This window comes from Protomyctophum parallelum, assembly GCF_964188405.1.
Source record: "Protomyctophum parallelum genome assembly, chromosome: 6".
Classification (NCBI taxonomy): Eukaryota; Metazoa; Chordata; class Actinopteri; order Myctophiformes; family Myctophidae; genus Protomyctophum; species Protomyctophum parallelum.
The window spans coordinates 25,720,834-25,781,835 of NC_139701.1; the positions used below are offsets into that span (position 1 = coordinate 25,720,834).

At 41.2% G+C, this 61,002-nt stretch overlaps 4 protein-coding genes and 1 long non-coding RNA gene across 5 annotated transcripts in view; 1 reads left to right on the forward strand and 4 right to left on the reverse strand.

Moving 5' to 3' along the window:
- The window catches only part of rab3b (RAB3B, member RAS oncogene family), a gene marked incomplete at both ends in the record, with an annotated part of 8,391 nt that extends 7,148 nt beyond the window's left edge, over positions 1-1,243 (reverse strand). Inside the window, one exon of the mRNA XM_083766438.1 lies at positions 1,019-1,243. Coding sequence (XP_083622564.1) covers positions 1,019-1,243 — 225 coding nt within the window. The remainder of the gene's footprint in view (positions 1-1,018) is intronic.
- A 4,729-nt stretch (positions 1,244-5,972) lies between these two features.
- Positions 5,973-23,570, reverse strand: LOC310860993 (ATP synthase mitochondrial F1 complex assembly factor 1-like; the record flags this gene model as incomplete). Its single annotated transcript, XM_083768231.1, has 10 exons — positions 5,973-6,896; positions 9,780-9,950; positions 14,473-14,580; positions 15,188-15,283; positions 15,434-15,481; positions 17,022-17,072; positions 22,459-22,521; positions 22,649-22,708; positions 22,942-23,050; positions 23,359-23,570. The coding sequence occupies 9 exons, from the start codon at positions 23,568-23,570 to the stop codon at positions 9,780-9,782; spliced, it is 918 nt and encodes a 305-aa protein (XP_083624357.1). The 3' UTR covers positions 5,973-6,896.
- Positions 23,571-32,133: 8,563 nt separating this feature from the next.
- LOC310859921 (uncharacterized protein) lies at positions 32,134-42,607 on the reverse strand (the record flags this gene model as incomplete). The annotated part of the gene is made up of 3 exons (XM_083766687.1): positions 42,389-42,607; positions 32,525-33,505; positions 32,134-32,273 (listed from the first exon to the last, which is right to left on the reverse strand). Exons 1-3 carry the CDS (start codon positions 42,546-42,548, stop codon positions 32,134-32,136), a joined length of 1,281 nt encoding a protein of 426 aa, XP_083622813.1. The 5' UTR covers positions 42,549-42,607.
- Positions 42,608-45,674: 3,067 nt separating this feature from the next.
- Positions 45,675-49,955, forward strand: LOC310859922 (uncharacterized protein; the record flags this gene model as incomplete). The annotated part of the gene is made up of 4 exons (XM_083766688.1): positions 45,675-45,801; positions 49,106-49,318; positions 49,535-49,868; positions 49,952-49,955. The coding sequence occupies 4 exons, from the start codon at positions 45,675-45,677 to the stop codon at positions 49,953-49,955; spliced, it is 678 nt and encodes a 225-aa protein (XP_083622814.1).
- Positions 49,956-54,898: 4,943 nt separating this feature from the next.
- Positions 54,899-59,264, reverse strand: LOC310860755. The gene is made up of 3 exons (XR_014569425.1): positions 59,235-59,264; positions 55,102-55,250; positions 54,899-54,951 (listed from the first exon to the last, which is right to left on the reverse strand). It is a non-coding gene; the product is annotated as an uncharacterized lncRNA (long non-coding RNA).
- Positions 59,265-61,002: the final 1,738 nt, after the last annotated feature.

The window sequence follows — 61,002 nt, forward strand, 5'->3', positions numbered from 1 at the left end:
ACAGATTAAAGGACTTATGTCTCAGCATTTTGAAGGAAAAAAAATTGCCCATTTATATTCAGTAGACTCGACTACTGTAAGGGTACAGATCTCCATAGAAAATCGTTCAGACGGCCAGTGGTCAATATTTTTGACCAATATTACAAAGAAAAAGTCTGCTGGGACTCCTAGGGGATCCTCAGTTACTACAGGCCAGGGGGGCACCTTTGTGTGATAGGAATTTTGTTCTTTTACATTAAGCACTTGAAATCAGTCTATGCTTGAAACCTAGCTTCCCTATTCTGGGGAACATTCACGGAGAAATTAGCTAATCTACCAGCTCGCTTGCGACGCATTGTGAGTTTGTAGATTTTCCAGCAAAGAGGTTTGATGTAGAGGTAAAAAAATATATTAAGGGTTTAATACACATTAACATGAATCCAACATATGAATAGAAAAGATAAAGTGTAACAAAACAAAGATTTACACAACAATGATGATATTGATGTCAAACAAGTCTATGTGAAATATATGACAAAATCTTCAACACGGTTTCATACAACGTCACGTGTACTAGTCTGGGGTCACTGCCATAGATCAAAACAAAATGAATACAGGCATCCAGCGACGTGCAGAGAATGAGGCAGGGGCTGAAATGTGGATAATAGCGGATCTACAAGGTCACAACAAACGTCTATCCCTAAAACGGGAATTTTGTTTAAAAAATGTGAAAATAGCGTATTTACAAGCTATTTTCGGGGCATGACCCCGCACTCTTTAGATACTGAAGATGCGGTGTACAATATGGACAAATTATTTAAATGTAAAATACTGCATTCAAGTTCAGGAGAGTTCAGAAAAAGGCAATTCTTCTGAATGCTGCCTTCGGGTATGGCATTTGCACTTATTTTCAACATAGTAAATGCTGCATTCATGGTCTGGAGCGGGCACTTTGCAAAAGGGTAAAAGGGCAGGGGCTCAAGCCCCCTTTGATGTCTATGTGTGCACATGCCTGTAGGTATCCATATAGTATACTGACCCATATCTGCAGCTTGACCCTCTTCTCGTTGCGGTAGACGGTCTTCACTTTGAAGTCGATGCCCACCGTGCTGACGAAGGAGTTGCTGAAAGAGTCGTCTGCGTAGCGGAACAGGAAGGAGGTCTTGCCCACGCTGCTGTTGCCGATGATCAGCAACTTGAACATGTAGTCGAAGTTCTGGTCCGAGCCGTCCCTCTGTCCGTAACGCTGCTCCACTTTCGCCATCTTATGTAGACCGATATTTTACACATTATTTACATTTGGAAATTCATACAATTTAATTTTCTGTATTCCCCGCATTTTTATCCTATATTAAATTTGCCTAGAGGGGCACGGTGGCACAGTCGGTATTGCTGTCGCCTCACAGCTAGAAGGTCCTGGGTTCGATTCCCGCTGGGGACGCCGTCCACCTGCCTAGAAGGAAGGTGCGGTGGGTGTCACAAACGTAACATCCGGAATTGTGAGGTGCACCGTTTCTCCTAGCCGCACCAAACATGGGTGGATTGTCAGAATAGCCATATACCTCGGAAAACAATTTAGTGTTGATGAAAATAAAATCGATTAGTTGTGTGTTTGTTTACATGGCTGTCATGTTGGATATTGAATACATTTCAAGCCACACCAAACATGCGTGGATTGTCAGAATAGCCATACCTCGGAAAACAATTTAGTGTTGATGAAAATAAAATCGATTAGTTGTGTGTTTGTTTACATGGCTGTCATGTTGGATATAGAATAAATTTCAAGCAGTGCAGCCAGGTGCTGAGCCTTTGTTTAGAGTGGTCTGTTATAGGGCAGAGCAGTCATTATCAGAAATAACACACCGCTGATTTCAGTGATTGACCATTCAGAATGAAGCATTCATATATAAAATATGATAACGTGTTGTGTGAACTATAAAATAAATTAAATAAAATGCACCATCCTTGAATGTTTTGTTAATAAAAAAAGAATATATATGGAGACAGTCAAACAAGAGTGCTTTCACGTTTCAAGTTTTTTTTACGTGAGACATCAAATCAAAAAGACTAAAGAGGAAAGTGAAAAAACATAACATTCAAAGAATAGAAATATATCTTAGTTTGCATTCATTGTACCCGGTTTCATCAATGCAAAGCCTTTTCTGTCCACACGATTCCTACCTACCTGTATGTGGGACTGTCACTGAGATATTGTAAATTATTTACAAAATAATTTCCCGCGCCAGATTTTAATCAAGCAACTTAAAAACTGCCTACGGTGCAGAAGCTCGAGTAGATGTTAAAATGACCCCAAACATGTTTGAAATTGAAATGCCCATTTAACACAACATTGCAATAGTCAAGGCACAAAGAAATAAAAGCATGAAATGTATTGTCGCTGTCTGGCAGAAATGTTGTATCTCCGTATTTTTACTTTTCATGTTCGTTTTTCCCCCTGTAAATTAATGTCCTACTTCATCATACTACAGTGACATATCGTTTTTGAGCTTGTAGATCTGCTATTTTTGCTATAAAGTAACACTTTTGGACATAATGAGGTTTCCAGCATTCAACATTTCGACATCTTTAAAACTCAAACTCAAAAGTGTATCTAATCTTGGATGGATATATTGATGAGATGAAAAACATGTCTGAAACAGTTTGTTCACATGGCTGATTTTACTTTAGGCTGGAATCAAATAAAACAGTAAACCTGGCCATCATTGGATAAAGCAGCAGTCCTCGAACATTTTCATGTCTACGACACACTCAGCCCAAATGAATAGGCATATTGGGCCATGGACCCCAATACACGACACTTTCTTTATAAGATACTAGTAAAGTATTACACTAAGATGCAATGATGATTTTGTTGGCCGGTTATATGTTCTTTGGGAATACAAATTCAATTTGAGGCCAGTTTGTTGATGTATTGATGCACCTATGAATTAATTTTTAAACACAAATCTTCAATGTATTTAGCTCAGAATACTAGTGTAGTGTACAAATTGAACCAATTGGACCTTTACGGGTCCAAAAAAATATAAGAGTGAGTGCAATATTTTGGTTAAAACAAAAATGTTTGTTAAAAACGTATAGCTCTATATCTGATCGTAATCACTGCTATGGAGTTTGTTCAATAACAGGGGTCTCCCTGTCTCTCCAGCTCTTAATATTAAACAGAAAATGCATTTTCAGTTTCAGTTGCAAATTAGTAGCAATTCATCAGTTTCAATTTGATAGTATTCCAATTCTGTTGGCTCATTGATTTATTTAATCATGTCCTGTATGAGATCTATCTCCTGATCAGACTAAATTGGTACCATGACCTGAAGATGCATTTTGAGTGTATTTTGAGACAGCGACCCTGTCACTGAACAACACACACATCTATTGTAACGATGATCTTTATTATGACAGAAGACCATAGATATATTTAACACTTGTTTTAAGGGGCAAACAACGTCCATTACAGTACCTTTGAATGCAGTGAGGGTGGGATTCAGTAACAACTGGTGGAATTTGCTTTTGTACTTAGTGATCATATATCAACATAATAGTTTTTCATTTGTGTCGAAATAAACCAACACAGCCATGTTTAGCTTAGCCTGCAGCCTAATACTGTAGGTCTACTGTACTTATAGATGACTCAGACTAGAGAGCAGTCATTCTATGGTAGGTTTATTCTAGCATGCATAAAGTAGCCTATATGGCTGTCATTACTGTCCACACAATAAAACATAAATGGGTTCTAGCATACATTGATCTGTAATTACAAGTATTATTAATTCTAGCACGAATAGCTCTATCTATAGCCTACTATACTGGCTGGCATACAATACACCCATCAGTCACATATTGGTTTATGGCGTTGGAAATCCGTAAACTAAATACGGTATGGGTTTAAAAAGCCATGCAGTTTGTCCATTTCTGGGTGGCCTGGCCATAACGTTAAAGCAGATCAAATTAGAACAAGTTGGTGTCAACATCCAACTAAAACGACGTTTGCATGACTTAAAAGGTAGGCCTATAGCCTACCCTGCACGTCAATATCACTGATAATTAATAGGCCTAATCGACTAGATTTAGCTACAGATGAGATTGGAAATAAAGCTCATCATTCAAGACGCAGCCGTGTGCACAGCAGGCCTGTCTTTTTTCTTTTAGGTGAAGTGAAAAATGTGTTCGCACCCCAGGTGTCTGCTTTAAACGCATTATCATTACTGTAACAGCACTGCCAATTAAGCATTATTTTAATTACATGGCGAGAGCACGTCAACGGAGCTTTAATTACCTCTGAACTGGGTTGGTTTCTGTGGTCTTATTTCACCTCAGTCTTCACGGTAGAGAAGATGTTGAATGAATGCACCTGGTGGCGATGATGATGATGAGCAGGAGGAGAGATCAACTCATGTAGGGATTAATTATTAGATTGTCTTCGTGGGTGAAGTTGTCAATATTCCAGCCGGCTTGTTCATTCAAATCCGTCCGCGTTGTGTGCGCGATGCGGCACGGATATGAATGGAGAGGTACAATATGTTGTGTAATGATGTGTTACTGTACAGCTGTCATCCTCCTGCTGCACGGGGAAAGGTGGAGCGTCGATCCTGTGTTACACCGAGAGATGTGCCCCGTCGAATCCTGCGACTTTGGGGGTCGCCGTTTTGCAATTCGACTAAATTGCTTTGACGGTTATGTAGGTCCTACATACACATAACTAATAATTAACTGATTTCTAAATAAACGAAAGTTGTCCTTTAAAAACATTCACTCATCTGAATGTGCATCAATCAAATGTGAAGCTATTTTCCATAATCGCCAATATCTTATCTCTTAGAATAGAGAATGCAATTAATTTTCCATAAAATGTATAAGTCAACAATCGGCGACCACGAGTCACAGCATTCGATCGGTTACAGGTGTTACTGTAACCTCTCCTATAAATAGCCTGTGTCTCGGTGTTCCTTTATGTGAATGAAGATGTTTTCCCCCCCCTCGCCTCTCTCCCGATAAACAAGAAAGACGCTCGCTCTGCCCAGAGAGAGAGAGAGAGAGAGAGAGAGAGAGAGAGAGAGAGAGAGAAAGAGAAAGAGAGATGTAAGATGATCCTATCAGACGACAGAATAGCCGTCATCGCGAGCGTGGTAATGCACAATCTATGTATAGCGCCTTGGATATAAAGGCGCTAAATAAGTGCACAATTAATGTACACATTTTCTTAGCTACTCCAGATTTCCGCCCCAACATGAAACTGGCAGCATCACTTGCAAATGAAACTATTAAGTGCTGCTGCCTGCTTCAAATATGCATCATCAAATCCGTTTTCTTCACTGAGGCATTTTAACATACCAGTAATAATGTTCTGCTTGTAAGTGTCTGCTCTTTGGTTGGGAAGGTCAATCAAATCTAGAAACAGAAACTCTGGGTCCTAGCTCTTGTCTATTTCAGCCGAGGTACACAATCAGTGCAAGCCGGTTTCAATGTCATACCCATTTTGGGTTTTTTATAATGCTCACTTTTAATGTCAAGTAGGCCTATCACAATAGCTCATTAGTAGCCCACTACTGTACTGGTCACCGATCAGACTTTCTTATGGCGAGGATCAGTGTTATAATTGTCATAGTTGTATTATTTTTGTAAGCATCACCATGCTATAGAAGTTATAAATAGTTTTGAAAACAAGTCGAACGAGTCAAAACGAAGTCTGAACATTATATTGCATTGAAGGAATTTGGCATGCATGTGATATTATTTCAATATAGTTGCTATTGTGTAATTGATTGCCTGGCTTCAGAATTGCACCAGATAGGTTGTCAGTCAAGTCTATTTAGCTTTTCATATGGAGAAGTACATTGTGCCATTTCCTAATAGTTTGTTTTTCTTACAAGGTCTGTGCTGTTTTCTTAAATGTGACCTCTTTGCAAATGCTCCCCCCCCCCCCCCCCCCCAACATTTCTTTACAACCTTTGACATCAGACAATGACCTGCTACACTTTGCTTTGGACAAAATTAGTCAGTTTTATTATTTTGCATTGATGGAAAAAGTACTCACACTTTGTACTTAAGTAAAAGTACCAATACTGCAATATAGAAAAATACCTGAGTAAACTAAACCCCTCAAAATTATTATTATTATTAAGTAGGCTAAATGCGCTTAGTTACTTTCCACCTGTTATTTTGGATATACAGTAGGAACTTTTAATTTAATCCCAAACTGCACTATACACACATGGATTACATGGAAGACTATTCCGTACTGTGTGTCATATTCACTGGAACTGGACATCAAGCCACTTGCTGAGTAGCTGATGCTGCTGTCATGTTGTTTTAATGACAGTTGTATTTTGGTTTGTTTGTATACACTACAGAATAGGGTTGATTATAGGGTGGAGCATATTTGCACAAGGAGGGGATAGCTCAACCCACTAGATTATCACAAACGCCTGATAACTAAACTAAACTGAAAAGTTTTTCAAAAGTTAAATTCACAATTGAAGTTATTTTTCAAACCATTTAGCATTATATGATGTGCATTGACAGCATTGTGCAATTTCCTAATGGTTTGTTTTACAATGAATGCCTGGGCTTTGTTTACTGTGATGTTCCGATCACCTGCCCTGTCCTGCAGCAGGGGTGCCCACACTTTTTTGACTTGAGAAAAAAAGTATTGTGGGTTTGAGCCGACCTTTTTTATGTCAATCAAGTCACCTTATAGGCAAATAGTTTTAACATTTAAATTATATATATTTTTAAGGGCGAATTCAGCTGCACACCGGGGTCACACTCAGCTATTAGTTTGTATTGGCAGTGTGGTCAGTGTACCTATATATCAAACACACCCAGTGTTATCAGTGCAATACACCTCCAGACCCACAGGAACGCACCCAGGGTGCCGGTGCCGGCGAGCCACACCGTGTCTGAAACGGTAGAGAAATGACAGAGTTACCATGTGGGGGTCCCCGGTGGTGGGGAAGTTCCAGACCCCCAGGAACGCGACCAGGGGGCCGTGCCGCCCAGCGTCCGAAACGGTTGAGAAATGACAGTTACCGTGTGGCGGTCCCTCTACTGTACCCTCTACTGCAGGGTTCCCCAATTAATTTTCCCCAAGGGCCATATTTTGACTAGGGTACCAGGCTGGGGGCCGAGTCGGCAGGCGCAAGGTCGAGGTCTTGCCCTGAAAATGTATTTTCAGGGCAAGACCTCGACCTCGCACGACCCCATTTGAAAAGGCCCCCCCAGTTTGACATGCAGAGGCTACTGTCCCCCATTTAATGCCATTTATATCTGGGGACCCCCCCCCCCCTTTTTTTTTAATTCTTCTTCTTCTAATTGGGGAACCCTGCTCTACTGTACTGTCACTGTTCTGGCACACCCGAAAGCATCATATATACAGTTAATACATGCGCGTGTGTGTGTTAGGTTGCGCACAGGTGGTGAAAAACAACCATGCTGTTTCCGTGCTCATACCCACCCACCCAGACACCCAGCCAGCCACCCACCCACCCAGCCAGCCACACACATAGCTACATAAGGGAGTGGTTGCACCACTGAAAAAAAAAAGAAACTGGCGCTTGGATAAAAAAAAGCTTTTTATTGAACATGAAATGCATGGGTGCCAATAGCCGACCCAGGGAAATTCTAACATTCGTGGCACCTTGGGTGAGCACTTTGACTTTAGATTTGAAATCTGAATGTTTATGTACATGTTTGCTTTGTAAATGTAGCAGTCGCAAAAAACAGGCTGAAGTTGTGCCAGGACAAGCATGATTCATGTGAACCATGGCTAGGACTGCAGGATCATCTGACGATTGCAAAAATGCTAGGCTGGAATCCAGACTGATTCACTATTTCCTAGAGCATGTACTTATTGTTTTAATTAAGCGATATTACACGAGAGGGTGTTCTATATTCATAATTAATGCACGCCTGCGGTGCTGTAGGAACTCGCCCGTTCCGAAAGGTATCGCAGAAGTGCAAATGACGATAAAGAACACCCTCGAGTGTAATATTACAATTATACAACAGTTACTCTTAAAACTAAGATAATCGCCGAAAAATGACAGATGTAGTCACTATGACCACAAATGTCCCAAGAAACTATAGCTAGCCTAGCCACAGAGTCTGCTGCGCTCTGGGAGAAAAACACAGCTTAAATCTTTGTTTTGATTAGGTGTACCTTTGCACTGGTTTAAGGAACGGCTAGAAGCGGTTTCAGATTGCTTCCTCGAAACGACCCGTTGTATAATTAAGATAATTATGTTTAATGAGTGATTATAAGCACATCATTCAGTTCAAAATATGTATTTTACCATTTGTATTAACTATTGAACAAGTAATCATTTCCAGGTAAACACCCACACCAAGGCCAATTAAGATGCACTCAACTACTGCCATGAGAAGAAAGTCATTCGTAGTTTATATTCGTATTATATTCTTTACATGTATACCGGTATATATACACACAGTAAATTTATAATTATAACAATTTTAAGCATATATAATTATATTCACACACATAATCATCTAATTATTTCTTGTACATGACTGCCACCCTGTGAACAGACATGTTTTGTTGAGTTTATGGGATATTTATTAACATAATAGATTCATAAAAAAAACCTGTACTCTGTTCCAGGGGGTAGCCAGCAAAAATAGTTATATATATAATTTTAATATAAAATATTGCAGCCTAATATGCTGTAAAAAGTCGGTTCGGCTCTGTAGAGACTCAACAGGAATCAAGACTCCTACATTACACTAACATCACTTTTACATTGATATCACAGTGGCATGTAACGATATATCTTATATCGATATATATCGATTTATTAAGAATTAATATTTTCCAAAAAAAGCTGTAAATCATATTCCATCATATTCGCATGCTTTTGGAGAGAAATGAGACAGACTCCATGCAGTCACTTTCAGTAGTAGAGGCCTGCAGAGGGGAGCTGTATGTGTCTGTGACACAGGTGATTGCTCATTAATACATCAAGGAAGGCAATTATGTTTCTGCACTGTCAAATAGGTTTACATCTATCCTAAGATGCCATCAAAGAAAATAAATGTTAACTCGAGCTAGGTTTAAACATGAAAGCATGTTTACAGTTGTTGCACAGAAATTAAGTAATTTTACATGAAAAGTAATGCTACTTTTGCAATGTAGTTAAAAAAAAAAATTGTGAAAAAAGCTAGGGGGGAAGATAAATCATTTAAAAATAATCTGCCATTTGTCTGGAAAATAATTGTGTTAAAAATATCGTGAAAAATCGTATCGTGAACCTCATATCGTGATACGTATTGTGAGTTGAGTGTATCGTTACATGCCTATATCACACAGATATGAGGAGAAAAAGACTGCCGAAGCAGACAACCCGCAACACTCCAGGTTAGATAATAAATCCTTATACTGTAGGTGCAAGGCTCGACGATAACTGAGAGAGAGAAGAAAATGCCAGCACTCACTTCTTCTCTCTATCACACAGATATCACAAACACAACCCGACAGCTCATTAGACACAAAGGAAAAGAAGTCACAGCACTCACGTGTCAAACTTTTGGCTGCAGTTTTCTTCCCAGTTCAGAGGAAGGCGACTTAGGACGTTTACTGTGATCTCTCACTCAGTAAACATACACATACAGTATACTATATATACAGTATGTTGTGTGCAAGCGACTCCCAAACCATGGGAATGGGAAACGCTTACATGTTTGTATATACAAATAAGTGAACTATACTTTCAGCCTGTCCCTCTCTAGTATCATGCAGCAGGTCTCTCCGTCTCCCTCTAGTATGATACCTAAGAGGCAGCAGACCCCAGTCCACTCTGCTCCAGTTCAGCGATGACAGACATATGTTTGAAGTCTGTTTGACTGTGGTTGAATGCCTCCACCAATCGGAACGTCTCCTGCCTCTGTGTGCCGTAGAACAGCTGCACCTGATTGGCCAGGCACTGGGCCTGGTGGACGCTCTGTAAAAAGGGGAAATGGTCAGAATGGTAAATTTTTTTCTTTTTTTTTTTGTCCCACGATTTTGTAACCCATTTTCACCCCTGTGTCAATCATCCTGTGATGTGATCCTGGGCTCTACACACCCTCTGCCAACCTAGGGAGAGCAACGGACTTAACTCATGCTTCCTTCATGCTTGAGTGTCCAAGTTGCTCCTTTACACCTGACAGGGGGGAGTTTCCCTGGTTGGACGTAGCGCGTGGAAGGAACACGTTATTCCAACCAGTTTCTTTCCCCTCCATCAGGTGTCCCGGCTGGCCAGGGGGAGGCAGTTTAGAGACCAGGATTACTGCATGTTTTTGTGAGGGTACCTACCCTAGGGCAGTGTTTCCCAACCTTTTTTGTCCCAGGGAACACTTTTCATAGCCTAAAAATCTCGGGGAACACCTGGGGGGAGGGGGGGGGGGGTATGTATATAATATATAATCGGCCAAATCGACATTAAAAAAATGACATTTGGGCGGCGTCGAACGCATTAAAACACTTATATTGTCTCACTCTTGACATTTTCTGAAATATGGCAGCCCTGTATATATATTATATATATACAGTGGAGGAAATAAGTATTTGATCCCCTGCTTTTTTTTGTAAATTTTGTAAATTTGCCCTAATACAAATAAATGAGCGGTCTATAATTCTTATGGTACTTTTATGTTAACAGATAGAGACAGAATATCAACAAAAAAGTCCAGAAAAAAACATTATATAAAGGTTATAAATTAAACTCCATTTGATCAGGTGAAATAAGTATTTGATCCCCAAGCACATCATGACTTAATACTTGGTGGAGAAACCCTTGTTGGCAAGCACAGAAGTCAGACGTTTCTTGTATTTGGTCACCAGGTTTGCACACACCTCAGGAGGAATTTTGGTCCACTCCTTTTTACAGATCCTCTCCAAATCCTGAAGGTTTCGAGGCTGTCGCTTGGCAACTCGAAGCTTCAGCTCCCTCCACAGATTTTCTATGGGATTAAGGTCTGGAGACTGGCTAGGCTACTCCATGACCTTAATGTGCTTCTTCTTGAGCCACTCCTTTGTTGCCTTGGCCGTATGTTTTGGGTCGTTGTCATGCTGGAAGACCCATCCACGACCCATCTTCAGTGCTCTGGTTGAGGGAAGGAGGTTCTTGTCCAAAATCTTACCGTACATGGCCCCGTCCATCAACCCCACAACACGGTGAAGTTGTCCTGTACCCTTAGCAGAGAAACACCCCCAAAGCATAATATTCCCACCTCCATGCTTGACGGTAGGGAATAGGGATGGTGTTCTGGGGTTTGTATTCAGCATTCCTCTCCCTCCAAACACGACGAGTCGAGTTGATGCCAAAGAGTTCAATTTTGGTCTCATCTGACCACATCACCTTCTCCCAAGCCTTCTCAGAATCATTTAGGTGTTCATTGGCAAACTTCAGACGGGCCTGTACATGTGTCTTCTTGAGCACGGGGACCTTGCGGTCACTTCAGGATTTCAATCCATTGCGGCGTAATGTGTTTCCAATGGTTTTCATCCCCACCGTCAAGCATGGAGGTGGGAATATTATGCTTTGGGGGTGTTTCTCTGCTAAGGGTACAGGACAACTTCACCGCGTTGTGGGGTTGATGGACGGGGCCATGTACGGTAAGATTTTGGACAAGAACCTCCTTCCCTCAACCAGAGCACTGAAGATGGGTCGTGGATAGGTCTTCCAGCATGACAACGACCCAAAACATACGGCCAAGGCAACAAAGGAGTGGCTCAAGAAGAAGCACATTAAGGTCATGGAGTAGCCTAGCCAGTCTCCAGACCTTAATCCCATAGAAAATCTGTGGAGGGAGCTGAAGCTTCGAGTTGCCAAGCGACGGCCTCGAAACCTTCAGGATTTGGAGAGGATCTGTAAAAAGGAGTGGACCAGAATTCCTCCTGAGGTGTGTGCAAACCTGGTGACCAAATGCAAGAAATGTCTGACTTCTGTGCTTGCCAACAAGGGTTTCTCCACCAAGTATTAAGTCATGATGTGCTTGGGGATCAAATACTTATTTCACCTGATCAAATGGAGTTTAATTTATAACCTTTATATAATGTTTTTTTCTGGACTTTTTTGTTGATGTCCTGTCTCTATCTGTTAACATAAAAGTACCATAAAGATTATAGACCGCTCATTTCTTTGTATTAGGGCAAATTTACAAAATGTACAAAAAAAAGCAGGGGATCAAATACTTATTTCCTCCACTGTATAGGCCTATATATTTAAAAAAAATCACACACGTGTGAACTGAGTGGTGCAATTCCCCCCCCCCCCCCTCTCTCTCTCTCTCTCTCTCTCTCTCTCTCTCACTCTCTCTCATTAGAGTCACTACCCCTCTCACTGTTTCTGGCGCCCCCTACTGCTATTATTAAGTCACATACTCATGCTCACACAGACAGACACACACACACACAAACAAACAAACACACAGACACACACACAAACAAACAAACAGGTACGAGGACATTGCAAGCTGGTTGTAGGAGTGGTTGCACCACTCAAAAAAAAATATATATAAATTAAATATATGGTAAAACGTCTTTGATACCAAACACATTATACTTTTGACAGAGTAAAACTTCGTCTTTGAATGAGACACCCCATACCTTCTGCATGGGCATGTTCAACCTAATGGCCAATAAGGATATTTAACACTGAGGTGCCCACGTGCCCACTCTTCCTGCACCCTTTTGCAATGTGAAATGCCACCAAATTCATAATCCTTGCCCACTTTCCTCCTGTCTTTTCTTTATATGGAATGAACATGTGAAAGCTGGTGTGCATTTATTGTGAAGGGGAAAGTTTCTAAACGTCTCAGCCTGTATATTTGTCTCCACCAGGCCGAAGGCATGGGGGGAGAGTATGTTTTGCACTCCGTCCGTCCGTCCGTCCGTCCGTCCGTCCGTGTGTGTGTGTGTGTGTGTGTCCGTCCGTCCGTGTGTCCGTGAGCAGCTAATCTCGGCCATCGTTAACCCGGTCGATGCCAAATTTTGCACACACACTCCCTGGATGCCAACGATGAACCTCTGCCCCAAACTTTCCAGAACGGCCTGTTATAGCACCACCAGGAGGCCGCTTTGTGCAAAACAAGTTTTTGCACAGTACACCTACAGATTTTGTCCAAACATCGCGCAAATTGGTACACAGTCTCTCTAGAGCCATTCAACGAAACCGGTCTTTCAGATTTCTCAGACTCCATCCTGATTGGTTAAGATTGGCTTCCAAAGTTCACAGGAGTGCTCAGTTTCAAACAAAATGCTGCAAATCATGAACACATCGCGTGATTTCCGTGAAATTGTGCACCCACATTCCCACTAGGCCGAGGACGAAATGCCACATGAACAATTTCAACTCAGCCTCAAGGTGGCGCTATAACTGGCCGAAAAGTGTTTTTACCTCTAACTGCACGGATCTGTGGATAACTTTGTATGCCAACTCCCTAGTTTACTTTTGTTGCCCTTTTATCCAACCACCAGATGAAGGCAAGCTGCAATGTCCTACATTCCTATCCTGGTGGAGACCTGTGCCCAGAAGGGCACTTTTTCTAGTTCCATGTGAAACTAGCTGATCTACAAGCTCACAAGGTGTGGTGGACGCGACGCGGTGTGAGCTTGTAACACTGCCCTAGGGGACACGGTCACGGGGAGAACATGCAAACTCCACACAGAAAGGCCCTTTCGCCAACCCCGCCTTCGGGTATGGGCACTGATGACGCGGAGGAGGAAACACGCCGCCAGCACCCACAGTGCCCCGAGCGGGAATCGAACCCAGGACCTTCTAGCTGTGAGGCGACAGCACTACCAACTGTGCCACTGTGCCCCCTCAGAATGGTACATTTAACTGATTTGAACATTTATTATAATTTTTTTCTCCCCATCCAGATAATACACCGTTAAACCAGAAATACTAGTCATGATTTGTCTTTTTTGTTGTTAATCTGTGTAGATAAAATATATCCATATACTGTATAATCTTAGTTAGAAATTTAACAAACTTGGGCTGAGCATATAGCCTGCATTACTATATGGGAGGTACAATAGAGCACCGAAGTCTGACGTCAATATCAGTAGAGGGCACAAATCCACAGGTTCATGTACTTTTTATTTGCATTGTAACTTTTTAGATCGCCTCATATAAGAACTGTTTGAAAAATAAACATATGTCATCCCGGCCATTTCACTCGAATATGAAGAATCAACTGACTGAGAGAAAACGCTATTGTTACTGCTACTGAATTAATTACATTTTCGGTAGAAACAGACATCATATATGATATCATATATGAGTGACTGACTGTCGCAAACGATACAGAGACACCTCCCTGACAATAACACCTTAAATGCTTAAATTAAACGATTTTAAGATGATCCCATGTTATTCTTCATAGAGAAATTACTTCCGTGAACCAGGCAGAACCAGGGGATGAGTGAGTGACGTCAGGACTTCGGCGGTCTATACAGCCTGGCCATGCATTACTTACTATGAACTTTTGGTCCATCTCTGCAGTCATGAGGATGATTCCCTTGTCTTTGCTGAGCTCAGGATAGTGGTAGAGAATCAACTGGCTGGGAGCGTGCTCTCCTAGGGACTAACATAACATCATTAATAACATAACATTAATAACAACATTATAACAATAAAAAAAATCTGAGCTCAGGATAGTGGTAGAGAATCAACTGGCTGGGAGCGTGCTCTCCTAGGGACTAACATAACATCATTAATAACAGAATCCGGTTTCTGAAAATTAATTTCTGTTTAATAAAAAGCTGGCGAGACATGGAGAGTGGAGACTCCCGTTACTGAGCAAACACTACACTACATAGCAATGAGTACTATCACAATAGAGCTTTTTAACACTATTTTTGCGACTGTAGGTCGCAGATTACTATGAAAAACATGTCAGTCCGTCAGTGACTCCAAACATCAAACCTTTAGATCTCCATATATGGAGCTGACCTGTTCCGACATTCCATATGTTGATCCTTCCCCACCTCTTCGATGTCTCCTTTTTGACTGATACCTGTCCATTCAAACTAGTACCAAAGAAAATCACTTATACTACTTAATGCCTTCCATGGAACTTCCAGCTCGCTTCCCAGTGCACTCTAGCCAATGAGAACGGCAGGCGTACTTGGACGTTGACACTAGCCAATGAGAACGGCCCGTGAGTGTATGAAAAACAGATGTGAGCGTACCTGGACGTTGATGAGGGAGGTGAAGTGAAGTTCATGCCCCGCCCACTGACCCAGGAAGAACTCGTATCCTTCCCGCTGAGGCAACGCGTACAGGAACTACACAGGAAGACATATATGGTCATAGGGAACTACACAGGAAGACATTATGGTCATAAGGAAAATAATAAAAAGAATGGCAATTTTTTATGTTCTCATGGGTATAGGCAATACGTGAGTACGCGCGGTGGAGGGGGGGGGGGGTCTTACCACTGGACAGGATTTGGCTCTGTTGAACATGACTTCAAACGTCTGGGTCTGTATGGATGGAAAGAAACACAATTTAAGGTTTGGTAAATGGTTCAAGAGTCTTGTAGATCTGCTATTATTATATCATACAAGGAAGTTTTTTCAGAATATTGTGGAAAAGTTAATTTTCTTCCGTAATATAATTTGAAAATTTTCATATATTCTAGATTCTATGCCAATTCATTTATCAACTTGGCAATTATATCATAAGACAAGCGGAGGAGCATTGTCTGACCAGCTGACAGGCATCTAAACAAATATGTATTCACTCCTAAAATGTATAGCTCTAAAACTAATACCAATATCCTACCAATACAATTGGTAGGATATTTCCAACTGTACTACAAGAAATAAAAATCACGCAATTAAAAAAAGATGTTTACAATGTAACAATTATAATTATGCTTAATCATTCAGCCATTTGAGCGCATATGTGCAAGATGATTAACACACTTATAAACAATCTCTGTGGAAATATAGCATTTTGATTTTGGCATAAATGGACATGCACGCCTAGTTTATTTGCTTTAACAGTCCTTCAGATACAATTTGGGCTTTTGGGCGGCGACGCCACTGTTTAAATCTTTCATGTAGAGTGAGGTCTCCATTTCTCCAAACGTATATATAATAGTACGTCCATGGAGTTATGTACTGTACAACAACCTGCGTTAAGGATAGAAGAAATCACACGCTCCAAAACTGTGCCCAGTGCAGGTAATATCTTCACACTGACTGGATTTATTCGGACCACCGGGAGATTGGAGATACTGTATAACCATCCACCAAGAACACACCAGCCTTTATCCATATGATTATGCATTAATTCGTCAATCACTCCATAAGCCTTGCCAGGCTCTCATTAACGTGGCGGCACTCAGTCACAGCAGTCAAGGCTCACGGGGGATCGTTAAATTAATATAGACTACAAAGGTATTCCATTCATGGCGATGCAACTGTGATCAGTGTGATGTCACTGTGTGATTCATGTAGCCTGCTACTATGTGACAAAGGTTGTAGCCTCACAGAATAATCCTACTGGCAAACACTGGGACACTTGCCAGTGTCCCAAAATGCACACTAACTTGCAAGTAGGTGCGTGCTTACTGTATGTGCGTGTGCGGACATGACAGGCAGTGGGAGGCGAAGGGGGGAAACGTATTCTTATTGGCTTTCCATATATTCCAGTTGTTCATGTTGGAAAATCAGGGCGTTTTGATCAATATTTAAATGACGGTCGGTTTCAGCCGTGACATTTATCACAGTTCCGACCAATTTTACGCTGGCATTGGCTGTATAGGATCACTTGATAAATCTCACATGGACCATGGTGTACGTTCATTCCTAAGCAGAAATTGAAGGCAGAATATACACTCCATTGATAAATGATGCCCATTGTGCATAAAGTGAAATATTTTGTTTTAATCTGGATGATTATGACATAAAGTGAGCCACACTTCACATCACATACATACATACCATAGTATGATGAATATGAACTACATACTGATATTATCATTAGCACTGAAACAATCCATGTGTAAAAGCTCACCGGTATGACTGCACTGATTGTGTCCTTAGTTGAATAATACTTCATCCAAAGCTAAAAGAGACAAAATAGATTCAATATTATTCGTATTTACAAATCATTGTTAATACTGTATGTCACATATCAAAGAGCTTATACTTATAATATCAAATGACATTATACATCATATATTAAATACATTTGAATAAAATCCCCTTATCTAGTTCTAAACCAAGTCAATACATGTAGTCCAGTACCTGCCTGTAGACCCTATCGCAATTTGGTGTTGGGTGAATTTCTCACTTGAACTGAGTCAATGGGTCCCTAGACATGAAAAATCAACGAGGTGCTCGTCCGCCATAGTGCCACGAATGGCGCAATGGCCACATAAAAAATGGCCACCATCGGCTATGATGAAAATCCAACCTTTTTGTTTTTTTGTGTTTAAGCACATGTAAAACATTCATTTTGACTAATTGTGGTGTGTGGAATTCATTTCTGATATTGTTTTGATGATTTGGGGTGATTTTGACCTTGAAAGGTCATAGTCAAGGTCATTTTGCTATTCCACAGACCTTGGCCATAACTTGTCCATTTTTAGGAGTAAGAACAGGAACAATAAGTCTATTTCAACTAAATTTGACTCTTAAAATTAATTTCTGATATTGTTTTGACCATTAGGGATCATCCTGTCATTGAATTATTGATGTTAATGTCATTTTTTAATAATTCGATTATGATTCTTTAGTCGCTTTTATTATATATTTTCATTATTTGTTTTCTTTACATAAACAAAATACATGGGCATGAGAAAAACAACAACAGCACCATATGTGCTGTGTGAATAAGCCCATTGTACAAAAGACTCTGTCCATGGCCCAAATGAGCCAATTCATTGCTATGGCAACCCCATAGTGGAGGATATTAAGTCGATATATCATAAGAATCGTTCACTTGATGGTACAAGCACCAAATTTGGTACACAAGTGCTTCAGAACCTACTCTCTCAGAAAAGTACGATGTACACTTGAAAAAACTAAATGGCCACCATTTTTCAAGATGGCCGCCAAATAAAAAGGGCCTTTTGTGGCGGTTCTGGACAACCGTGGGTCCGACCAACTCGAGACCGGGCACTGCACTCCCTGTGGGTGTGTGGAACGTGTATGTCGAATTTGAAGTGGGGCGAACGGTTCTTGAGTTACGTGGATTACAGACGTACAGACACACACAGAATTTGTGCAATTAGCAGATCATTGGAACGGTTGTTCGCTTGGTGATACAAGCGTGACATTTGCCGTGAACATTCCTTTGGTCAACTCTTTAAACCGAGCCATCCAAAAATCCAATATGGCGGTGATATTTCAAGATGGCCACCAAAATTAGACTGGTTTTGCATTTCTGCATATATTTGGCTATACCTTTGTGATGTACTGAACCATACTGTATAATACTGTACGGCACTGTAGGGCACCATACTGTACCATACCTTAATGTATGGTATCATACTGTACTGTACTGTACTGTACCATACTGCATGGTACCATACTGTACCATACTGTACCTTACTGTATGGTATCATACTGTACCTTACTGTACTGTACGGCATCATACTGTACTGTACCATACTTTATGGTATCATACTGTACCATGCCGTACCGCACGTTACTGTACCGTACTGTACTTTACCATACTGTACTGTAACATACTGTAGTGTACTGTACAGTACCGTGTGTGTGTGTGTGTGTGTGTGTGTGTGTGTGTGTGTGTGTGTGCACGCACAGGGAAAAGGGGAGGACCCCTTTTGGTTTTGTTTTCTGCATCTTCCTCTGTGACCTGCCACCTTCATGTCATCTCTCACAGCATCCTTAAACCTCGTCTTTGGCCATCCTCTTACCTGGCAGCTACATCTTCAGCATCCTTCTCCCAATGTACCCTCATCCCTCCTTTTCACATGTCTAAACCATCTCAACCTCACCTCTCTTGCTTTATCCCCAAACCTTCTAACCTGGGCTGATCCTCTAATTTAGTCATTTCTGATCAAGTCCTTCCTTTTCACTCCTAATGAGAACCATAGCATCCTTAATTCTGCCACCTCCAGCTGTGCCTCCTTTTCATCAGTGCCACCGTTTCCAACCGTACGGCATGGCTGGTCTCACTACCATCGTATACATCTTCCCTCTCACTGGTAGCCTTCTGTCACAAATAACTCCTGACACATATGTCCCATATTCTCAATACACTGGCTTCACTTGCTAGAACATTTCCATCTCTATACTCACCTTAACCTGTTACACTACTGTCTACTCTCTGGTCAATTGGTACAAATATTTTTCTCCCTCCCTCACCATCTCTCTTTGCACTTACTGTACATCTCATATACTTTATCTTAGCCCTGACCACTTCTTAGCCTACACCACCTGACATCACATCTCTCTCTTCTTACCCATTATCTAAAAAAAAAAACCAATGGGCATTGCCCATTGACATATATTCAAGTCTGTGTGTGTCTGTACATCTGTAATCCACGTAACCCGAGAACCGTTTGCCCCACTGACTTCACCGAATTCGACACACACGTTCCACACACCCACAGGGAGTGCAGTGCCCGGTCTCGAGTTGGTCGGACCCACGGTTGTCCAGAACTGCCACAAAAGGCCCTTTTCATTTGGCGGCCATCTTGAAAAATGGTGGCCATTTAGTTTTTTCAAGTGGACAACGTACTTTTCTGAGAGAGTAGGTTCTGAAGCACTTGTGTACCAAATTTGGTGCTTGTACCATCAAGTGAACGATTCTTATGATATATTGACTTAATATCCTCCACTATGGGGTTGCCATAGCAATGAATTGGCTCATTTGGGCCATGGACAGAGTCTTTTGTACAATGGGCTTATTCACACAGCACATATAATAATAATAATAATAATAAAACTTTATTTGTATAGCACCTTTCATGACATCAAATGCAGCTCAAAGTGCTTTACAGAACAATGGAGAATAAAATAAAAGCAAAGCATAAAAGAAAAGCAAGGCAACGACATTAAAAAACAAGCAGTAATGCAATACAGTGAGGACATGAATAACACAAAATATAAGATCACTTAAAGGCAATGTTGTAGAAGTGGGTCTTGAGCTGAGCTTTAAAAATGTCTACAGAGGCTGCCTGACGAAGGTACAGAGGGAGCTTGTTCCATGCCGATGGCCCGTAGAAGCAAAAAGCTGCTTCCCCGTATTTTTTAGTTGCCATTTTTTTAGGCAAAGCGAGCAGGCCAGCAGTGGAAGACCTTAGCGGGCGGTTTGGGACATATTTAGGCAAGCAGTCATGTAGGTAGGAAGGTGCGAGACCATTGAGGGCTTTATAGACAAGTAAAAGAATTTTAAAATCAATCCTAAAAACAACCGGAAGCCAGTGCAGTGATGCCAAAACTGGAGTAATATGTTCTCTCATCTTAGTTCTAGTTAAAACTCTGGCTGCTGCATTTTGGACAAGTTGTAATCTGTCAGTTGTTTTCTTAGGCAGTCCTGAAAAAAGTGCATTGCAGTAATCAAGCCGAGAGAAAACAAAGGCGTGGATTAGCGTTTTTGCATCGTCCAAGGACACATAGGCTCTGATTCGTGCAATATTTCTAAGGTGAAAAAAGGCAATCTTGGTAACATGATTAATGTGTGAATTAAAATTCAATTCGGAATCAATAATAACCCCCAGGTTCTTTACTGTACTGTTACTGTCTACAGTCAGGTTGCCAAGTCTGCTTAATATTGATTCTTTCTGCTCACTAGAGCCGATTATGAGAACTTCTGTCTTGTCCTCATTTAGCTTGAGAATATGGTGCTGTTGTTGTTTTTCTCATGCCCATGTATTTTGTTTATGTAAAGAAAACAAATCATGAAAATATATAATAAAAGCGACTAAAGAATCATAATCGAATTATTGAAAAATGACATTAACATCAATAATTCAATGACAGGATGATCCCTAATGGTCAAAACAATATCAGAAATTAATTTTAAGAGTCAGATTTAGTTGAAATAGACTTATTGTTCCTGTTCTTACTCCTAAAAATGGACAAGTTATGGCCAAGGTCTGTGGAATAGCAAAATGACCTTGACTATGACCTTTCAAGGTCAAAATCACCCCAAATCATCAAAACAATATCAGAAATGAATTCCACACACCACAATTAGTCAAAATGAATGTATTACATGTGCTTAAACACTAAAAAACAAAAAGGTTGGATTTTCATCATAGCCGATGGCGGCCATTTTTGATGTGGCCATTGCGCCATTCGTGGCACTATGGCGGACGAGCACTTCGTTGATTTTTCATGTCTAGGGACCCATTGACTCAGTTCAAGTGAGAAATTCCCCCAACACCAAATTGCGATAGGGTCTACAGGCAGGTACTGGACTAATGCTTATATCTAAGGGGTTATATCAGTTCAGAGCATCTTTCCATAGTTATTTTCATTTTTATTATATTTCCAGATTAGTTTAGATTCACAAATGGGTTGTCTCATTTCAGTTTGACAGTTATAATACATAACAGTAATTCTCAAACATGTGCATGTTTGCCAGGCCCAAAATGTAAATGTATTTGACTACCACAAACCCCAGTTTGAACTTTGAACAGATTGTGTTCCAGGCCAGGGACCCCATAAGAGAATATTTATGTTATATATTAGATATAGTACAGAATTCTGCACACAACTGTTAGTTCACTTGCTACACAACGAGAGCCATTTGTCTCTCCACTCACATCACATGGCCACATTGTGGGCTTGTAAAATAGGGCTTACAGTAAGTGATTAAATCTAGGAAGACACTTCCGTACAGATATTAGGCTGTGTTCACACTGTATGGTAGGCTAATCCCAATTTAAATGTGATCTTTAGGACTGACTGTACACACCGTTATTAAATCTGATCTTTAAAACTGACTGTCCACAGTCACACTATTAAGATTCAAGATGTACTGTATCATACTATGAAATCAATGATTTGTGTTCAGAAACTTCAGACATCACTGAAAATAGCAGAAACTTGCACACCCATGACCACTGAACAGGACAAGCATTCAGCTGCCGTCTTCAGTGGTCGGATAGCTGGGCCGTGTGCATTTTAAGAGAATGATTATTTTAATGATTAATTCATAGATTTTTTTTGTTTTTTATGTAAAGCGTCCTAAATAAATGAGACGGTGGTGGCTCAGGGGTAGAGTCTCCGGATGGTAACAGCAAGGTCGGCAATTCGAACCTGTGCTCCCCCAGAGTTATGAATGGGTGAATGTAATGCACAATCTATGTAAAGCGCCTTGGATAAAGGTGCTATATAAATGCACCAGTTACCATTTAAATACATAATCTGACCAGACTGACCTCCAAAATCTCCAGTCTTGTTGTGAATGATATAATACAGATACAGTATGCAGTACTATGTACATGGATTTATAATCTATTCACACTGACCTCAGAGATCTCATCTCTAGTGTTGTTGTGAATCATTTCCAGGTTCAAGATGGATCCCAGCGTCTGAACAGGAAACAATTCATGGCATTACATGAGATTTCTGTAAGGTTGCAACAATGTATTCAATCAAACTAATTGGTTTAATCAAGAATCGAATAAAATCATGATTAATCATGATTATTTTTTTTACCTTGTCTTTAGTAAAGCCTCCAGAGTGTCCTCCTGTAGACTGACGGTCTTTCTTGTCCAACTATAAAAACATCAACATTTAAATTGACATCTTATTCATCAACATCGTTCATATATCTAGATGTATATCATCTCATAGTAAGTAAACATTTACATCTTAAATTCACCATCATTCACATTCATATATACAGATGTATAGCATAGTAAACATTATTTAGCACTATCGGAATACTGATCAGATGATTCTAACAGCATTTTTGATACATGTTGAGTACAACACGACAGACAGCCTACCTCCTGCTCCATCATTCTGACAAACTCTGCTTGTTTAGAGTGTCCAATCGGTTCATTCTTCACTTCATGACGTTTCTCCAGTCGTGCCTTAAACTCCTGGGGTTTGGCACTAAAAAATGCCAAAAACAATTCTCTATCTCCATCAGTAGAAAATAGCACCATATTTCAGGATGGTGCACACAAATTAAGAAACATCGACATCTACTGGGCCGTTGGGGTATTACAGGGACTAAATACAAAATAATGGTCATCTAAATCTAAATGTTTAACACAACACAACGGTATAATCATATATTTAATCAAACACTGTCAACATTTTCACATAGACAGTTTTGAATCGCAATCAAATTGATGTTAGAACATCTGAAGCGTGCAGGGCTGTGTGGTTTACTAGGCATGTTTAGCATGTTAGCTTACCTGCGCAGCCTGCGGATCTTGTCTTGGTATTTGTTGTAATAAGGATTGTCATCCAGCGTCTCTGGACGCAGCTTGACGCAGAAGGTTCTGAAGTGGGTCGGAACCAGACCAGGGATGAGGGGAGTGATGCCTGCGCTTCTGACCGCTAACATCCCACGATACCAACAGGACATCTGCACCATAGCCGCCGCCATCTTACCTTCACTCTCCATCAATGGTCCGACTGGGAACGTTTTCTTTCACTGCTTATTCATTCCGGGGTTCTACTCTACCTGTAGAGATAGAGGACAAAATGCAAATCTAACTTTAGCCGTGTGTTACCTCAATTCTGATCAGAGATCAGATAAGACATTAGCCCTGTTAGAGCTATGGACCAGTACTGTTTGAACCAACAACCAAGTTACCCTAATTGGGTACTTTCGTTGAATTGTATACCCATTGTACAAACTGTTAATACAATTTGCAATCAATCAATCAAACCAAGCTTTCTGTTCCAAGCCACCCGATGTTGTGATGAAGGATTTACACAAGACACATTATGTATCCACTTATTAGATTGCATTCAAACATCCATAGTAGTAGTAGTAGTAGTAGTAGTATAAGAGCCTTGCCGAGCCATGAGACCCAAAGCTCCTGTTTCTGTAGCGTGAGGCAGCTTGATGCAGCTTGATGTCCTACTATACCTGCCATATTTCTATTCTAAGCTCCATCTCGAAAGTTATGGATAAAATTGTCTATGAACAGGTTGAAAAGTATCTTGTAAAAAAATCCAATGCAAGGACATGTCCTTAAAACTGTTTTTTTGCAAGGAATTTGTTTGGGCCTGACACAACAACACTAAAACAAAAAGTAAAAAATAATATAATTACATTACATTAAAATAAATATGAGGGACAATATACATCCATACTATAACAAAAAAACATCGCATGGATGCACCTGGGACGTATCAGTGATGTATCCTGAGGTCAACAGGGTTTCGGGTCTCGCAACATCATACCCCTCACTCAGGCGACCCAGCCGGGAGTGATCAAGTCCCGACTTACGTCCCAGTAGCTACCCTCAATCAGTCCCATTAGGGAAAAACCAGGGGCACACAATCCGTTGGAACTACTCCAGAACTACTCTGCCAGGGCTTGGAGGTACACTTCTGGCACATGGAGGGACTAGGCTCTGTGGGTTGTCTCCTGTCCGGGCCCCTCCTACGTCTCACCAGGTCCACTCCTGCTCTCACCAGAGCGAGGACCTGTGCGTTGCACCAGAGTCCCAGCACCAGACAGTTCATTCAGGAGCCCTCCTAAAGGCCTCCCCAAGGGTTGTTGGGCTTCCTCCTAACGGAGGACACAGGCTGGGGCGCTAACCCATACTGCTCACCCGGTTGCCGTCTACATTCCGGCTGTCACCCGTCTCTCCGGTGGTCACCAGACTATACCTGGTTGTCACATAGTCTAACCATTCCTATGAGTCATACATACATACAAGATTATTGATGATTTCATGAGTTGATAATAATTAAGTAAGAACTGGTACAGTAAGTGGCCTAGCTAGGTTACTTGAGTACTTTGACCGAAGTTACCCTATTATTCATGTATTTCAGTCAGACAGTTAGCACGTAGCTTTGTTATTCACATGTCATTCAGTCAGACAGTTAGCACATAGCTTTGTTATTCACAAGTCATTCAGTCAGCACATAGAGGTGATGACTCATTGAAGGTGTGATTTGCATTGTTTTGTCTGTAAGTGGCGTGGAACGATAGTGGCTAATTTGCAATGGTGTATAGGTTTACCACTGAGTTGATATTCAGTCAGTTACAAGAACTGGTATAACGATGTGGGTCATCATTGTAGTTCTTTTGCACGTCAGTAGGCCTACCAGACATTAAAATTAAAGCAATGGCCCCATTGATGCCCCCCTCCCCCCAGTTGTATGGCAAACTACTTACTTGAGTCAGTATCCAGTAATATAACTCTCCATAAATAAAACCTAAATTATAATCGTAACTGTGTACTTGAATGAGCCCATATGCACTGTTGATTCATCATTTGCATAGACCAGTACTCCCGTTGCAATATAATCTGTCTGAAAAACTCAAAACTGTTAATTTTCTCTGCTACTTTTGAGTTTTGTGTTTTGATGCTTGTTTTGATGTGTGACACTGACAATGATCAAGTATAGGCCCGACTTGTGCAGGGCATTCATTTACGAAAAACACAAGTTTGAATATGGAGATATAATAAGACAGCAACGATAAGATTGCCACACTTCACTCCCATCTCCATGGCAGTGTCAACATCAGTGTACAGTTTCTATATCAATGTGTTGCGAATATGAATGGGAATCTATTATGATCTGATTATACACAGAGACAATGGCTAAACTTTTTATGTTCTGCTTTGTTTTCCAGGAGTCTTGACTCTTGGTATATTAATTCCATAGTTGCTTGCATTGATGAAATACCAACACCATCAGCTCTTTCATTCAGTGCTGGACCACAATGAAAAACACTGTGAAAAGAAAGCAGAAAAAGTATACAGTGCTACATACATTATGCAATACATAAGGTTCTACTTTATTAACAAGACTGGTGTAACAACTCACATACATATACTTTAGTATAGTAAACTATACTAAAGTAAACTATAACAGTAAACTATACAAACTTCAACACAGCTGCGAACAACCTGAGAGAAAGGGCAAGAAGGGCTTTCTATATGCCATCAAAGGAACGTTAAGCTAGACATCCCAATAGAAATCTGGTTAAAGATATTAGACTCTGTAATTTAACCCATCTCCCTCTATGGTTGTGAGATCTGGTGTCCCCTTACCAACCAAGAACCTGAAAAATGGGATAAACACCAAACAGAGACTCTGCACACAGAACTCTGCAAATCCATCCTCTGCACCCAACGAAAAACAACAAACAATGCTTGCAGGGCAGAATTAGGGAGATACCCACATCAAAATAAAGAAAAGAGTAGGCTACTTAAATTTCATGACCACCACCTAAAAGAAAGCAACACAGACACGCTCCATAACATAGCCCTCAATCATGGAGAACATGCCCCCTAGTCTAGACTATGCAGCCTAGCTGGTCCAGGGAATATCAATATACACAAATGCAAGCACAGCCACCACTGAGAAAACCCATTGGACTTAACCAACAAAACAAAAAGAAAGCTACTGTACCTGGCATACTGGAAAGAGACCACCAAAAAGCTAAATGGAATGCTATCTATCACTAAAAAGAGATACATTGGCTGAATACCTAAACACGGTAAACGATCAAAAACTTAGGAAAGCACAGACTCAGTGAACAGCCTTGCAATAAAGAAAGATCCCACTCCCAAGGGAAGACAGACTTGCACCCACTGCACAGTGCATACACAATAGCCTTGGAAACCCTTTCCTGGAAAACACACAATGTGGTAGAAACAGAGCTAGACTTTCTAACCACCTTCCCACTATACAAAGACAGCAGAGACACATACTTCCCACAGATTACACACACCCAACGTGAGTTTGAAACTATGATGACCAACGACCAAAAATCCCATACCGATGTGCAAACACAGCAGCAAGATTTGTGAACTGTTGTGACAAAAGAAGGTTCGCCAATGGAATACAACCACCCTAAGGACTAATCTGTACCAAGTAGACTGCTAGACCTTGCACAAAACAGAGCTGCTACCTTTAAATCTTAGTTTTCTGATAGTCATGAGAAAAATGCTGCCATGAAGTGACTGCAAAAAAGTGCTATTTGTTTCAAAAAAGCTTTATAGGCTATCCTGTTATAACATGTACATAACGATGCAATGTGACAAAGCTCTGTTTTACAAATTTCTATAGGCCTACCCCCTCCAACTGTATACTTTCCCCATTGTCAACTGTTTTTGTTGTATTGTGAGTGACCCTTGCTTTGGCAATGTAAACGTTTGTTTTCTCATGCCAATATAAAGCTGTAATTGTAATTGTAAACTAATATGAACTATAGGCCTATATTGAACTGTGTGTAAATCAGTAAAGTCCACATAATATGTGGACACCTTATATTATAAGGTGGATGATAGCTTACATCAAACATTATTCGAATGAACAGTGCCTGCATGGGTGTGTTGTACTGCTTTCAGGAGGAACATTTTTGAATAACAAAACACCGTACTTCTTTTCTACACCACTAGTCTTGGAGTTTCGGTCTGTTGTTGGTGTGACACCCCCCCCCCCCCCCCCCCCCCCCCCACACACACACACACACACACACACACACACACACACACACTGATAGGCCATCGCAAACACACACGTCTGTGCGTATTTAAGAGGACTCTGTTCTGTTTGGTCATTGTGCTTGACTGCTTGAGTTGGTGAAGACTGAAGAGCTAAACGTCTCTTCATAGGTGAAGTCAGGATCCTGTTTTTACTGATTGACTAAGAGCCTGAGGATACGGTCAAGCAACAGCTGCGTGGTTTCCAAATTCCATAGTGTTGATCTATTCTCCACCACCAGTCATAGAGTCGAGACGAGACATGGCTTTACTACAAACACTGAAGTCTCTGCTCAACAACTTGCAACTCAACAAGAGACTCTCTGCTGCTGCTGCTGAAAACATAGTTTGGATCGTTGGAAAAATCATAACAGAGTATGAGTACCAAGATTCCTGTTCCAAGAGGGAAATTGACCGCCAACGCAGACTGCTGGATATGATATACCGATCAGGTTGGTAACACTATAGTTCACCACACTGTAAAAACTGAGTTTGAACATTTATTGGAAATTAAAAAGTAAAGTACAAATAGCTCACTTAAGTACAGTAGCCTACTTTCCACCACACTGCTATAGTGCCATTATGTTTTAGAGTCTAAAACTTTTGCCATGGTCTAAAATTTAGACCATATGGCAAAAGTTACTGAAAGTTTCAGTAATTAGTGAATTTAGCAAAAGTAGCACAGAAAAACAATGGATGTAGTTCAAACATGTAATGGTTTTGTGTTATTTTGTCCCTGCACCTCCCTGCGTGTAAAGAGGTTTCTCTTGAGAGGAGGAGGCCCAGTCTGGTCCAGAAGCAACCCGAACCTCCCCTGATCAACCTGGATGAAAACACAGAGGCACAGCCGCTGGCCACAACAACCTCAACTCAACCCATGGAAACACACGCTGACGTGGAGGACTGTGGAGCATCAGCACTGCCACGCAAATCACGCAAAAGGAAAAACGTGGAAGGACAAAAATCGTCTTCGAGCAACAAGCCGTCACACTTCCCGGACCCAGAGTCTCCAGAACCAATCCCTGCGTCCATGGAGGTTCAAACAGTGAAAAGGAAGAGCGGGAGGAGATGGATAAAGATGCAGCACATTCCATGTAGCATTTGTGGTGAATCTGTGTTAGATATGGAGATGGACAAGCACAAGGAAGAGGTTCACGTAGGGAGAAAATACTTTAAAATTAGATGTTGCTATTGTGACGAAGGATTTAATTTTTACACAAAACACAAAACACACATGATAGAATGCATGCTAAAACAACCTGTTTCTGGATCCTTATCCTACAAACAATTTTCAATTTCCTACAATTTAGGCATTTAGCAGACGCTCTTAGTCTTAATCCAGAGCGATTTACATTAAGCAAGAACAAAAAAGCATGGGGATACATCATAAAAAGCATTTATCATGAAACATGTAAGCTAAGAACGTAACAGTGGAATATCTATATAATGAAACTATACATATAAACTATACATATATACTATACTATGCTATAAACATGTACTATGACGTGCTGTGATTACATACAATGCAATTATAGTGCTGTATACATAACATGCTATAAGTCTGTATCAACTGCTATCTAAGTCTACAAAACCGCTGTTTAAAGTAGAAATGCAGAAGATCAAACATTCTACAAAAGAAACTCAGTGGCAACAAGCTCTCAAGCATTATTTTGTACCCCATTGCATTTTCATCAATAAAAATGTATAACAAAATCAACATACTGTGTTACTTAATACAGGTGCATACACAGTGAAATGCTTGTGTGACATGGTGGATAAGACTGCTAACATCAATTAAACAACAACAATAATATTGGATATGATACGAAAAATAAATTAAATAAAGAAAATAAAGCAAGATTATATAATTCAATAAAATAAAAAAATATATAAATGAGATAGTGATAAACCGTATGATTCTATAGCATCTGTCTATACAACATGGTATTTAGTTACATTATTTTTTTACCATTTGTGGTCAAAACACACACTCAAACCATCTTCCAAAGGGATGGGAAGTACTACTATCCACACTACAGATTACTTAGTAAAGGAAAAAATGGTACATTACTTGAATAAAACATACAACTATAAAATATACAAATGTATACAAATCTACAAGTATATCTATGAGTATTATACATGAATACATTTAAAGTTGCACATATAAATGTGTCCGTTATGGTTATGGTTGCCTGCCTGATCGAGGTGTCACTGGTGTTAGAGCACAGTTGTCAGTGTTTTACCCGCAGTCTTTTTAAGCATGCAAGGATGGACTGGACCAATGGTAACAAATTTCCCTCCGATTAATTAGGTGTACAGTGAAGAATGACATTCTCACTCTTTCTCGGGCCATAGATGCTGGCCAATAGGAATCACAAATCTTTGTATCTCAAATACTGTATATATATTTTTAAATCACATTTTATGTTATTGAGAAGTATTCATGAGGGGCACGGTGGCACAGTTGGCAGTGCCGTCGCCTCACAGCTAGAAGGTCCTGGGTTTGATTCCCGCTGTGGGCGCTGGGGGCGTGCTCCCTCCTCCGCGTCATCATCAGTGCCCATACCCGAGGCGGGGCTGGAGAAAGGGCCTTTTTGTGTGGAGTTTGCATGTTCTCCCCATGCCCCCCCCCCCCCCCCCCCCAGGTTGGCAGAGGAAGTGTAGCGTGACACTGAAGTATTCATGAGAGTGTTTTAGAGATTCAAGATTCAAAGGATTTATTTGTCAATCAATCACTCGTACAGGTAAAAGTAGTGAAACTTTGGCATGGCATGGTCTGCAGACTGTGCTAACAATAACAATAATGATATGGCATAGTATATAGTGGGTTAAGTAAAAATCTTTCAACACCATTGGAGTAGGGGAGAATAACTTTGGGTCCAGATATTTAGAACATATAATAAAAAGTACTGTCATACAGTACATACCAGTAATACACATACAGTAGTGCAAGTATAGTATGTGCAAACTACAATAAGAGATACTTACACATTCATGGCAATTTTTTATCATTCAGGGGCTGTTGACCAGCTCAGTGGCCTTGTGGTTAGAGTGTCCGCCCTGAGACTGGGAGGGTTCAATCATACCAAAGACTCTAAAAATGGGACCCAGTGCCTCCCTGCTTTACACTCAGCATCAAGGGTTGTATTGGGGGTAAGTCCCTGTGACATACTCGCGTGATGTCCAGGGGGTGTACTTGTACATCAAGCTGCCTCACTGTACAGAAACAGGAGATAGGCTCCTGCCCTATGGACAAATAAAACAGAAGAAAGAAAGAAAAAACACTAAATCCCCAAATACATTGAACTGTTATTATTATTATGTAATAATTATTGGACTTTTTTAATCTGCTCTGAAGAAGGCGGTCACCGAAAAACTCTCTCGAAAATGCATCTGAGCCAGTATTGCACCCGTCTACTAATAATTAGAAATAGGGATGGGACGATATGAAAAATACATGTTATGATTATTGTGGCAAAAGTATATATAAGGAACCTCCATGGACGCAATAAATTAAATTGTGATATTCATGATAATCACAATATGGTTAAAACTTAAAATGCCCTATTCTGGGGGAGAACGTTCTCCAAAAATAGACGATCTACAAGCTCACAACGCGCGTTGTGATCTTGTAGATGTTTGGTGAATTGATTTGTGTAGAGCCAAATGAGCTCTATAAAGGTCAGTTGTATCACGTATAGAGGGTTTAAGTGGTACTTAATTTGCAGCTCAACAAAAAGTATAATTCATCCTAGTGTATGACAGAGGAAAAATTCATGATTAACTAAAATCTCTGCAATACGATTATTGCGAGCGTTTTTTCATATTTTATGTCTGTTTTACCATTGTCCCCTGCAGTTCAATGGTGGTGGTTTCGGTCTTGGTTCTTAGCAGGGGAGGACTGTAGTTGTTTATTTTCTCCGCCCCCAAGCTGTCATCCTCAGGGTAGGGTATGGTTGCCACGGTGAGGTGATTTCCCCACCAATTCAGGAAAAGAATGACAAACCGTTTTTTACCGGTAATATCGGATGTGCATTGGCATAGCCTACTACACTTCACTGTGTGTGTTGTCTACTCTTTTCTTTATACCGCCATCTACTAGTCTGCTTTAATTAAGTAAATTAACGTTTTCTACAAGATCGCATGTCAAATTGTGAGCATGTTGATTGTTGGCTACTGTATATTTACAATGTTTTTGAAATGTAGTGGACATTAAAAAGACTCAAAGTATACTAAATAAATGTACTATACCGTCAATTCAAGTAAATGACAAATGTACCATGTCTGAGACTCTGCTGCTTTAGAATATGGATGTATACAAACAGAAGTGCAGACAGGCTCTGTAGCGGAGCAGACATTTCCAGTTTATGATTTTATCATCCGTATTAACTGTATTGATTGAACACGTTTAGTATGTCACAGAAACGTTGTTGCCACACCATAATGAATTCAATTAAATGGGTTTTATTAATGAAAAGAAAAATAAAATGTAATCAATCAAAACTGTTAAAATGTTATCGGTGGGCAAGTAATGTAATCGGTGTATGCCCGCACACCGTGTAACACCGGAAACCGTGGGAACCCTCCTGCCCAGGTGGAGACGTCAGGTGGGGGGTTTAGGGGGTTCTCTCTGGGGTCTTCCAACTCTGCAGACATGCAAAGGAATTTCAAATAATAGTAATTAATGTTAATAACATGGAAATTCATTATATATATATATATATATATATATATATATATATATATATATATATATATATATATATACATATACATGGTCTTTATAAGATATTATGTGTCAAGTCAGATTGCTTCGAGTTCTTTGAAAAATAATATACACTATTAAAATATTTCTCTGCAAAATTGGCACAAACTCAAGTTTTATTAGGTTGTTCACCTGTATGAATTCTCATGTGCCTCTGCAGAGTGACATTTCGATTGAAGCTCTGTTCACAATTTGGACAAGTAAAGGGTTTATCCCCTGTATGAATCCTCATGTGTCTCGTCAGATCACCCATTTGACCAAAACCTTTGACACAAAATGTACACATAAAGGGCGTTTCTCCTGTATGAGTCCGCATGTGCCTCTTCAGATGGTGATTTAGACTGAATCTTTGTTCACAAACTATACACATAAAGGGTTTTTCCGCAGTATGAGTCCTCATGTGCCTCTTCAGAGTAACATCTCGATTGAAGCTTTTTTCACATACTGGACAAGTAAAGGGTTTTTCCCCTGTATGAATCCTCATGTGACGTTTCAGATCACCCATTTGACCAAATACTTTCCCACAAACTGCACAAGTACAGGGCTTTCTCGCTTTACATGTCCTGATGTGTTTTTTCTGATCAGCCATGTAACTGGCTGTAAAGCTTATATTCCCTGAATGAATCCTCATGGATGGAGTTTGTTTTGTTTTCAGGTCCTGGGACGGCTTGTTGCTGAAAGACAATCTTTGTCCTTCTACATTTTGTGTCTTGTGTGATTCCAGTGTGTTGAAACCTGACTGAGCTTCCCTGGTATTCTCCCATTCATCACAGTCTTCAGTGTCAGCTTCAAAACACAGCGAGGAGAGGAACTGGTCATCAGTAGTTGTTTGGCATTGTCCAAATTTCTCTACATCGGATTGTGTTTTCATGTGTTCAGTTGAGGTGTTGATCAGAGGCTCTGTCTCTCTGTTTTCATCATCATCATCATCTTCATGTTTCACTGCTAGTAATGTCAACGTTGACCCAGCAGCCTCCTCTGGTCTTTGTAGTAGTAGCTCCTGCTGTTCATCTTTAATCTGTGGATGAAATGGTTCCTCCTGGACCAGACTAGGATTCCTCTCCTGCACTTCAGGGGAAACCTCCTCTTTACACACAGAGGGGTGCAGAAGCTCTAGACAAAAGATGAAATAAGAGATCAATTAAATATATTCCCCTTCTAGTTTTCAAGCTTTAGACTAGAGGTTCAGATAATTCATACAATGTGACTGGTGTTGAAGGGATACTAGGTAACATTTAGCCTATATATATATATAGGCACAGAACAATTTTGACACTTATATGGCCCAATCAATCAACTCAGTGCACATCTCCTTTGATGTTCAATGGGATCAATTAAGAGCTCTGGCTGAGCTCCCCCCTCCCCTCACAGAAAACCTGTCCCTGCAAGGGATGAATGTCAACATAAACAGTATAAATGTCAACATAAACAGTGGAACAAAACCAAAATAAATAAATAATAATAATAATATATATACCGTAATTTCGGACTATAAGCCGCTACTTTTTTCCCATGCTTTGAACCCTGCGGCCTATACAACGGTGCGGCTAATCTATGGATTTTTACAGCTAACGGCCACTAGGGGACCTTCTAAATCTATCTCTATGGCCACCTGCGGTTTATAGTCCAGTGCGGCTTGTATATGTACAAATTTGTTTCCCCCCCTAAATTTAGCTGGTGCGGCTTATATTCAGGTGCGCTTTATAGTCCGGAAATTACGGTATATATATTTATTTTTTTTGGTTTTTATTTTGGTTTTGTTCCACTGTTTATGTTGACATTTATACTGTTTATGTTGACATTCATCCCTTGCAGGGACAGGTTTTCTGTGAGGGGAGAGGGGAGCTCAGCCAGAGCTCTTAATTGATCCCATTGAACGTCAAAAGAGATGTGCACTGAGTTGATTGATTGGGCCATATAAGTGTCAAAATTGTTCTGTGCTTGTTGGTGTTCCCTCAATGTCAGCCTGTCAGAGAGAGTGTGTTTGTCATGCAGGCACGCACGCACGCTTGTTTTACACATGGCATCGGTCTGGCTTTAGTCTGGTCTATGTCCAGATCAGGGGGGCAGTCAGACAGATATTTTGTGAAGCCACTAAGGAAATCGGCACTTCCTGAAAGTTCATATAATGGCCTGTTGTGGCGCTGTCATTGGGCCAAAAAAAAACCCATATCTCCATAGAGGTCCATGTATTTGGGCCCAACTTCACCTAGACTGTATTACCTTAATAAACATGGTCATGAATACTTTCTGCTTCCAGTCACTAGTTTAAAATCTCATTTCTCATGTCATAATATTCTTTTTGGAAAATGATGGTCCCATTTATTAAAGAATGACCATAAAGTCGCGTATGTTCTGAGGGGCGTGGCTACCGTTACAGTCTATGATCCGTTTCATAAAAATCCGCCTTAAAATGGTGTGATCGTTTGTCGTCATGTTGAAAAATAATCCAAAGTGCCGATCAACAGCAAAGAGCGAAGGAGGAACGCTCCCGCGCCGCCATTGCAATAGGAATGCATTGGGCCTCAATTTCCCAGAAGCCTTAGCAAGCCAGTGCGACTGATCTTTTTCCGCAATTTCCTGTGACTTCATCCAAACCAGGGGGGCAGTCAGCCAGATATTTCGTGAAGCCTCATTTGAAATCGGTAGTTCATAATAATGGCCTGTTGTGGCGCTGGACTGGACCCAAAAAGGCCCATGTATTTTGGCCCAACTTCACCTAGACTGTATTACCTTAATAAACAATGGTCATGAATACTTTCTTCTTCCAGTCACTAGTTTAAAGTCTCATTTCTAATGTCATAATATTCTTTTTGGAAAATTATGGTCCCATTAATTAAAAAAATGACCATAAAGAAAAAAAAACATTGTGTATGTTCTGAGGGGCGTGGCTACCGTTACAGTCTATGATCGGGATTCCCCTCCCACTCGAGTCAAAATAAAAACCAACGGAGAAGAAGGGGGGAAGTCCCGCCTCGTTGTCTGGGCAGCCAATGGCCAGCTGGTCCAAAACGGAGCCAGCCAATGGCCAGCTGGTACCAAACGGATCTAGAAAGATGGCGACTTACATCCATATTATTACAGGCTTCATTTTACGTTCATGTTAGACCCGGCGAACGCTTTGTCCATATTTTTTACAGTCTATGATCCAAACGCGTCACCTATCCCACTCTGTCCGATGGAAACCCATCACGTTTTAAGGTCTTAAAACGTATTAAAAACGGCAAATTAAAACAAAAGACGGGAATGTCATGATCCGCAGGGAAAGATCTCTTTATCAATAGTGATCCGCAGTCAAACTGTTAATCAAATAACTGAGAAGCCCATTTTTCTTTTCATATTTTGTGGCATTTTTCGAATGGATCAGACACTTCAAGGACCACTTCACCCACCTATCTTCAATTAATAATTGGTCCTCACTAATGCTCATTATAAGCTATCATCATCGGTAGGCATGCAGGTTTGGTAATTTCAAACAAGAGTTTAATCATTTATTTTATTTTTGAGTGGGGGGTGAGCTGGGCCCCCATGACAATTATAAGAACTCTTCGTCTCTGTGATGTATAATGATAAGAGCGCCCCTCACTTCACACGGGAAGGGTGTAATTTGTTATTAAGGCATGAGCATAGAAACAGAAGACATAGCTCTTGCATTATTAGAGCTGGCTTTCTGAACTGTTCACGGCTCTCCTCTGACTGAGACAGACCCAATAGACATAGATAGATTTGTTTTATTGCCAACAAGCATATCGTCTGTCGGGTGGAAAGTGGAAACCTCATTATGTTCTGGCTTTTATATGTCATCCTTTTGACCAAATCGTAAATTAATGTCCTACTTGATCATACTATCACAACTATCAGGATTCAAAATAGCAAAAGCAGCAAATCCTCTAGCTCAAAAGACGGCATGAGCTTGCGGATCTGCTACTTTTGTGATAGTATGATCACGTAGGAGTAGGACGTTAATTTACGAAAAAACAAACACATAAAACGTTTGAATGTTTCTGCCTGAAAGCAATGATAAGCACAAAACAAATGATTGCACACACATCTTTGGTCAAAGGATGACATATAAAAGCCAGAAGGCTTATTTCTAGAGCTGGGACTCGATAAAAAAAAAAAATCTAATTAATCAGAGGCTTTGCGATTAATTAATCTAGATTAATCGCATTTTAATCGCATATCAATATTCAACCCGAGAACAGTGAGAAACTTTTTTTTAAATGTTTTTTTGTATCCCAGTGAATCAACGAATAGTGACTACAGGATACCACTCATTTTCAACATTTTACTGTCATTAATATACCTGTTGTGGAAATAATAATAAAAAGTCACCCCATTCTGTGTTGCCTAGAACTGGAGGTCTGAATTTCTTTTAGTAACAGTAACAAGTACATCTCAGTGACATCACAAAGCTGTACTTACTTCATATTGTTACTGTTTTTTGTCAGACCTCCAGTTCTAGGCAACACAAAATGGGGTGACTTTTTCTTATTTCCAATTTTCAGTACTATAGAAAAGCGCCCAGTGAGAAACGTTCCGCGGTGGAAAAAAAAGGTGCGATTAATTTATCTGTAGTTAATCGAGATTAATCTTTCTGTAGTTAATTAATCTAAATTAATCGCAATTAGTCCCGGCCCTACTTATTTCCAATGGTGTTGAGACAAGAGGAAGAATACACAACTTAAACTATAAATACATAAAATTCTGATTACAATCAGGACCATATGGTGTTAAGAAAACTGTAAAAGTTAACTTAAAGGTTGGGTCTATAATGCATTATAATATAGGCCTAATGCATTTATAATGATCTTATAACCACATTATACATGTGGTTATAATGCATTATCGACTCGACTTTTAAGTAGGCCTAAAGGGTTACCTGGTAGTTATAAAGTGTTCCACTGAGTTATAATGCACTTAGAAATTATATTATTATAAACTATAATACTTAATAAACATAGTTATAAGTTGTTATGCATAATTATAAACATTTATAACAATTGTTATAATGCCTTAGTTATAAGTGCATTATAATGCATTATAAAAGTTGTTATAACGCATTACAGACCCAATCTTAGATAATATAAAGTGACTGCTCCTTTAATAGGCTATGTTTTTTTGATTGATTGAAATATTTATTAACAGTTTGCAGAATTACAGTACATTTCAAGCACAACTCAATATGAAGACTGTAAACTGTGAGTGGACGACCCAATAAACAAAGCATTAAGAGTTACCACCTTGTTCAGTTCATCAAAACATTTAGAGATGTACAAATAGACACTTGAATAGCCAAAGAACATAACAGGAATTCATCATAGAGGAGGTAAAAAGGGAAAAGAAACATATACAGTGAGGGGTAAAAGGGGTGGGGGGGATTCAGATTTTACGGGGGCCAGTTTCGAAATGCAGCCATACCATACGTAGGTGCCCATTGAGAGTGGTTTTGAAGGAGTCAAGGGATTTGCATGTCTTAATGATGGTAGGGTGTTCCACATTTTGGTGGCATAGGAGCGAAAATAATTTAGTCCCTTGTTTGTGCCGAATCTGAGTTGCACATGGTTTGTTGCACTCCTTCTGGTGTTGTGGGTGTGGACTTCGTTAACATTAAGGACGAATTTAGACAGGTACATGGGTAGGCTATCTTGGTGGTGTATCAAATCTTGTGGACCAGACCCATTGCAAGATGCTGTACTCTGTCGTCGACCCTAAGCCATTCCAGCCTGTCAAAGTGGGCAGGGGTGAGGTGGGTTCAGCGGGTGAGGCCAAGTGGGAGCCTGACCAGTTTGTTTTGGGAAGTCTGGAGCCTTGTTTTAAGGGCCTTTGAGGTGCATGCATAGTCGAAGAAACCTTGTACGAGGGCTCCTGTTAGGGTCTTCAAGGTGTTTTTGTTGACGAGATCCTGTAAAGGAATATTGTTCTTTGGTTGACTTTTTTGATTACGTTGGTGGCCATTTTCGTGTGAAAATATTGTCACCCACTCTAAGCCATCTGCCTTGCTGAGATTACTATAATTTGATGGAGAATGGATTCAGTTTTTCCCAGGTTGTTACATAATCGGGGATTATATATAGTTATGAGATGATAACCTGATGATTGTATTTATATATATATATTATATGATAACGTGGTTATGCTTATATATATGTATATATAATTATAATATATCATGAATAGGTTACATTATACAGAGTGCTGATCAGTACTTTCAGTCACAGGTCTGATCTGCTGTGGTGCGTGGAGGCGGAGACCCATCAACCTGTCTGCCCACCCCCTCGTCACCAGGAGCCAATCCGTGCTCGGAGGACGGACCTGGGAAGACTACTTAGCAGCACCTGTGACATGCAATCATTGGCAGTGTCTCTCAGTTTCCCCATACTGAGAGCACGCTGTCCAGAGGAGCTAGGGAAAGCTCAACATCATGAAGCTGTGTGATTCCGTAGGCCAGGGGCTATATCTGTGTGGAGCCCCTGAGCTGACTAGGTTTCTGTGACATTGTGACATTGTGCTAAAGATTCAACTGATTATAATTATATACCTATATGTAGAGATATAGATTATATAATATAATTTAAAATATGGCGTATGGGAGCGTACTTGTTGTAACTCTTTGTTAGGCAGTAGTTAGTGTAGGCAGCTTAGATAGTGTTGAACTTGTGTAACCCCTCTTTTCCTTTTTATTGGTTAGAGTTAGGTCAGAGTGTTGTGTGACTTTAGCATAGGGCTAGATAGTTTTGATTGTTTTATTAGTTGCCCCATACAGCCTGTCTTCGTTTTGGAGTGAATTTGTAATCACTATTGTTTATATCTATACCTTTATCATTCCAACGTTGAGTAAACAACAACTCTTATGCCAGCTGTGTTGCATCCTCTTCTTATACCCCTAGACATACAAGGGGAATGTAACAATTGGGGGCCCGTCCGAACAGTTGGCGGCTCGTCCTAAGGCACAGAAGGTTACCGGTTTGGGAAAGTGCTGGCTGGAGTTGTTGGTTTATTAGCGGTGATAAGGTGGTGAAGATGGCAACTCGATGCGTTCGTGGTGGCTTCTTTTCCTCTGTCCTGTCTGTGATCGGCTGGAGTCGTGGTGGTAGGTATGTTGCTCGTATTCTTTGCACCTTGAAGTTTTGCTTGTGTAGTAGCTAGGTTAATTGGACAAACTAAAAGTTGTTAGATTTCCAAATTTCTTAGAATCTCTGCGGCGGGGCTGTTGAGAGGCGGTATAGACAAGAGTGGTGGCAGAGCTGTTGGTTCTAGCCTACGTGGCAAATGTGGCGTCCTGTGGAAAGGAGCGGGCCAGTACAGATTTGGTTCTGGGGGTCGGGTCCCCGGAGCCGTGCTGGCCTGCTGAGAGTGACTGGGGGGGGCCTAGTCATCACCCTGGGGGCTTGGGAGCATCCATCGTCTCCGGGAGGTGGAACCTGTCTGACGGGGTGCCTCCTATCGGCATAATCACCGCTCCCCCAGTCTGAAGATGCAGCCACGGAAGAGAAATGTTGGTCCGGAGCACGGTGCTCCTGCTCTAAGCCCACCACTCAAGGAGTGCCTCTGTCCCTATGCTGCAGAAGGTAAGGTTGAAAACTTGAAATTCAACTGTGTCAGCGTTTGTGTTGAATGTGTTGCTGCCACGGGAAGATTGGCCTAACCCGTGAGGAGCTTGTATGCTAAATGAGGGTGCAGAAAATCGAGTAATATAGTTACTGTCGCTCTCTGTTTAGTTGTGCTGGTATCGCGCTAATTTTGAAATGCCACGGTACTTTGGGTTAGTTCCCATTGTTCGTGAGTCCGAGGTGGGTTCGTACTTTAAGGTGTGAAAGGGTTAATAATCAGTGATTTTGTCTTGGGCTATATGTACTGCCCTGGTTCTGTATCTCGCTCCTCTTAATTCGCTTCCCTTGTACTAGTTGCTGAGGGGTTGAGGGAAGGTGGCAGGGTTTAACAAGCTTACAGACAAATTAAATGTGGTGTTTTCTCTCATGACAGGAGACATGTGAAACATGTTCCTTTTTTTGATCCACTCGGTACGTTCAGGTGTCATGTATTTGACAAAGTCAGTGATGGGATATTTGTATATTTGTTGCCCCTGGGTGGGACATCAAATACACAATTCAGTGATTGTGTGTGCAATCAATTCATAGATTATCCTTTCTGTTGCGCATGGAAAGAGGTTGTGTGGCTTGAAACATAGTAGTCAGTAGTATTACTAGGTCTGAACAAGGCTGATTTTGTTCCAGTGTAAGCTGCTGGGGAAAGCACAGGTGATGGCCACGCTTTCTGTTCAGGGTTGACTATTACGTAGAACTTCACTATAGAGTGCAGGGGGTGTCTTGATAGGCGTGCTCCTCACTAGAGTATAGTTGCGGCTAACTCTGAGTGTTGTACAGAGTGCAGGGGGTGTCTTGATAGGCGTGCTCCTCACTAGAGTATAGTTGCGACTAACTCTGAGTGTTGTATAGAGTGCAGGGGGGGCGTCTTGATAGGCGTGCTCCTCACTAGGGTATAGTTGCGGCTAACTCTGAGAGTGTGGTTGAGGCTACCTCAAGAAAGAAATGTAAACCAAGGTAATTCTGGTGTACTCTGTATTTTATGCGTTTGGGAGGGTTGTGCCCAGAACGAAAATGTTGTTCAAACTGTGTTTGATTTTGGGTGTGGGGGTGTTACATAATCAGGGATTATATATAGTTATGAGATGATAACCTGATGATTGTATTTATATATATATATTATATGATAACGTCGTTATGCTTATATATATGTATATATAATTATAATATATCATGAATAGGTTACATTATACAGAGTGCTGATCAGTACTTTCAGTCACAGGTCTGATCTGCTGTGGTGCGTGGAGGCGGAGACCCATCAACCTGTCTGCCCACCCCCTCGTCACCAGGAGCCAATCCGTGCTCGGAGGACGGACCTGGGAAGACTACTTAGCAGCACCTGTGACATGCAATCATTGGCAGTGTCTCTCAGTTTCCCCATACTGAGAGCACGCTGTCCAGAGGAGCTAGGGAAAGCTCAACATCATGAAGCTGTGTGATTCCGTAGGCCAGGGGCTATATCTGTGTGGAGCCCCTGAGCTGACTAGGTTTCTGTGACATTGTGACATTGTGCTAAAGATTCAACTGATTATAATTATATACCTATATGTAGAGATATAGATTATATAATATAATTTAAAATATGGCGTATGGGAGCGTACTTGTTGTAACTCTTTGTTAGGCAGTAGTTAGTGTAGGCAGCTTAGATAGTGTTGAACTTGTGTAACCCCTCTTTTCCTTTTTATTGGTTAGAGTTAGGTCAGAGTGTTGTGTGACTTTAGCATAGGGCTAGATAGTTTTGATTGTTTTATTAGTTGCCCCATACAGCCTGTCTTTGTTTTGGAGTGAATTTGTAATCACTATTGTTTATATCTATACCTTTATCATTCCAACGTTGAGTAAACAACAACTCTTATGCCAGCTGTGTTGCATCCTCTTCTTATACCCCTAGACATACAAGGGGAATGTAACACAGGTGTAAAGATAGTTTGTCTATTTGTATGTCTCTAAATGTTTTGATGAATTGAACAATGTGGACCCTGTTGTAAACAAGTGTAATGCTTAATTGGGTCGTCCACTCACAGTTAACAGTCTTTGTATTGAGTTTGTGCTTAAAATGTACTGTAAATTCTACAAATTCTACAAATTATTTCAATCAATCAATCAATCAATGTCATCAGCGAGCCAGGTGGTGGTGCAGGGGGGGGGGGGGGGGGGATTAGTAGTTGGTTAGTTAGTTGGTTTAGGGTGGATAAATAATGGGGTCATCCCTATGTTCCCCAGGTTCTATGTTCCCCATGGGTTCTATGTTCCCCACTTACCTTAGGGTTTAGGGTTAGCGTTAGGTTTCTGATTTAAAGACTTCAGTGTTTTGTAGGCTACACATGTTTTGTAAACATAGAACCTGGGGTACATATAACGCTCCCTAAAAAATAGCACGCGTTCCAACCTGTTTCTTGTAGTCTGACGTGTTGTTTTACAACCAGATCTTCATACTGGTCCTCGTATTCTGTTATAATTCTTTCAACCACCTCAAATATCTCTTCAGCGGCTGCAGAGAGTCGATCGTTGACGAAGGACTTCAGTGTTTGTAGTAAAGACAATGACATGATTAGTAGAGTGAATGGGATTCAGAAGGTCCTGGAACACATTCAAAGCTGACGTTAGCTGCCTGTGTTCCGTGCTCAACAACAACAATGTAATAGGCTAAATGAATTAACGTCCGGGTCAAAATAGTAAAAACAAAAAATAGCAAAAGAACGGATCCTGTTCAAAGAGCTTGGAAACCCAAGGGACGACAATTTTTTACATCACCACCAGATGGCGGTTATGAGTTGCGTTGAGGCAGCGCTGTCTGCCGCCATGTTGGAGTGAAAGCAAAAGCCAAAGTAGGCTACAGATTGATTGATTGATTGATTGATTGATTGATTGAAATATGTATTAACAGTTTGCAGAATTACAGTACATTTCAAGCACAAACTCAATACAGAGACTCTTAACTGTGAGTGGACGACCCAATTAAGCATCACACTTGTTGTTGAGCTTAGTCCAGTTACCCTGGGTAAACATACCTTTCCTTATAGGGTCCACCTTGTTCAATTCATCAAAACATCTAGAGACATAGGCAATTTACAATTTACAATTTAGGCATTTAGCAGACGCTCTTAATCCAGAGCGACTTACATTAAGCAAGAACAAAAAAGCATGGGAATACATCACATAAAAACATTTATCAAGAAACATGCGTAAGCTAAGAAAGTAACAGTGGAATATCTATATAATGAAGCTATACATATAAACTATACATCTATACTATGCTATACATATGTACTATGACGTGCTATGACTACATACAATGCAATTATAGTGCTGTCTACATAACATATAAGTCTGTATCAAATGCTATCTAAGTCTACAGAAATGCTATCTAAGGGGGTGGGGTAAGTGCTATGGGCCATGATGGAGTCTGAAAAGGTGGGTTTTCAGACTACGGCGGAAGATTGGGAGTGATGCTGCAGTTCTGACTGCAATGGGAAGTGCATTCCACAGTTTTGGAGCCAGAAGGCTTGTTGTCCCGGCGTTTTTAGTGAGGGTACTTCCAACTTTGGGGTGGGCGGTGGGGGGATTCAGATTTTACGGGGCCAGTTTCGAATTGCAGCCGTCCGTAGGTGCCCTTTTAGAGCGGTTTTGAAAGAGTCAAGGGATTTGCATGTCTTTTTTTTTTTTTTTTAAGATATTTTTTTGCGGCTTACGCCTTTTATTGATTTTTTAAGGGACAGATAGTAGGCTGACAGGAAACGGGAGAGAGATGGGGGGATGACATGCGGTAAAGGCCGTGTCGGGTTCGGGAGTCGAACCCGCGGCACACCGCGACTGGATCACCAGTCCGGTGCCCAGACCGTTACGCTACGGCCTGGGCGGATTTGCATGTCTTATATGTTGGTAGGGCGTTCCACATTTTGGTGGCATAGGAGCGAAAATAATTTAGTCCCTTGTCTGTGCCGAATCTGGGTTGTACATGGTTTGTTGCACTCCCTCTGGTGTTGTGGGTGTGGACTTCGTTAACATTAAGGAAGTATCTAGACAGGTACATGGGTATCTTGGTGGTGTATCGAATCTTGTGGACCAGACCCATTGCAAGATGCTGTACTCTGTCGTCGACCCTAAGCCATTCCAGCCTGTCAAAGTGGGCAGGAGTGAGGTGGTTTCGGGGGGTGAAGCCAAGTAGGAGCCTGACCAGTTTGTTTTGGGAAGTCTGGAGCCTAGTTTTAAGGGCCTTTGAGGTGCTGTGGTACCAGGAGGTGCATGCATAGTCAAAGAAACCTTGTATGAGGGCTCCTGTTAAGGTCTTCAAGGTGTTTTTGTTGACCAGTGAGGAGATCCCAGATTACTATTAGATCCAAAGAGAATGGATTCAGTTTTTCCCAGGTGTAAAGATAGTTTGTTATCAGCGAGCCAGGTGCAGATTCTACCGAGTTCAGAGCTGAGGGCCTTTTCAACCTGCAGTTTGTTCCTGTCTGAGGAACAAACAGCCGAGTCATCTGCAAACAGGAACAAGTTGCAGTCACAAGCTGATGTCATGTCGTTTACATATATTAGGAACAGTAAAGCCCCTAGTATGCTTCCTTGTGGAACACCACAGCTCACTGGGAGGGGGGGGGGGGGGGGACAGTGTTCCATTCACCTCCACCATCTGTTCTCTCCCCTCCAGGTAGGATTGCATCCAGCTCACTAATGTGCTATCGAAACCAATTGCTTTTAGCTTGTTAACCAGTATGGACTATGGAGTGGTTCACAGTGTCAAAAGCCTTTGAGGTCCAGCATGACCATGCCGCAGTATTTGCCAGCATCCACCTCATGTTTGATGTGGTCGCTCAAATAGAGAAGGCATGTGTCAGTGGAGTGGGATGTTCTGAAGCCAGATTGAACTCGTACATTAATGTATTTACAGAACCAAGGGGTTGATAGTTTTTGCATATTTAGTTATTATTGTTTGGTTGTTTCTTATATTGTTTCAAATTATAGTTTAGTTTTATATATATTTAAAACAAATAATAATGTGGGTTTACTAGTTTGCTGACACTTTGGTGATGAATTATGATGCTTAACTAATGTAGGCTATTAGTTAAGCATTAGTTAATCATTACGTCCTGAACCTTGGTGAGTTTTAGGAGCCGAGGTCTGTGAGGAGAGACTTCAGCACCATGGACAGCGCAAATAGCCCGTGGTATGCACATAGGGTACCATAATATGCACCTGTATGCCTGCTGCCTTCCGTGGTGGAAAAAGTATTCACATTTTGTAAGATATCATATGTCATGTCATAAGTAAGTAGCCTACTTCGTTGTTTATGTACAATTGTGGACTGTAGATCAGTGGTTCTCAAGGGAGATCAGTAGATGATAGATCAGTGGTACTCCAGCAAAAGTAGTATAGCATCACAATCATTTTAACCACTTTATCCATTCCTATGTTGGCTATTCAAAAAAAGCAGATATACAAGAAACAAAACAAAACAAAAAGGCAAAAATGGTGCTGTACCCTCTTTCTCCAGCAGGCGGTAGCAAAGAATCACATCAACACCAGATAACACTCTGATACTGCACTTTGACAAGCCATGCGCGACCCGGAAGTTAATTAATTATATTGTTGTTAGCACTTTGGTTAGCAGCCCGCGAACGGCGAGAGCTAACGTTAGCTTTGTATTAGTTCCATTTCTGAACCCGGTTCTAATCATGGCTTTACTACAATCACTGAAGTCCTTTGTCAACGAGCGGCTCTCTGCAGCCGCTGAAGAGATATTTGTGGTCGTTGAAAGGATTTTAACAGACTACGAGGATCAAATCGATGTACACAGAGCAGGTTGGTAGAATATCACTACACTGGTTGACTTAAAAACTGTTTAAACCATTTAAACGTGCTTGACGTAGACCGTGCACGCTCACGCACTTTAACGTGTTTTCAGTGTCAAACGAAAAGGAGTGCATTCTGTCTTCACACAGACCCACTATGCTGTCGGTGTGCTCTGCTGTCAAATCCATTCCGCTTGTTTATTGAGAGATTGCCGGAATGAATGGAATTCCATTCCACGTTTTCACTGCTACCTTGTTGCACCCTTGAATTGAAGTAGGGGAATGCATGCTGCAGGTCTACTCTGAAGTGGTAGGTTTTGAGGGTGAGGGAGGGGGGTTGCAGAGGGAGGGGGCTGGCCAACAGCAACCTGAGAAGACCCTGGCTGTAACCCATCCCAGGTTCGGTGCTGCTTTGTCTTGGGGACTACCAGGCTCTGTCACCCTAGCCCTGGTCCAAGGCTTACAGCAAGCCTCTCTCTGACGCCTTGTCTATTCTCGAACCTGGGAAGCGTCTCAGGTCCCCAGTTTCTCTCTAAAATGCACTTTGTGCCATTTTAATAACGCAATGTACCCTGAATTTAACTGAGTAACGCTATCCTACACTCGCGAACCGCCAGGAATGTGATCCTGGCGGTTCGCGAGTGTAGGATAGCGTTACCGTCGTTAAATTCAGGGTACATTGCGTTATTAAAATGGCACAAAGTGCATTTTAGAGAAACTGGGGACCTGAGATGCTTCCCAGGTTCGAGAATAGACTTTTACCAAGGTCTAGCAGGCTTTGTTTCGGTGAGTGGTTACGTTGTTTTGTTTATTTGCTGGTATTAGAAAAACAGCGCACGGGAGTGGAAATATGACCAGAGGGCTGTGGAAGGTACTTCCACAAGGCGTCAGAGAGAGGCTCGCTGTAAGCCTTGGACCAGGGCTACTGTCACCCCAGGTTCAGTACTACTTTGTCTCGGGGACCGGGCTACCAAGGGTTTTGCATCAACAGACCAAGAGGGGGGCGTGGTTGTGAAGGACATTGGGGTACTCAGTCCGATCGTTGGTCTGTAATCAGACTATTTTCACTCAAAATCATCATCATCAGGCCCAGGCCGTAGCGTAACGGTCTGGGCACCGGACTGGTGATCCAGTCGCGGTGTGCCGCGGGTTCGACTCCCGGACCCGACACGGCCTTTACCGCATGTCATCCCCCCATCTCTCTCCCGTTTCCTGTCAGCCTACTTTCTATCCCTTAAAAAATCAATAAAGGCGTAAGCCGCAAAAAAAATATCTTAAAAAAAAAAAAATCATCATCATCATCATCATGATCTGCCTCTATTTAAAATAAAAAATTGTGTGTGTGTGTGTGTGTGTGTGTGTGTGTGTGTGTGTGTGTGTGTGTGTGTGTGTGTGTGTGTGTGTGTGTGTGTGTGTGTGTGTGTGTGTGTGTGTGTGTGTGTGTGTGTGTGTGTGTGTGTGTGTGTGTGTGTGTGTGTGTGTGTGCGCGCGTGCGTGCGCGAGTGCGAGAGAGAGAGAGAGGAGAGCAGGGAACGGGACACAGACAGATACTAAAGCCTAAAAAGCCTAAAGTTTTAATATAGATTTCAGGGCCTGAATTTCAGTGCAGGGTTGCAAGAAACTGCACACATTTGAATTGATTGTCAGTGTTGTCACAAATGTAGCACTTATGTGGGACAGCAATGTTAATAATGTAATTAGCTAACTTTAATTAATACTGTCTGGGCCTGTACAGACGGACCATATTGACGGTAGAGACGTCACTCTGTATAGACTCTGTCTCTCCTCTCAGAGGCCTCGGCGCATCAGCCTCTCTGCACTCTACAGCAAGGGTTCTCATTCACCTTTTCATACCCCCCAAAATAATCATTTGAACTGGGGACCCCCCCAAAATAATCATTTGAACTGGGTGGGGACCCCCCCCCAAAATAATTATATGAACTAGGGACCCCCCAAAAATAATAATTTGGGGACCCCCCAAAAAAAGAATTATTTGAACTAGTGACCCCCCCCCCCCCCCACCCTGACAAGTACTCGTATGAGTTGTGGTTTGACTCGGTTCTACAGATAAATATATATTGTCAATGCCAATGCCTCGAAATGGTGTGGTGAGCTTGTAGATTGGCTATTTTTTGCAGTTTTTGCCTATTTCTTAGGTAATAGTTTTACCATATATTAAAGAGATATATATTTCTGCCTTTATTGATTTATAGTATAGTTAGTTACTTACTTTGATGTAGGACATGGTCTTATTATTAGTTTATTTTATTAAGGTCTTAAAAGTCCTTGAATGGTAACTTTAGAAATGTGCAATTACCCTGTATACACTTACTTGTATGCTGTTGTTTGCTGTCAAGTGAGAATTTAACTATCTGGACCTGAGGACCCCCAAAATAATGTGGGAACCCCCAGTTTGGGAACCATTGCTCAACAGGCAACCTCCCCGCCCCTCCCCCTTCACTCTCTAGTCTGTTGGCTAATTGACTGTTTTGTCATACTACAAGGCACAGAACCTCGCAAGTCGCAACACACTGTGAGCTTGTTAGATCGCTATGTATGATGAAGTATCAGGCTTAAAATGTAAATGCTTTATGATATGTAAAAAAAAAAAGTTCTCTGTTCAGTTTCTATCTTCCACATTGCATTTGTCTTTATGGTACTTTAGTTCATACTTCATGTCTGTCTCTGTTTTTGTGAAGTGTAAATTATATTTTTTATATTATTATTATTATCCCAAGCAGCCTCTAACCATTCAGCTATGACCAATAGAGAGGCCTAGGTCAGTGGTTCTCAAAGTCCTTTGGCTTCAGTACCTCCTTTTCTTGATTTCTGGATCCAGTTGGTTCTCAGCTAAATGAGGAGTAGTTTATTTAAAAACATTAACAGATCTACAAGCTCACAAGCTCACAATGTGCCGTGAAGTGACACTTTTGAGCTTGTAGTTGATCTGCTGGTTTTACTACTTTTGAAGAATATTTTCAGTTGGCTAGTAAGTAGTTTAAAAACGCAGATGTACAATCTCACAGCGCAAAGCTCGTATATAGCCAACACTAAAATCTTGATAACACAGATGCTTTCCCGGTTTTAATGGGTAAAGATAATCAACGTCCATTTATGCTCCTCTATTTATGTGCACCTCTATCGGATGATGCCCACACAGCGACTGGAAAACAATTAACTATCTCTTATTGTGCATTGTCCCTGTAAAATAAAGAAATGCAATACAATAAATATTGGATTATGTGACAGAGCTCATGAGCTACACTGTTATTGACCCGTGTTTCAAAAATGGTTTCAAATCATTTTCTGTACAGAGGTTCATTCTTTGCTGGGAGTGAAGGTTGACAACAAGTCCAAGAAGAAGGGACCGGGCTGGGCGACAGGCTCCAAAAGTAAAGACGAAGACTTCCCCTTTAGGTCCAAACCTTACCAGGGGGAGAGCTCCTTCTATCCTGCAGAGGCCATGGACAGCACTGGGACAGGAACAGTGGGGATGGAGGGCCGAGCAGCAGTGTGTCATGTCACAGGTAAGGACTAGTGTTGGGATCTGGAATCGGAGGAACCCGATCCAACATTAAAGAACCAGGAATCGGTTCCATCACATTTGGAACAGAATTGATGTTGAAAGGTTAAAGTGCAACTAAACTCCGGGACCATTGTTTTAGTTATATAAAACTCTAAAATTGAAACACTATAGACAGGAAAACATTGAATAGTTCTCTCTTATTTTATCTTGTATGTAGAGGTTTCATCTGAAGAGCAGGAGAGGAACTGCAGTCTGGTCCAGGAGGATCCAGAACCTCCACCACAGATTAAAGAGGAACAGCAGGAGCTACTTCAAAGACCAGAGGAGGCTGCTGGGTCAATGTTGACATTAATATCAATGAAACATGAAGATGATGAAAACAGAGATACAGAGCCTCTAGCCAGCACCTCAACTGAACACATGAAAACACAAGCTGGTGTAGAGGACTGTGGAACATCTCAACCAACTAGTGATGACCTGTTTGTCTCTTCACGCTGTTTTGAATCTGACACTGAATACAGTGATGAGTGTGAGGACACCAGGGAAGATCAGTCAGCTTTAAACACTCTGAAATCTCACGAGACGCAAAATGTGGAAGGCCAACAATTGTCTTTGAGCAACAATCTGTGGACAGGTGAAAGGCCCTTTAGTTGTACAGTTTGTGGCAAAGGATTTGGACACAAAGGTAATCTGAAATCCCATATGAGGATTCATACTGGTGAAAAGCCCTTTACTTGTACAGTTTGTCACAAAAGCTTTTGTCACATGGGCGATCTGAAAAGACATGCAAGGAGTCATACGGGAGAAAAGCCCTTTGCTTGTATATTTTGTAACAAAGGCTTTAGTCACTCGGGAGATCTGAAAAAACACATGATGATTCATACAGGGGAAAAGCCCTTTACTTGTACATTTTGCCAACGGAGCTTCAGTCGGAATTATCATCTCAAGACACACATGAGGGGTCATACAGGTGAAAAGAAACAATAGATAGTTTTTCAATCGAGTTCAGATCAAAATGTTCCCCCGAAGAAACATGAGGAGTCGTACAGGTGGGGGAAAAGATTTACTGTACAAAATGCATTGGTCAAAATACAACTCGAAATGATTTGGGAATATGTTGGACTAACGGGTATCGACATATTATTGGTGATGTGGGATAAATAGCTAAACTTTATCAGGTATTGAAGTGATCAGGAGAATGGAATTATTGCTACACTACATAATATTGGCAGAGGTCCGAGATATCCAAAATGCGAGTGAAGCGGCCTGTTATAGCGCCACCATGAGACTAATTTGAAAAGATTTGGGGCACACAGGCCTATAGTGAGAGTGCGTGCAAAGTTTCATGGCAAATACACGCCAATCGGTCCAACAGTGCTGGAGATTAGCTGCTCACAGAATGACTGATGGACGGACAGGAGCGAAAACATAGTATCCAGCCATTATGCCGTCCAGCCTGGTGGAGACAATCATAACCTATCATCTCCTGATAAATAGTTTAATTGTAGAACTGTTATTATTTGCTATGTGTTGGGGTGGATTCATGTATTGTCTGTGCTTTATCGTTGCCTTGTATTCATTTAACCATCATTTATTTCATGTGTATGCGTTTGGTAAAAAACTAAAGGATAGTGTTGAAGAGGTGAGATGGTGTTTGTATGAATGTGCGACAGCCACATTAAACAGAATATTCCTATCAAGAGAAGTTGCAGTGTGCTAACACAGAGACCAGTGTGTGTTTCCATACAGTGGGAGGCCACGACTCCCCAGGATCATATTTGAACTGGGGTCCCCCCACCCTGACAAGCACTTGGAATTGTAGGAGTTGAGGCATTAGCTACATTTATTTGCGAGGCATTGTGAGCTTGTATAACGGCTATTTTCACAATGTTTGCCTCTTTCTTATATTATTTGGTAATTTGGCCAATTTTTGACCCGTTTTTATAGTATAGTTTGTTGATTACGTATGATGCAGTAATCTCTTTTTTTAGGTTTTAAAAAGACCTTAAATTGTCACTTCACTGTTATCTGGACTGTAGCTACATATATTTATGAAGGTACGAACTTTTCTGTGCTGCATTAGGTGAAGTAGTTGGTATGTTTTTCATTGTATTTAGATTTTACCTTAGTAATACTTCCAATACAATACTACTACAATACTACTCCACTACCACAATTTAGAATATTAAAGGAGTAGTACGTTCACCTAAGAAATTACATATTTTCTGTCAATCACACACCCCATGAAGCTTTGATTCAGTGAGATTTGTTACTTATTCTCTGAACAATAATTGATGAACATTGAGTCTCCTACTGACCAGCCACCTGGTCACCAAATGAATGGCTCAGGAATGCGACAAAAACTAAAAGAATCTCCATGAATTCAAGGATTCTTGGGGTGTGCAATGATAGAAAATAAGCATATATTTTTTGGGGGTGAACTCTCTATCTCATATAGATTTAAGAACTGCCTTGTAATAAGATGTTAATGCAAAATGCATATGTGCATTTCACTCTGTAAATTAAGTTACTACTGTATGATCAATGATAGAACATCAAGGTGTTCTTTTTTTCATCTTTTTATTTTGACATTGTGTTTGTGTGGCACAATGGCACTCGAACTCACAGCATCTCCAGTACGGTACGTCAGTCACAACATGCACCTCCTCTTCATGCATCCGTCTTTGTTGCTTCTCCTTCTACACCTTCTTTGTGCAAAGCTCTGCGTGACGTAAGAGAGGAGAGAGAGGAGACAGGATAGCTTACAATTTAGGCATTTAGCAGACGCTCTTAATCCAGAGCGATTTACAGTAAGCAAACTGTCAGGTACAGCTGTGATTCCCAAAAAACACTGGGTCGGACACATTGTTTGAGTCGCAGACCCAATTTGTCAAGTCAAGTCAATTTTATTTATATAGCACATTTAAAAACAACAGCAGTTGACCCAAAGTGCTTTCCAGAAAACAGGTAGACCGTAGTCTATCCACAGTGCAATAATAGAACAGGCCAAGCAAACAAAATAACAAAAACAGTGAACAACAATAAACAATAACACACTGTGTTAAAAGCCAGACTAAAAAGGTGTTTTCAAATTGTATTTAAAAATCTCCAGGGTGGGTCTAGCCTTGATGTGGAATGGAAGATCGTTCCAAAGTGTAGGTGCAGCTACAGAGAAAGTCAACGCAAAAATCTAAAATTACACTGATGCTTTCCTAGTTTTAATTGATTAATAGTGAAAATGGCAGATCTATAAGCTCACAGCGCATCGTGACACGTACGCTTTGTAATCGTTGCAATTAAATGAGGAGAATTATGTTTAAAAAAAGAAATACATACCAGAGCTCCCGTCATACACGTAGCAACGATCCACTATGAACTTCAGACATTCTGCTTGTTTCTTCATGTATGCTAGAGCACCTTTCAACCTCTCAGCGTCAGACTCCAGATGTTTACCTTCTTTTCCTAACATGCGTTAGGACACACACACACACACACACACACACACACAGAGAGTGTGTTGCTAAGAACTAGCAGTCATTGTACCAGGCAACACTCACATTGTATTCTGTCATGACTATGCAGTGACTGAATGTCCATTGTATTTGTCTATACAGTATGTGTGTATAATGTCTGTCTATCGTTCGGATATAGCACACTGAGCACTCTGTGCAATACAAGCTAATACATGAGTGCGCTCCCAGTGCACATATCCAAACACACCCAGTGTATCTATCTTTACACATTACACATTTTAACATCTGTCTATACAATGACTGTATAAACCAATGGTCCTCAAACTGTTTCATGTCAAGGACCCTTGACATGAATATGTTCACTGACCCTCCATCTGATAATATTTTGTGCTAGGGAGTAGGGACCCCTATACAACATTTATATTGTCAACGCCAACAAGACCAAGGAGCTGATTCATCATCGTGAACCTCAGGAGACAGACGAGAGCGCAGGCGGCCATCGATGGAGCTGCAATGTTCAGGATCAGCGAGTTCAAGTTCATCAGAGTACACATGGAGGAGGAGCTCGAGTGGGAGACACACATCACGCACGTGAGGAAAAAGGCTCAGCAGCGACTATACTGAGGATGTTCAGAGTAGACCCATCAAGGTACAGTATTATAGTGTATTTGTCTACACAGAATGTGTTTGAGTATATACTGTAGTGTGTCTGACTAAGGTGCTATTTACACGAGGATGGTGTTCATAAAAAACGGCAAAATAAAGTACCGTTTAGCGCTGTCATTTAGACGAGAACGGTGTTCTCAGGAGGTGAAAACGCATCGAAGTGAAACCGCCTTCCAGAGTGGAAATCATTCAGAACACCGTTTCCTATGGTCTCCATATAAACAGGCAAAACGGTGAATCCGCAAAACTTATGACATCATGGCTCATGTTGGCTCACAGCGCATATGTTTATTACATTGATGCAGAGCCATATCATTATGATATAATGGAGTTCCTGAACAAGCCTCCCTCCTCGCCTACAAAGTGCTGCTCATCAGCGATGTTGAATGTAAAACCATGATGTAAATAAAAAGCCTTGTGATAGACGGCAGCCGCGGCAGCAGCGTTTATGTAGCCTAATGTATTATAAAATATATACCATCCCGTGGCGCGCCCAGAGCCGTGTTGCGCAGGCTTGCGTGAAGGTTTCTTCTTCTTGTACGTGGGTGACCTGTCTATTTGGCAGCCCGTTATCGCCACCTAGCGACAGTATAGCATAATAGCACATCATATCATAACGTGTGCGTTCTCGTGTAAAGGGTAAGAAAAAATGAGAACGCAACGGGACTTTGGCGTGTTATATGGAGATGGTCGCCGTCTAAAAGAGGCCTAAGTGACGACTGACGATAGTGTTTTTTTAATTTTCTTATACAGAGTGTGTTTCCATACAGTTTGCTTTCCATTCATAAGGTGCGCATGCGTGCGTGCATGAGCGAGTGCGTGCGTGAGTGAGTGCTTGTACTGACTGTAGAAGAAGAGAGCGCTCGCCTCCTGTCCAAAGAAGGTTGCTCTGTAGAGTCTGACCAGGCAGTTGGGACAGCTCTGGTAGAACACTGTGTCAGCTGTGGCAGTATGCTTTGACTGTACACCATCCTGTTCCCTCACTGTACACACACACACACACACGCACACGTGTGTACACACACACACACACACACACACACACACACACACATGTACACGCACACAGTGATGTACGGAAAACAAACACGCCAACCATTAAAAATAATGAGATAATAATAACGAACAAACCATTTCAATGAGAAGACTTGTATGTAAAGATATAGATATATATCCATTAAATACATTCATTGTGCATTTTATGTGTATTGATAGACTGTACAATGCATGTCTGTCAGGTGGAAACATCATATTTGGAATTGGAAATATACCATTTTTAAGAAAAATGAAAATCTGTACTTTCTTTAATCAAGTAATGTAGTACATTACTTGATTACATGTAATTACTTTCCACCACTAATCTCATCATCTCACCATCTTATATGGTGTGCGGTGGAACTCACCGAATTCTTCAATGTGCACAGTGAGCGCTGTGCCACTGCCGTCTCTGTCCACCACTGAGGCCTCACTGATGCGAGTCACACATACACCATTTCTGCATGACAAACGCACACACGCACACACAGTCTGTTAGTCAAATAATGAGCTGAAACCCAATCCAATCTGGAGAGATCATACAGGATAAACATTTGTGTGGGCGGCCCACAAATGGGTCCCGAACCACTGTACTGTACACTGTACTTACAGGTCTCTGTTCGTTTCAACGCAGTGCACGACCTGGCTGTTATCTGCAGTGCGGGACAGGTCCAGGTGAGAGGTGGAGATGTTACCGACCATCGCCACACCCGCCTCGAAGTCCGCAAAAGCTGCAACCAGCACATACTGGCCGTAGATCTGAGGGATCACATTCATTATTTCAGTGGTTCTCAAACGTGTGCATGTCAAGGACGTGTGATTATGAATCCCAATAGACCCGGCCCAAAGTTCACAAATGTATACAGTATCTCTATCTCACACAGGGAATCCAAGGAGAAAAGTAGGGCACCTAACAATACTATCTCAAAGCAAACACAAAATGTCAGTAGTCCATATAAAGTACACAGCGAATCGGCACAATTAAGGGTGCCAATGTTCAACAATCAAGTCTCGGCAAGTTGGAAAAAGGGAACGGAACACATGCAGGGACTAACAGAGGGGAAACGTCAGGGAGGCTACCCAGGCAAGGCACGGAGTGTGACAGTATCTGTCTCTGTCTGTGTGTTTCCATGTGCAGAGCGTTGCTGAAAATGAGCACTTCGTGTGCTCAGCTACTACCCTGAGTAAATAAAGAACTCCAAATAATAATAATATTAATAACTAGAAAAAGTGCCCTTCTGGGCACAGGTTTCCACCAGGAGGATAGTGAGAGTGTGTGTGATGTTTGGCAAAATGTTTAGGAGTAATATAAACATGTTTTCTTTATGTTGTTGAGGAAAGAGCCAGATAGCAGATAGCATCTCTGAGGATAGAATTCTGGATGAGCAGGACAGGTGCAGCATTTTGTACAAAACGGGCCACTCCTGAAAACGTTGTACAGCAATCTTAGCCAATCAGTGTAGAATCTGAGAAATCCAACAGGCTCGTCTTGATGTACCGATTTGCATGAGATTTGGATGAAATCTGTGCGACTAACATAAACAATGTGTTTAGCAGATATCGGTACTCATGGTGGTGCTATAACCAGCAGATGTGGAGGGATGCAGGGAAAATGTTTTTCCATGGCCTCTAGGGAGTGTGCATACATAAGTTGTATACAGATCGCTGCAGGTAAATGCAGGAATTGGCCTGTTATAGCGTCACCCTGAGGCTGATTTGGAAAAGAAAATTGTGGCATGTCGTCCTCTGCCTAGTGGATATGTGCGTGTATAATTTCATGGAAATTGCACACTGTGTTTGTGATTTGTGGCATTTTGTTCGAAACAGACCAATCATGTGAGCTTTGGAAGCCAATCTTAGCCAATCAGGATAGAAGATGGGAAATTATGCAGATCCGTGTTGATCACATGACTATGGAGATAGTGTGTACCGAATTGTGTGATGTATGGATAAAATGTGTACGAGTAATCTACAGAAATGTGTTTTGCCTAAATCGGCCTCATGGTGGCGCTATAACAGGCCGGAATATTTGGGGCAGAGGTTTGTTGTTGGCATCCAGGGAGTGTGTGTGCAAAGTTTGGCATGGAACGGACGGACAGACGGAAGGAAGGACGGATGGACGGACGGACACACGCACGCACACACGGACGGACGGAGTGCAAAACATACTCTCTCTCCATGCCTTCGGCCTGGTGGAGACAATAATACTATATATATATATATAATACAAAAGATTCGAGACTAACCTTGTCTATTTCAGAGAACGGCATAGTGGGAGCACATTCTGGGATGTTCAGGTGGTGTGCCTTGCAGCACAGAGCCAGAGCAACAACCAGAACAGTCAGTCTGTACAGAGCAGCACACATCTTCCTGGATCAGTAGATGATGAGTCAACCTGCTGGTCTTTATAAAGACCCCCACTGCCTTCCCTATAGCTGGCTCCAAAGTTCAATGTGTGTGTGTGTGTGTGTGTGTGTGTGTGTGTGTGTGTGTGTGTGTGTGTGTGTGTGTGTGTGTGTGTGTGTGTGTGTTCACTTTATGTACACTTGTTTCCTAGTCTGGTCTCAGAGTTGTATATACTGTCCAGAATTTGCACAATATAGTTGTAGTAGTATACTTACTCTACTGTGTTGTGCTGAATATTTAGGGATATCTAACAACTAGTCCTATTAAGAATCCTGTGTGTGCACGTGTACATGTGTGTCTCACTATGGATGTTACATGATTTTATTCCCATATTTGTGTTGTTATTTGCTGTTCTGTTTGAGATTAATTGTACAGGCCTCCAGGCTGCAACAAAGTTTTTATGATCAACCGTCATCGAGAGATCTAATGGTCAAACGTCTTTTGACGAATGAGTGTGAGCTTTAATTTCATCCCTCTACATATTGTGGTGTGACAAATAAAGAAACCTTGACCTTGAACCTTGACCTTTATTTCCTGAAGGGATCCTCACGGCCCTAAACGAAACATAACTGCCAAAACTGCTAAAATGGCTTGTGTACAGTGTTTGATGAGGTCAGATCAACATTATGGAATGTCAGAACAGGTCAGCTCCATATATGGAGATCTAAGGGTGGCAGCGGAGGCAGTGTCTTGAGTGTACAGGCCTTCATTTTCGGGCCTGTTGAGAACTCTAGTTTTTGCCGGCTGCCGGGCGTGGCTAACTTTGGGGCAGGCCCGTCTAGAGTTTGAATGGACAGGTATCAGTCGAAAGGGAGACATCGAAGAGAAAGGATGTATGGGGAAGGATCAACATATGGAATATCAGAACAGGTCAGCTCCATATATGGAGATCTAAGGTTTGAGGTCAGATGAAGAGTTGCTCGCCAATATTGATGACATCAGGGATCTCCATTTATGAGCATTCCCATGTATGGGCTTAATATTGATGACATCAGGAATCTCCATCCCTGATGAGGTCACATGATATGACCATATATGGACGCATGGGGTGGGTGACGGATAGACGGACTGACTGACTGACGGGAAATGCACATTTTCCTAGTAGATGCGATCTGCGGTCGCAATTATTATTATCATAGAAGAATAGGAATTATGTCTGTATTCCAAAGAAGCATCCTCTGGTAGATTCAAAATGGGTCATGGCCCTCATGGGTCTGGCCTTCGCACCGCCTAGGTAAGTTCACTTTTGTGAGCAGTTATTCCGATTATGCTTGTTATAGTTTTTTTACTATATTTTGACCATTAGGATGTGCCCACATAAGCAGTAGTTCAGTGAATGTAATCTGATTCCACAGCCAGTCTGCCATCACACAAAAAACTGCACCCCATTCAGATGCTGTCAATGCACTACAGTCAGTGATACTTCTTACACATGGAAGCAATCATGGCGATCATGTACAACATGCCAACATGACCTGGCTTTGTATAGATCTGCTATTTCTGAAGAATCATGAATATCTATATATATTTTTAAGCGAACATGTTTAACTCAAATCTTTGCTTCTGGGGGGTCCCTTGAACAAAATATTTTCAGATGAGGCTCTGCGACCGAATACATATAATTTTGGGGAATGAAACATGAAAACATTAGAGAAACACAGTTTTTTTCAGAAATAACGATTTTGAAGACATTTGTAGAATCGGTGTCACGTCTTAAAACAAAATGATGACATGCAGTGCGACATGGCTCCAGCGACAGGCATTCCGATGTAAAATATGTACTATATGCCTAACTTTGTCATCACTATCTGAACTTAATGTACAGTACTTGATAAGGTAAAGCTCATGTGGATCCTGGCACAATGAACTCATACAGTTCATCGGAAGATGTTTACATAAATGTCCACCAGTCTATGCACGCGCACGCACACACACACACACACACACACACACACACACACACACACACACACACACACACACACACACACACACACACACACACACACACAGCTCTTCAACTACAGTAGGTTCGTCTCCAGTTATGATGTAACAGACACAACATTGTATTTTAGGTTGTATTTACTTCATCCGCTGCATCTATACTGCTATTTTAACCGCCTCATAGCACTCATATCAGGAATATATATTTGAATATCTGACATGTTTTCTTGCTTTCTCTTCTATCTCTATTCTCCCTTCCTTTACTGAAAACTATGTGATGAAGTTTGTACAAACAATAATTTCACCCACTGTTTCACACATTTAAACCTGTGATGTGACAATACTGTTCAAGTTAAATAAATAATACATTTTCACAACAGTAGCCCCACTAACCTTTACCCTCACTGGCCTTGGAACGCCTCGGGATCCCCCAGGAGGAAGTTACTAATGTTGCTCTGCAGAGGGAAGTCTGGAGCTCTCTGGTGGGGCTGTTGCCCCCACGACCAGACTACAGATAAGCGGTTGAAGATGGATAATCAGTAAACAGACAGAAACATGTTTAAAATACGTGGTGTGGTTAGAACCAAAATGCAGAAGGACAGCTAGGCAAAATAGTGTTCAAAACCCATGATTGAGAATTTAACACAGAAGTAGGTCGGGAGTGGCTTATTGTCTGCATCAGCCGGTAACTGTCTGTCCCCGTTACAATGCGTTAGACCTCTGGGAGATGGATTGCTGAGGTGGAGTGCCACACCTACCATCAGCTCCCAGTACTTCCTGCACAACTTGCTGAACCCAAGCCAAAGCGGCTTGCACCAAAAGGCTCTACCGACTGAGCTACCCGGACACAATAATATTGTTATTGACAGGAAGTAGCTCATAAAATGTCTACGGTGGATTCTTATTAAACAAAAACTTTACAGAATGAAAGAGGATAATTCAAGCTTTCTCTACAGCTGCAATGTTGGTGATTTTGACGTTGTTTAATATAATTAGAGAGGACTTTTCTGTTTGGATGTTTGAATGGGCTCTCTATGGGAAGGTATCACCTTGCTGGCAAGATGGCTGCGGTCTAAATAAGGAGATTAGCTTGCTAGCTAAGTTTGAAATTTATTTTTAAAACACTGAAATTCATGCAAGAGAAGTTCCACATTTAAGATGAACAGCTAGAGTCAACATAGCAGACTGTTATGGTAACATTTGATAGCTACAGTAGCTATAGGTAAATTAAATTAGCACCTTGCTAAGTTAGTTAGCTAGCAAACCTTAACCTGTCTTAATGTATTTCATGTATTAATATTTAAAAGTTGTACCATATGAGAGCAGTACTTTTCAGGAATGTGTGCAAATTCAGCAGGAGCAGAGAAGAATTCAGTAGGAGACTAGGAGCAGAGAGCTAAATTGAACCTGCCACTGCCACCCACTCTTAGCCCCGCCCTTCCTACTATTAGCCCCGCCTCCCACTCATGCTGATTGAACGGCGTGAGGGCCAATGAAATTGAATGCTCCAAGCTACATTCCAAGGCATATAAATCACAGAATGTTTTTAATGCAAAAATAAAACAATAATAACACACACAGTACACACTAGTTACTAGTAGGCTATAAAACACGTGAAACAGTGGTCAAATTGTCAAATAATATAGGCCTACTGTAAGAGTCAAATATTATGGGGGGGAGGGGGGGGGGCTGAAAAGGATGAGAAACACTGCTCTAGAAAGTCTGCAGAAGCCTGCAGAGAGACAATTTAACATGAGCTATACTGCGGGAATTAATAGCTAGTGTCTGTATACATAATAGTTATTTTTGAGCCTACTTCAACTTCAAAGTAAGCTATAGGCCTACTTAATTTTTTACTTTCAGAAACTTATTTTGTGCAGTGGTAGGCTACTGGTTAAAAGACAGAAAAACCACAAGTTACACAAATTCTCCTATGCACAGCTTTGTGTGTGCCTTAGGTGTGTTTGAGCATGTGTTTGTAGCATGGAATGTGATGATTTGAAAATCGATTGGCTGATGTATGATGAGAATGCCCTCACTCACTGTGAGTTTGTACACATTATAACGTAAACACATAACATTGGTTTACTTTTGAGTAAACAACTATAGAACTGGGCATTACACTCCATGTCATCCATATTCCATTAATACGATGCCAGGT